Genomic DNA, 72,089 nt, shown 5'->3' with positions numbered 1-72,089 from the left:
TTAGGAACCTTTGGGGTGAGTCAAATATTAACTTTCATTTATTTTTAATATATTGGGTCGGCAGGTTTTACACGCAGTAAAAATTTAATGGAAAAAACTCATATAGGGCCTATGAAAATTAACCACAAACAAGATGGGAATGAAAACGTAGAGAACTAAATATATCTTTATTTGTACTGTAGGAACAAACGTAGACATCAAACAGCAAATAAACTTAGCCCGATAAGCACAATGTCCATCTTCGTGCAGCCTCGAAAACTGTATTAAAATTAAAATAATAATCTTCAACTCCAATGTTAATGCAGTTCTAAATTACGGATCTGAAACATTGAGGACAACAGAAACAATAACAAAATGTATCCAGGCTGTCTTCAACATATGCCCTAGAAACGTATTTAAAACAGTCGAATATGACAAAATAGAAATCACAAAACATTGGATGTATGGACAGAAAGCATGAGAAATGCACATCATAGAAAGAAAAAATAGCGATTGATTGGGCTCACGTTTAGAATAGGTACTAACGACAGAGTCGGAAAGGACTGAAAACTTCGGAGCAGTTGAGGCAGAGGATGCAACGAGAAAACATGGCTGGACGTGGTGGAAATAAAACAAGATTTTAAATGCGATGAAAGCTTTAAAAGTAATAAAGCAAGCTCGTTGCTATTAACACAAGAATTGGTCGTTAAAAATGTAAGAGAATACATAAGTGACCAATCCGGGGAACTAACAGAGTAGATTTGCCAGCCTTTAACATTGGGATTCTTTTCTACAAGGAACAATGATGAACAAGATGAAACATTTAATGATACGGATTGTTACTGGAATTATTATAACTTTTGTTTAAATAAGTTGATTTATGAATTTATATAAATGAAAACTAAATTAAAAACAATTTAAGTATGTATGCAAAATAAATTGAAGGCGATTTTAAAAAATCACTACAATTAGAAATGCAATAATATTGTTTTTTATATTAATCAAATTCGGTGCATTAGTGGCTAAATTATGGCTGAATTAAGGCGGAAAAATAAGCTACTGTTGAGCGAAAATACAAGCTACTGTTGAGTGAAAATGACTGAATCAAGCATTGTTGAGATGAATTTTATGCAAATTCATTTAGCAAAAATGTCGGAATTTGGTAAAATATGTAAGCTTTTTTTGTTTCAGTTACTTTATAAAGGGGAATCTCTTTTGCTTGGATTAATTTACAGTGCATGTTGTGCTAATATAGTTGTTTGGATAAACGAACGCGTGCTTGGTGAGTTCGTGAAATGGTGTCTGAAACAAGAAACCTATTTCCACAGGTAAAGATCTGTCAGCTGGTCCATTAGTCTCATGTTCAATTTGTCATTTGCAGTGTTTCCTTCAGACTTTTTATTCAGGGGGGGGGGGGTCACTGGTAAAAGTATTTGTTTTCTATATAAATTCTATTCCGTTCGGGAGGGGAGGTAGACGTTGTTCGGGGAGAGACAACGAAGAAATGCCTGAAAGAAACGCAGGTCATTTTTAGTTAGTCTGTTCTTTTCTTCTTCAACGTTCGTTCTTAATTGTAATGTTGGACGGTATTTTATCCAAACATTTCAATTTTAGGTGTCCACATGTTATGCCCCTTTTGGCCCATTGACTCCAATTTCAGTCTGCTTTTATTTCTGGATTTGCTTTCAAAGCCTTTGTTCATCGAGGAAAAAATGCATTACACCTTTATTTATTATACCTGTATTGTTTGATTACACCTGCGTTTTATTAACGCCTGTATTGCTTGATTACATCTATATATTTTGATTACACTTGTAATATTTGATTACATATAAATTGTTTGATTACACATGTATTTTATTACTTCAGCCTTGTTTGATTACACTTGTATTGTTCTATTACACCAGTCTTGTTTGATTACACTTGTATTGTTCTATTACACCAGTCTTGTTTGATTACACCTATCTGGTTTGAGTACACTTTTATTCAAGTTGGAGGTTCGTAGTTTGTTTCAAGCCACTAAATAGGTTTTATACGTCCAAGTTTGGCCTGTTGCTGCTGAATTGATTTATTTAATGATCCAAAAAACGTTTGAACCTCTAGAATCTTCACTAGCATGGACTGCTCGGCACACAGACAGTACACAGGTGAACGTTTGAAATGTGGAAACCCCGCAGGATGTCGTGATTATGACTTGATACTAGGCCTGGGTAAGGGCAATAGTCATTTTTTTTAAAAGATGCTTCATTTTTACAAAAATTCTGCATTGCATGTATTAAGACCTCTCCCCCACAACTACACACACCACACACATACACACATAAACACACACACAAGAACATTTGAACACACCATGCTGAGGAGCACCATTAAAAATCTACATGTCCTCTCTGTACGAACGATATTTTAAAGCAAAAAATGTATTTTTAATCGAGCAGGGTAGGGAATCGAGGCTGAATGTGTCGTTGGTAGTCTTGACAAGGCAGATATATGTTTGCATATGGCAGATATTTGATGTTTACATGTTTATATATCAGAGATACAAAAAAGTGTCGGGTTATCGAAGCCCTTCTCAGATCAATCGCAACGAATCTTGTTTAAATAATAATTGAAGAATGCTGAGTTGCAAACAAACTTGGTGCACGTACAATTAAAGTTGCATATTTCTAAGGAAATAATTCTGGAAATACTGACGTCAAAATAAATGTACTATAAATATTTTCCTTCTTAAAATAAATATATATTATTTGCATGTTACATCGACATTCGATACAATGCTGTAAAACTGACGATTTGTTGAAAAAAAATGTTTAATCCATTTACTAAACAAACAACCTTAAATTTAGCAAATATTGTGTTTAAAGCAATAAAATGTTACATAAAGTTATACCACATTGTACTTCAATTAGAACAGTATAACAAAAAGTTAACCCATCTACTGCTTCGTGTTCACAGAAAAGAAGATAAAGAATAAATCTATGGTTCAACTCGATGACGTCATTCAGCGTTACGCCTGGCAAAAACTCCTAAAGTGAGTACACTGAACTCCGACTTGACTTACTTGACATATTCCTCTGTGACCCCTGAGGAGCAAAAGGTTGCTGTCACACCTGTCCACCGTACTCGGTTTTGGGCGGCTCTCTATATCGGCCACACCTGTCCACCGTACTCGGTTTTGGGCGGCTCTCTATATCTGCTACACCTGTCTACCGTACTCGGTTTTGGGCGGCTCTCTATATCTGCCACACCTGTCCACCGTATTCGATTTTTGGCGGCTCTCTATAGCTGCGCCCACGTAAGCCTGGCATCCTTTGACTTGTCTTCGCTGTTGTTTTTCAGGACTTCATTTACCGGTCTACTTTTCTCTTTAAACACAGCCTTTCTTTCTATTGCTGAATTCTAGTAGAGTTCGGTACCTCCAAATATGTAAAGAACCACTGTGCTAGAATATGTTGAGGAACAGAAAATGTCATATCTGTATTTTGATGATCCAGTTAGTTTCAACGAAATTGGACACAAATCGGCCATGTCAGTTTTGTCCACGCTCAATTGACAAGAAAACAACCAGCGCTGATCACAACTTTGATGAACAAACCAACCAGCGCTGGTCACAACCTTAGTTAACATACCAACCAGCGCTGGTAACAACCTTGGTTAACATACCAACCAGCGGTGGTCACAACCTTAGTTCACATACCAACCAGAGCTGGTCATAACCTTAGTTAACATATCAACCTGAGCAAGTCACAACCTTAGTTAACATACCAACCAGTGCTGATCAAAACCTTAGTTAACATACCAACCAGAGTTGGTCACAACCTTAGTTAACATACCAACCAGAGCTGGTCACAACCTTAGTTAACATACCAACCAGAGCTGGTCACAACCTTAGTTAACATACCAACCATAGCTGGTCACAACCTTAGTTAACATACCAATCACAGCTGGTCACAACCTTGCTAAACATACTGCTGACTCGATTTAGTTGCTGTTGTGTGACCCAGTTTTGAACACGGCCTTAGATTTTTAAAGTAAAATTAATTTGTTACACTAAATGACCTACTAGAGAACAAAAATATTTCAAAACATCCTCATTAATTTTCTCCCAATCAGGAGGAAAAAAACAGCCCTAGACTAGTCCGTTTGTTATTTAGGTCAGGAGAGTTAGCATCGTGTCCTGTGTAGGGCGATTTCATAACAGTAGGGGTGGTCTCCTTTGTGGTGTGTAGATCAAGAGTTAGTTGGAAACTGTATAGTTTGATAGAAGATGGAGTCATTTTTGTTAAAACCTTCGGTTGAAGAAGTGGAGAAGTTAGGTCGGAAAGATTAATTGCTGTTGTGAAAGAGTTAAAGATAGAGTACTCGGTTACTCTAACTTCACGGTTATTGAACGATAGAATCATTGTTTATTTCATAAATGAAGGTGTTTTTGATGATAATCTATTATCAGATTTTCTAACTTGAGAGGAGAAGCCTGGAGATAGCGCGTTAGAAGCAGTAACGGGACACATCATTATGCATTTTCGGCCAAAAAAAACAGTTCTCGAATTATTGCCATCGTCTTCTTGACCCCTGGATGAGCAGACATCGGGTTGTCACGGGCCAATTTCAGGATTTCCTGCCGATATGGTGGAGGTACACACAGTTGGTTTTTCTCCAACCATGGTTCGGCAGGGGTGGCAGTAGATGGTCAAAAGCGACGGAAGACCAGGTCATTTGCGGTGAAATACTCGTCATCGTCGGACGAGAGAGACCACCGATTGGAGTTCTGAATCTTCTTTGTGTGCATTCACTTTGTCGTCATGTGATATTTTCAGGGGTAACTCCATGAATGGAGCTTCTGCTGGCAATGTACTAGTTCTAAACTTTTGTAAAGTTAATCAACGTAATCTGTATTTAAGTAACATTTTTTTAAATAAAAAAAACATTTTTTCCCCAAAATATTGTGTTATTAGTAAAACGACAAAACGTAAATTGTAAATATAATTACAATATGTATTGCATATGAAACACTATAGTATATATTATATATTATATTATATTATAAATGAAAAATAAGTAATAGTGAGGTAGATCATCTGGAAGACACGAGTGTAATAGTGAGGTGGATTATCTCGACGACCTAAATGTAATAGAGAGGTAAATCATTTCGACTACCAGAATGTAATAATGAGGTAGATCATCTCGATGACAACTAAGGTATGAGTTCGTCAATGGGTGCACTTTTGAGCCATCGCGTATACTGCCGCATTGGGTGCCGGCTATATCCTCTGGTTCGGATAAGTCATCACATGTAGTGTCCCGCCGTGTCCATGATGTAGTGTGCTCTTTAAAACAAATGTATAAAACTTAGTGCTCGTTAGAGAGCACGGGACGCTCCAGGTCATGTAACCATTGGGGCTACAAGTGATGCGCCTGATTCAGTTATCGAATGTAGTGTCCTACCGTGTCCCTTTATGCATGACAGTCTCTGACACGAACATAGCTACCATAGTGCCCATGTGAAATCCCGACTGAATATTTTGTTACTACTTTACATTTCAACAAAAATAGTTCACACCATTACACGCGCATTTTTTATTCTATTGCGAATGTGCTTATTCTTAACTTTAGTGAAGTTAATCCACGTAACCATCATGTAAGTAACAATGTTTAAACTTAAAAACATTTTTTCTCCCAAACTATTCTGCTATTATGAAAACAACGTACAGTAAAAATGCATTTGCTATTAATATTTATTATGTATTAAAAATAAATACATTAAATTATTATACATTTATTTGAAAACATTATTAAATTATGTTCTATTCTTGCAAACTATACATTTCTTAAAACATTTTTAACCACATATATAGAAAATTTTGATTTCAGTTTCGAATCTTCTTTCAATTATCTAGAGACTTGAAAATTAAAGTCGAAAAAGATATTTTAAAATATTAGGTAAAAAGCATACAAATACACGTTAGATTAAGTTGTAGACCTATTTACCTAGCGTGAAACATAGTGAAGAAGCACGATGTGCAGAACAAGGGCTGAAATATACGAGTTGATAAATGAAATCTCGGCAATTTTTAAAAATATGTGGATCTTTAGATACTCTATCCCTGCTTTCCTTTCACTGTGTGAGATTGTAAATAACAGAACCAAGTTGGTGTAGAACAGAGCACAATATTATAAAATATACAAATGTCACAAATATAGATGACGTACTCAACAGAGAACGACTTATTTAAAATAGAATACGTAAGTGAAATAAATATGACCAGTTTCTACTAGATCAATGGATAATACCTTAATGAAAATCCAAGCACCCTAGACACAGGATTTTACCTGTATCTCTTGGAACCAGAAGTGTCGCAGGAGCTGCCTAAAGGATTCCTGAGTTGGTAATTGTATCAGCATATCGATAAATTGGTTGCAATCTCCAGCTTACAAGCATAATCTACCCGGTGCAGGGAGGGGGGTTGTAGGTTGAATTGAGTTGTGTAAATGTCAACAAATCCAGCTCTATATGTCTTGGATTCCAGTTTTTGGTGCGATGGTTGACCATACTGCCGATTAAATATGATAGTGAGGTAGATTAAGTCGACGACGGAGTGTAGTAGTGAGGTAGATCATCCCAATGTCCCTAATGTAGTAGTGAGGTAGATCATGTCGAAGACCACCCAGCTAGCAGTGTCGTCGCAGGGGGGCAGTGGTTACACTATCGCAGAGGACAGAGTTCTTCCCCCTATTCGGTTATGTCAAGTCATCACCGTGTCAATAATATAGGGTGCTCTTTAAAACGTATGTATGCACCTTAGTGCTGATAGGGAAGCCTAGGACGCCCCATGTCATATTACGTCGGTGTACCTATGCACACCTGATTCGGTTTAGTTATAGAAGTTAGTGTCCTACCGTGTCCATACTGTATGAACATCTCCGACATAGTACTCGCGTTAAATCCCTAATGAATATTTTGTTACTACTTTACATTTCAGCAAGAAAATTTCACACCATCACAAGCACAATTGTAATGTCGTGCAAGTGGATTAGTTCTAAACTTTTGTGATGTTAATCCCAGTAATCATCATTTAAGAAACAATGTTTTAAATTTAAAACATTTTTCTCCAAAATATTGTATTATTATTAAAACAACAAACCTTAGATTGTAACGTTTAAACACATTGCAGTTCGTGTTTCTATAGTAACAAAATAACAAGCTGACAGTAATTTATATTTAGTAGTAAGATGTCTTCTGATTGTGAACTGAATGATTATGTTATTTCAATTCTCTAGATGCTTGAATTTTCAAGTCCAAAACAAATAAAATTAAAGTTATTGGTAGAGAGAAGCATTTTGATTTTTTTTTTCTCAGACAAAACATGGCAGAAAAAAGAAAACAAGGAAAATATACATTTTGAACAGTCGCAATCTCAGTGATGGAAAAAAAAATGTTTTATTTCATATACTGCTTGCTGTTAATTATTTGTTTCCGTATTTTCCATAGACTGTCAAAACAGAATTTCAATATGCTTTAAGATCAAGCATGCTGTAAGAGTGTGGTTTTATTAAAACAACATCAGAAAATACATGGTTCTCATAAATTATTTTCTAATATACACGATTGTTTTTAGTTAGCTTTTGGTTAGCGGCTGTGTACTTAGTTTTGAAAATCCGTAAGTACCACTCGAGCTTTAACACTGGGCTTATGGCTTATCAACAGTTGGCGTTAAGGAGTGAAGGTTGAGTAGTGGAGGTGAATATTGTTTGTACTTGGTACAAACTAGACTAGTGGTTTACTGAAGCTTTAGAGAGCTTTAGAAAATACATGGTCGTATTAAATTTTATCTTATTCTATTATAGCTCTGTATGTTTAAGTTAAATTAACGAATTAGTGTAAGGTTTACTTGTTGGTTAGTGGTCGTGTCTTTAATCCACATAACGATCAGAAAACTACGTTGCTATGACGGGTGAACGGGTGTTTTAACATATCGTCCATCATACACATATACCATTCATTTAGACACATGACATAATAAAAAAGTATTAAAAAAGTATACGTCCTATTACTTCTTCGGTTTCGTTTTCAAAAGTGAGTTAGTTGCAACTATATTTACGAATGTTTTGTATTATCTTATGTAGTTTGTAGAATTTATTTAATTCGAAATGACAATTTCAATTCTCACAGCACTATATATAACATATATTTCAATAAACAAAATTCAATTTTCAAATCTTACATTTTGTATCTACAAAGGTAAGAATACAACTACATCAATACTAGTATCTTACACTCACAAGTAGTGAAGTAATATTGCAACTGCTTATCCGGCATTGACACAATTTTTATTCCAGTTGCTTAACTGATCCTTAATCCTATCCTAAAAGATTATCAATCCTAATGATAACTTCAACACGAACCCAGTGCGTTATATTTAGATTTTTGCATCAGTAAAAATTTTGGGAGAAAAAAGTAATAACATCATCTTTTAATCTGAGAGTCATAAATCTAAAACATGTTTGATCAAAAAATTAAACCTATTGGCATATTATTTTCAAAAGTATAGAGAAAATATAAAATTAAGCACAACTAGTATATAATGTGGATTGTAAACTTTAAACCGCCACTAAAATCTCATTACATCCTTTTGAATACTTAATATTTGTTTTGAAAATACTGTAATTATTTTCTGAGACTACCCTAGCCCTAACCTTTAAACCTAACAACATATCTAATAAACCTAACACAACCCTAACCTTGTAAAATGATCATGTCCCGTAACCCTTACCCCTGATCCTCAACCTGTGTAAAATAGAATTTGTTTAAAAAAATATAATATGACTGCCATTTGCACTACTAGCAACTACAAAAAACTTTATTATGACAGGGTTGGAGCCAAACAACTATATTTGATAGCCGCCATAATATCGGAAGAGTGGGCGCCCAGGTCCTAGGACCTTTGACCACAGGTGCTTTGACCATAGGGGGTTTGACCATAGGGGGTTTGACCACAGCGGAGCTTTGACCATAGGGGCTTTGACCATAGGGGGTTTGACCATAGGGGGTTTGACCACAGCGGGCCTTTGACCATAGAAGTGCTTTGACCATAGGTGGTTTGATCATAGGGGGTTTGACCATAGGGGGTTTGACCACAGGTGTTTTCTCAGCAGAGGGTCTTTGATCACAGGTGGTCTATCAACTGGTGTTTGATCACAAGCGCTGTGTCCGGCTTTGATCATAAGTGTTTTGTCCACATAGGGTCTTTGATCTCAGGTGTTTTGTCCAGTGCTGTCCACATATGGTAAGGATTTATTTTAAAAGTTGCTAAATTATATTTTAAATTTCGGCATGATGTAATAATATGGTCAAACAGATGTACTGACATATTTGCGTGCTATAGCAGATCTGTCATTTAGTTAACCATTTTATTTATTACATCTTTGACTATATTGTTGGCAAGTTTTGTATCATTTTTATCCTTTATATATGATATGTATTTTCAAGTGCTTCTACATTATTTATTTGTGAAACTTGTTATATGTCGCATTATTTGTGTTTCATTTATATTTAAAATAAATCTATGAGGTCTAGCACCAGCCTTTATGTGGAGACTAAAATATAGTTCTTGGCTTTTTTAAATACATGTTAATTTCTATTAACGTACTCTCAGGAAACATGTATAAAATCGTGTTAATTGTATCACACCTGTGATCAAAGACCCTCTGCTGAGAAAACACACGTGGTCAAACCCCCTATGGTCAAACCCCCTATGATCAAACCACCTATGGTCAAAGCCCCTATGGTCAAAGGCCCGCTGTGGTCAAACCCCCTATGGTCAAACCCCCTATGGTCAAAGCACCTGTGGTCAAAGGTCCAAGACAGACCTGGAGGCGGACTCTTCTTAAAGAACTGAAGCCAATAGGTAGGTCTTGGGAGATGGCAAAATTAATAGTCGAGGCTCGGAAGAAATGGAAGGAAATGGTGGAGCAAAGAGGATTAAGTCAAGTCAAGTCTTAATATCGATTCTGTCACGATGAACTTGCAACGATTAGTAAAAAAATATCAGCATATTAAATGAAATTAAACATAAAGTAAAAAAATAAATGCTTATACCGTTCCGTTCAAAAATTCTAAAAGTATTATGACTTTATGTCTATGAATCGAAGCAAAAAAGAAGTAACAATATTTGAGAGGACATGTTGGAACTTAAATAAGAACTCCACTCTGTGTTAAACATAATTCTATATTTATTTTATTTTGACTTGAAATTCAAGTCTCTAGATAATTTAGTATTATTTCCACGTATTCTAAATAAAAGATATTTTTTATTAAGTAAATTAGAGGTAAGACGAATAGTGTGTTTTAAAGTTGAATATAACCAAATAATTAACGAATTTTAATCAGAATTTTTAGTTTTTATTTCAATTGATATATAAAAATATATAGTACAACCAATATGTAATTAATTACTGCTACTTATTTTTATTTTACAAGAATTAAATTATAAAACAAAAAGTAATTAATTCTACGATTATTACTGGGAATTTTACAAACAGTAAACCAAAGAAAACATACAATCTTGCGATAAGAAAAGATTGCGTGTGATGGCGTGAAAACTTTAAGCATAAATGTAAAGTACAAATAAAATATTCTGGTACATAGTTGTGTCTTTTGTTTTAATCAAGCGTAATTTTCATTTAATTAGTATTATCACCACATTTTGTTTCATTTAATTATTTTTGATTATCGCAAACAATAGAACTTCCTGCTCAATTGCATATCGTTTCAATGAGTTGTCTTATTTACTAATAAATAATTGTGTGCATAAAAGTAAAAAAAAATAAAAACGTATAAAACAATTAGTTGTGACAGGATATAAATAGGTGTAATAACGAGAAGTAGTTCATAAAGTTTCATACATATATTTTAACACTATATGTAGGTACAATATTTGAGCTACTTAACTTGCACTATAGACCGTTAGGTTTAAAAAAGTGAACTTTACTTATGTAGGCTATATATTACCATTTTCTCTTTTTTTTTCTCCTCAATGCGATAGAGATTAAAAACGTATTTAAATGTGATCCTCTCTGCTGTTTAATTTTTATTTATCTGGAATTAAAAATTTAAGAATCTGGATAATTGAGTCAATGTTAAACGTGTGAATTTTAGCTTCATAATAAGACAATGTGTAGTGGCCTACCGTTTCTCTTATGCATGGCCCTCTGTGACACGAACGTAGCTGCCATAGTGCTCACGTGTGAGGGTGCCATAGTGCTCACGTGTGAGGGTGCCATAGTGCTCACGTGTGAGGATGCCATAGTGCTCACGTGTGAGGGTGCCATAGTGCTCACGTGTGAGGTTGCCATAGTGCTCACGTGTGAGGTTGCCATAGTGCTCACGTGTGAGGTTGCCATAGTGCTCACGTGTGAGGGTGCCATAGTGCTCACGTGTGATGGTGCCATAGTGCTCACGTGTGAGAGAGACATAATGCTCACGTGTGAGGGTGCCATAGTGCTCACGTGTGAGGGTGCCATAGTGCTCACGTGTGAGGGTGCTCCTGGTAACCCGACCACTGTGATGACAGCGCATGCGCCTGGTACTATAAGGCCCTTGAGTCAAGTAGTGTCACTGTCCCACCGTGCAGTACGCCCAATCAACAGATCCCAAGTGCTGAGATAGCCGCTGGGTAACTCTGGCAACTACTGGGACCCTGCTACATGGGCGTGGCCATCCAAACGTTTTACTTTATTGAAGAAATCTTCACGGAGAATTATCAAAAAGTTTCATGGCGATTGGATGAAAGGTGTAATTGTGAAGAAAAAGATAAAAGATAAAAGATAATAGATAAAAGAAAAAAGATAAAAGACTGACACAAAGAAATATGTATTAACAGGCAAGCTGGTAAAAGGTTTATAACCACGTAATGGTTTCTCGCGCTATATTTCATTTTATGATTTTTTTGTGTTTATATTATTAATTTTAAAAAAAAACCATGTTCATAGATATATAGTTATTTAGTATGCCTTATTTAAATAAATTATAAAGAGAATTAGCTATTAGCTATTTTTAGCTATTAGTCACAGATATTTTAAATATTACAGAACAACAATCGTGTATACACTGATGTGTTAAAAATAGACGTATTAAGTAAACAAGTACAACCTTTCAGACGACAGTTTTACAACTAATCATGTCATAGAAAAGACCACACGGCTGACCAATCAAAACCTAAGCAGCAGCTGAAATCATTTTTAAAGTAGTATAATGTCAAAATTAACATTTTTTTAGCAGCGGTGATTATATTTATAATTCTTGAATATTCGGGTATTGGTTACATTAAAACACTCAAAGTTTTGATACAAATGTTTATTGTTTAAACGTTGATTTAATTAATAACTTTTTTTCAGAGTTTCTTTCAGGCATCTCTGTTGTCCGACACCCCCCACACCCGAAATTTCAAGTCCCCTCCCCTGGAGAAAAAAGTCTGTAAGAAACACTGCCTTTGTTGTGCTGTAAAATGTGTTTGCGTTGGTAGCAAGCGCTCTGATGGTGTTTATCTATATACTACTAACACTCAAGTTTGTTTACATGTTTGTATATTTATTTATTTTTTGTTTGGATACATTAAAGAACCTGCACTATGTGTAGAGCTATAAAATAGGTATTTAGGTAGAGAATGTTGTTTTTTTTACCAATCTGTAAAAAAGAAATTTATTTAAAGACGTTAATTAATTTAATGCTATATTCATTGGCGGAAACACCAGCGTACTTATAAAAATTCAGAACAATAATTTTAGTTTAAGTGACGTCACATGATTAAATTACTTTTTATAATAATAATTTGCGGCTTCCATGGAATGTTTATGACGATGTGTATCCCACATAAGCGGTCTACTCAGTTGCGTCTAACGACCACATGTGATATATATATATACACATAAGTCAGATTTTACTCTTGTCAACAATGTTTATTGAGTTTAATTTTGGTTTTCGCCACGACCAGGTGTCAAAAACTTTGCTGAGGATGTGCTGTTGATGGTTGGAGGCATCAAAAGTTCCAAATATCTTTTCTACGGATATTTCATCTGGAACTGGGTCTTCTTCGCACCGGTTCTGATCCTGGTAGGTCTTGTGATGTGGATGATTTACGTGATGTTTATGATGATAAAAGTTAGAATTCTGATAGCGGTGATATCGATGAGATTTATGAAGATATAAGCGACTCTTTTTACTTTCTCGTATATACGAAGTATAGAGAAAGTATTGTAATCGTGCAAAAAAAAAAATCGAGATTTTTACAGTTCTCGACGTTTTACACCTCACTGATACGGAAAAACATAATTTTGCAATCTTGTCCGTATGTCTGTGTGTGTGTGTGTCTGTGTGTGTGTCTGTGTGTCCGTGTGTAAACACGATAACTTGAGTACCGTTACAGCTAGGTTGATGAAATTTCATATATAAGTATTATATCAAAATCGTAGATCCGTATCAACTTTTGAGCGATTTCCGACAACCGGAAGTGGTACTTTTCCTACTTTGAATTTTTCAAAAGCCTATAACTTGAGTACTATTTCAGATAGATAAATGAAATTTCACATGTAAGTAAAAGATCTAATTCTCTACCTTCTGTTAAATTTTGAGTAATTTCCGTTGACTGGAAGTAGTAATTTACGCTACTTCCGATTTCTCAAAAAACTAATGTAAATTTTTAAAGTACTAATAATATTGAGCACTACTATACGCGTTTTTATTCGGCGTTCGCTTGGTGCGCAATGTTTTTTTTTATGAGATTCTATTCTATTTTTAAAAGCTTAAGTATTTAAAATGGATTAAAAATCATAACTATATCCCCAGTTACCATCCCCTGTTGTTTTATATAAGAATATTCGAGAAAGTTTAGGGGAGATCACTACCGGTTTATTATTTCGTGTAAACTAGTAAAACATAACTTTAGTCATACTAGTGAGACAATGTTGCTGATAAAAGTTTTAAAAAAGTAATTTCAAACTTAGGGTACATTGGTGCACGTGAAGAAAACATTAACTTATTTATGAGACTTCAGCATGTAAAGTATAGTGCGGTCAACACTATGTCCACCCGCACTTACTTACACTAACGTGAGTCAGATACCCATCAAAAGGTACTCACGTAAATCCAACACGATATTTTTTTGTTAGCATCTGAGAGCTTGACGTTCGATCACACCACGCCCTCTGTTATTAAAAGTGTCTTACTAGTAGGTGACTAATATTAATTGATAATTACATGTCTCACTACTATAGAACATCAACCAATGGGATTGTGTCAGTTTTTATTTTATTGTATCTTTAGTTCTTCACCATCATTGTATTATAATGTCTTATTGTATAATTTCTTAATTGGCCACCATTGTATTGTAATGTCGTATTGTATGATTTCTTAATTGGCCACCATTGTATTGTAATGTCTTATTGTATGATTTATTAATTGGCCACCATTGTATTGTATTGTCTTATTGTATGATTTATTTTTTAATTGGCCACCATTGTATTGTAATGTCTTATTGTATGATTTATTAATCGGCCATCATTGTATTGTATTGTTTTATTTATTCTAGGACATCATTGAGTTTAAATCTTCAATTTTCTATTTCTTTTCTAGGCCATCATTGTATTGTAATATGTTATTGTATCATGTGCTCTAGGCGATCATAGTGTTTGAATGATGTTGTTTTTTTTGTTCTAGGCAATCATAGTGTTTATTTGCCAGATTGTATCTTTTGTTCTAGGCCATCATAGTGTTGGAATGTGTGTATCTTTTGTTCTAGGCCATCATAATGTTTGAATGTCTGATTGTATCATTTTTCTAGGCGATTATAGTATTTGAATGTCTAAAGGTATCTTTTGTTCTAGGCCATCATAGTGTTTGAATGTCTGATTGTATCATTTGTTCTAGGCAATCATTGTATTTGAATGTGTACAATACGAACCAATCACCGACGAGCACTACCCCGACTGGGCTGAAGCCCTAGGGTGGTTGATTGTGGCTGCCATCATGGTGTGGACACCCCTGTGGTATGTGGTCAGGTTTCTGCATGAGTGGAGGAAACAGGGATTTAAACACGGAGTTAAAGTAGTTCGATTTGATAAGTGTTGGTTATGTATGATTCTATCACGGAGTTAAGGTAGTTCGATTTTATAAGTCTTGGTTATGTATGATTCTATCACGGAGTTAAGGTAGTTCTATTTAATAAGTGTTGGCTATGTATGATTCTATCACGGAGTTAAGGTAGTTCTAGTTTATAAGTGTTGGTTATGTATGATTCTATCACGGAGTTAAGGTAGTTCTATTTAATAAGTGTTGGTTATGTATGATTCTATCACGGAGTTAAGGTAGTTCGAGTTTATAAGTGTTGGTTATGTATGATTCTATCACGGAGTTAAGGTAGTTTGATTTTATAAGTGTTGGTTATGTATGATTCTATCACAGAGTTAAGGTAGTTTGATTTTATAAGTGTTGGTTATGTATGATTCTATCACGGAGTTAAGGTAGTTCGAGTTTATAAGTGTTGGTTATGTATGATTCTATCACGGAGTTAAGGTAGTTTGATTTTATAAGTGTTGGTTATGTATGATTCTATCACGGAGTTAAGGTAGTTTGATTTTATAAGTGTTGGTTATGTATGATTCTATCACGGAGTTAAGGTAGTTCTATTTAATAAGTGTTGGTTATGTATGATTCTATCACGGAGTTAAGGTAGTTCGATTTAACAAGTGTTAGTTATGTATGATTCTATCACGGAGCTAAGGTAGTTCGATTTAATAAGTGTTGGTTATGTATGATTCTATCACGGAGTTAAGGTAGTTCGAGTTTATAAGTCTTGATTATGTATGATTCTATCACGGAGTTAAGGTAGTTCGATTTAACAAGTGTTAGTTATGTATGATTCTATCACGGAGCTAAGGTAGTACAATTTTTTAAGTCTAGAAAGGTTGGATGTAAAAATGGAGTTGAGGTATTTATATTTTATAAGTGCAGAAATGTGGGTTTCAAACACGGGGTTAAGGTTTTTCTATTTTATACGTAGGGGTATCTATGATTCTCTGATTCAAAGTATTACTCTAGTATAAGCAGTAGAAGGTAGGATTATTTTACGGAGTTAATGTATTTCTTTTTGATTTATAAGTAGGCTACAGAAATGTGGAATTATATCAATGAGTTGAGATATTTCTATAGTATGTTAAGGAGGATTATATTACGAAGTTAATATATTTCTTTTCGATTGATAAGTACAGTCATAAGGAATTCTATACATGAGTTAAGGTATTTCTAATTTATAAGTGGAGGTATTTGCGATTCAGACACGGACTCAAGATATGTCTGTAGTATAACTTATACTGTATAAGCAGTAAAAGGTACAATTGCGATACTTAGGTTAATTTATCTTTTTTTATAAGTGAAGAGAGTCTGGATTCCATGGTGTAAAATACATTTTTTTAATTTAAATAAATAGTAATATAGAACAATCAAAATATCTCAACTTACAGACTTGTTGTTTATGATAAGCTAAACAAAGATCTAAGGTTGAAAGCTAAATCTTAAAATTTTCTTTGATGAAGTTTATGTAAAACGTACTTCCCATGTATTCATGGTAGCTCTTTAAAAGACTGAACCAGCCTGCGCCTAGTTGGCTGGGGTGGTCATATGGTCTGAATCAATCAATCATATTTTGATGGAAAATTTCTGAGTCTAAGACTCTCTTAGTAAGATAGCGGACAAAACCGGCCATTATACCTCAGACCATATATGGTAAGGGAACAAGTGCAAACTAAAATAAACAGACCTAAGTAGGTCACAGGGTCCCAAAGATCCCGAGAACAGAACCCTCGCCAGATACCAACAAAATTACCAGGATAAACCAAAGGGGAAAGAAGCGGACGTGCAAGAGGCTGATGTTGAGAACGGCAGCGAGGAACATAAAAATTATGGACTACAGAAGGGGCAGTTTAATGCGGGTTTTACCGTCACGTGACTAATGGTGGTCTTGTTGGTGATGAAAGTGGTAATGTTGTTATGACATCAAAGTTATAAAACTGAGTGTATGCTACTGATCAGGGTTAAGATTGAATAAAAAGGTTAGGTTTTTAATATTAACTTCAATACTGTCTTTGCAAGGTAGTACTATTTGTTTTCGATTTCGTATTAGTGTGTTATTTTTATTGCATTAGTATATCTGAACTGTTCAGTTAATAAGGAATATGATAATTCAGAATAAGAACTTTTGAACAAGAATTGTTTTTGCAATCTAATAGTCATTATAAAAATGAAATATAAACGGTAAGTATTAAACTGTATCGACTTTCTGTATATATAGATTTATTTTTAATATATAATAAATGATAAAATTAAAATTTACAATTTACGGTACGTCGTTTTAACAATAACACAATATTTAGTGGAAAAAATGTTTTTAATTTACAAAATTGTTACTTAAATGCTGATTACGTGGATTAACTTCACAAAACTTAGGAAAAAGAACATTCGCACTAAAATATAATTTTAATTGGTATTTTATTTTGCATCACAGCTGTTTAAATTTGTAGATACTATTCATTTAATAATAACTACCTGAATTAATATTAAATATAAACGTAGAGTTAAAGTTATTTGAACCTAAAAAATGAACGATGAAAAAACCTAACTTAAAAAATTCTGTGGTTATTTGACTTTAAGTATTTTCCCTCGACAATATGAAATAGGTGTATTACTAGAAATACATCCATTTAAATAAGGATAATTTTAAATGTTGCCTTTTATTATTGTATGCGACATTATTTGCAACATAAAAAGACTAAACGTTTTAATACATTGTTACTTATAAATATTATCGAAGCAATAGAAATGCATATTTGTATTTACTATTTTAAGAATGCATCCAATGTTTTAATTGTTTCAATAATATTGTATTATTAATATAAATGCATCCATGTATATAGATAGGCCTATACATTTTTATACTTTTAAGTTGAAATCAATATAGGCCTACAGATAAGCTCAAATATATTATTACTTTACTAATTTTATATGCATTAAAATACACATGTATTTTTTAAAAATACTTTTACATTTTGTTTTTTTTTTCTAGATGAGTGTTATAAATTCGTAGCAATATTAAGTTCGTTGCTAAGTATACTGTACATGTATATATTTAACTATATGATTTCATTATATCCGTCATATAGCTAGAAATCAAAATTGTAACAAGACCGGCTATTATGTCACTAAATTCTCTCAATATCTATATATATATAACTCTCTTCTGGGAGACGCTATAAAAAAAGCTGTAAGCGCGCTCCCTATCTCCCCACCCCTACATAGTCTGGTGAGCTGTGTTCACGCTAAATGTTTACATTAATCGTAGAGCTATTAGGGGCAGATAATTTTGTTTGAAACGATTTTAAACTATGGTGAGGTAACTAAGAGGAGGCTGCTTTCACGAGGGGGGGGGGTAGGGTAGGGGTTGGGAGAAAAGAGGGTGGGGGTAGTATCGTCCTTAACGACCTACTGATAGTGTTTTAAAGCAAATATTTTCAGTGGCAGCATTGATACTGTCGAATTCACAAATAATGAATTACTGAAAAGTAGAAAATAAATCAACTAAATAGCGGCGTATGATATGCCGCGGGTCGGCTCGTAGAAAACATATACGTCAAAGGCCGAAGGCTACAAATATCTATATATTTATAACAAGGACATATTTGTTGAGTGAGTTAACACAAGATTGTCAGATTGAACTTAACGAGTGTAGCTCAACATACTTCAAAGGGAGCGAACTATGTCACTCCTGTGCTATAGCATGTTTAAAGTAGTGCCCCTTTATTTTGTAAGCCGTTCACATATCTATGTAATCAAAGTTAAATTGAACACGCGTTAAATGAATAGCAACTAGAAAGCTCAAAAAATATTATTTGACTACAAAGTTGTATTTAATATTTGCGCCATTTCTATTCTAAAAAAAATTTCCCAACAACATTAATAATGGTAGGTTAAATACGGTTTAATAATTTAAAACGCTATCTATTTCAGTGTCTGAAAAAATGGATAAAAAACTCAACCGTTTATTTCGTTTCTTGCAGGAGACGGAAAAGCCGACCTCACCTAGAACCACCCCGTTTTCTAGCACGTTAACTAGCCCCCCCCCCCCCCAACACACACATACACACATACTCTGCTACGAACTTAATTTGTCTGACCTAAACTAATCCATGAACTGGTTTTAACTGAGATAATGTTTTGAATTACCATAGAGTTAAAGTATGTAAAGGGGTCGGATTTGTCGAGTCGGAAAAGCGCATGGCGGCGAAACCTATAAGTCACAAGTCCTAAACCCCCAGTTTAGATGGGGACAGCAACTCTGCTAGGAGAGACAACTCCAAATTGAAAAAAATAATCTTGACTTGTGGTTTGTTCTAGGTTGGACAAAGAAAAACAGGCTGAAATCAGAATCAATGCCCTACATTGCGCATAAAAATTTCATTGAGTTATCATCCAATGATCTAATAGAAAATAGTCATTGTTTTTACATACACCTATTCTGTTTTTAAAAAGTGCTTAATCTCGCATGAGTACCTCATCTATATTTGTGACATCTGTATATATTATAATATTGTGCCCTGTTCTACAACAACTTTTTTCTCTTATTTACAATCTCACATTGTGAGGGAAAGCAGGGATAGAGTATATAAAGATGCACATATTTTATACAATCCCCGAGATGCACGTGTCTACTCGTATAATTTAGCCCGTGTTCTGTATCTTACTTCTTCATTAGGTTTCAGGCTAGATCAGGGGTCTGCAACCTTTTGAGACGGAAGAGCCAAAAGTGACAATTTACAAAATGTTCCAGTTTTTAAAGAGCCACTAACATTTTTATTTCAATATTTGGTATTTGATTTGGATTAGATAAATAAGTTTAATTTCTTTATTTAAAATAAATAGCTCTAAATATGAAATAATATTTAATCATATAAAATGATACAGATGTTTCGCACAAAGCATATTAGGCCTGAACACGGTAAACTCCGACTAACTGGCTTGGCCGTCTGTTTGATTACCGCGTCTCGGTCTCTTCTGTCATTCGGTTCACACCAGACTTATCTTCCACCCACAGAGCCGTGGGTAAACTCGTAACCCACAGTCCAGTACCTGGCTCAACAGTAGAAGGCTAATAATTCAAACACTACGTCACTCAGGTCTAATTACTAATTACTGACAGATAGGGAAATGCATTCTTGATAAAATAACATTCTCCATTTAACTGCTGTGGGCTGGGCTTGGCGCCCAAGCGGCTGTCAGCTGTCCGAAAACTGTCTACTCCCACCTATTCTTATTGTTCGCTGATTTGTGTTTTTATTATGTTTAAAGTTGAGTTTCTTTACAGTGTAATATTTGTTATGGGTTTTGAAAATAAAATAATACAATAATTTCTAATATATATTTATATCGCATTTGTATCATGTTTACCTAATTATATTTTAAAATATTTTATTCGACTTGAATTCTCAAGTCTCTAGATAATTAGCAAAAATAGTGTAAACATCAATTACAATTTTCTATTAATGTAGTAAAAAAGTTTTAAGAATGCATAGGTTCCCACAATAGAACATATTGTAATCATGTATTCAAATAACGGTATAATAATTTAATAAATTTATTTTTAATATATAATAAATGGCAAAATTAAAATTTACAATTTACGGTTCGTCGTTTTAACAATAACACAATATTTAGTGGAAAAATGTTTTTAATTTAAAATATTGAACATTCGCACTAGAATAAAAATTTTGCTTGTAATGGTGTGAAATTCTTGCTGAATTTTAAAGTGCTAACAAAATATTCAGTCGGGATTTTACTTTTGTAGCTACGTTCGTGTCAAAGACTGTCATGCATTAGGGACACGGTGGGACACTAATTTATTCGATAACCGAATCAGTCGCGTCAATTATAACTCTAACGGTGGTATGACCTGGTGTCCGTACTCTCTTATGAGCACTAAAGCTTATACATTTGTTTTAAAGAGCACACTACATCATGGACACGGCGGGACACTACATGAGATGACTTATCCGAACCAGGGGACGGACCCGGCAACCATGCGGCTGTATAAGCGAAGGCTCATAAGTGCGCCGATTGACGAACTTATACCTTAGTTGTCGTAGAGATGACCTACCTCATTATTATATTCTGGTAGTCGAAATAATGTACCTCTCTATTTTATTTATGTCGTTGAGATGATTTAACTCACTAATACACAATGGGCGTCGAGATTATCTACCTCCTTATTACGTTCCTGTCTTAGAGATGATCTACCTCACTATTACATGTGTCTCGTAGAGATGATCGACCTCACTATTACATGTGTCTCGTTGAGATGATCTACCTCACTATTACATGTGTCTCGTTGAGATGATCTACCTCACTATTACATGTGTCTCGTAGAGATGATCGACCTCACTATTATGTGCTGACGTTAGTATGGTCAACCCCCGTCCCTAAAACTGGGATCTAAGTTATATGGCATCCCATTTGTTTACATTTACACAAATCAGTTCTTACCGCTCGGGCAGATGAAGTTTGTAATCTAGGAACTGCAACCTATCTAGGTGAGAAAGCTCAAAAACGAAACAGGGATGTAGCCTTTTAGGCGATAGGATTAACAACTTAGGTTTCCTTTTGGCTAGGTAAATACAACTTTAACTAAATAGTATTTTTATGCTGAGTACTTATTGATAGTATTCTATTTTAATCGACTTGAATTTTCAAGTCTCTAGTTATTTAAATTTAGAGAGTTTGTTTCACAAAAATTGAATATTATTTGCTGTAAATGAAGTAAAAATGTTTTAAGAAATGTATATTTTACCTTAATTTAATTTAATGTATTAAAATAATTGTAAAATAACTTAATTTTTTTATTTCTCACAAATAATAAATACCGTAATTATTTTACAATTTAAAGTATGTTTTTTTTTATAATAACACATTATATTTTGGGAAAAATATGTTTTTAATTTCAAATATTGATACTGATATGCTTATTACATGGATTAGCTCCTTACAAGTTTAGTACAAGTACATTCGCAGGACAATAAAATTGTGCGTGTGATGGTGTGAAATATTCTTGCTCAAATATAGAGTAGTAACAAAATATTCACTGGGGATTACACGTGAGTACTATGTCGGACATTGTCGTGTAGTAGGGACACGGTAGGACACTACTTTCTATAACTTAACCAAATCAGGCGGGTCAGTTGGTACCTCGACGGTTATGTGATACGGAGCGTACCGGGTTCTTGAACCCGGGTTTTCAAACTCAAGGCTTGTAAAGATTTACTACCTGACTACAACATTCCGTTAGAAGTTCAATCCGAGATGTTAGAAGCAACGTTTAACCATGAGAGAAGGGATGGTGAAAAAGAAAAACTATTATAGCAGTTCTATTAAACCGGTTTAAGGAAATGAAAAGCTTTTGAACAATTACACGTTTCCCCTCCCTGACACAACTTCTATAAAGCATGGAAAAAGTTAATTAAAGCAAGACACAAGGCCTATTAAGCATGACGCACGGCCTTTAAAGCATGACACAAGAACTATGAATCATGACACAAGGATTATGAATCATGACACAAGGACTATGAATCATGACACAAGGAATATGAATCATGACACAATGACTATAAAGCAAGACACAAGGATTATGAATCATGACACAAGGATTATGAATCATGACACAAGGACTATAAAGCAAGACACAAGGCCTATGAAGCATGGCACAAGGACTATGATTCATGACACAAGGCCTATAAAGCATGACCCAAGGCTTTTAAAGCATGACACAAGACCAGTGAAGCATACGGCAAAGCCTGTTGGGAGTCTACTATTGATGTGTCCGAACTGTTCTTTACCTTGATCATGTATAGAATACTTATCGTAAAGCTAACATTACAACTAATTATGTACGTTGATTGGATTCCAAAAGCGGTTTTAGCAGAAAATACAGAGTCATATCACTACTACTGTGTATTTCCTAAAGTTGAGCCTCTTGATATATTATTCAAAGATCTATGAACAACATTGACTTTAAAGATTATTCAAAATGTACTTTAATTAGTAAAATAAGGTCATTTTAAGAATTGAAAATCAGTTTTTTTCCTGTACTGGCATCATTTAATTCTTTCTTTCTATCTTCTTTTCTCCGTCTATTGCCAATTAAAACTATTTCTAAAATTGGCATTCCTTAATGTTTTCACATATTTCTGTATAATAATTTATTTCGAATTCAATTGGAAAGTATGTTGGTAATTCATTTTGAATACAATAGCAATATTTCACCGAAAGGCACTTTTTATTAAGGTAATTTTATGTAACAAACGGGTGGTGTTCAAAAATCGATAAATGTATCTTTTATAATAAGGGTAACATCCAACATTTATTATAAGCAGAATGAAAAGAATATTATAACATAAAATATAACATCATCGGACTATCATTTGATTTTGAACATTAAAAACAAGAATTCTTTTTAAAATAGTTTATCTTCTATTATAATTATTTTTGGGATTATACAACTCAAAATCAACGCAATAGATATATTCCTGCAACAGTAAATAATTGCGTGTGATGCCGAAATATTTTTTAGCTGAAATATAAAGAACTAATAAAATATCTGGATACATAATTGCGTTCTTACTTGATGAGATCCAACCACACCTATATCGCCACACCCTATGTGCCACAGTGTATTAATTATTAATTATTTGGTGCAGGTAAGACTGCAAGCTTACTTAAAATAATAAAACAATAAAACAGAAAATTATTCTAATTAGCGAGTTATAACATTTAATTTCAAGATTTCTTTAATCTTAACTTCGAATGATTTTAATTACTAATGTAAATGTTATTTTATTATTTTAAGTTGTCATGTATATTGTTGTTTAAAAATATGACGACCTCCCCTTAAGGCAAAGTTTGCCAATTACTAAACGAAACATTAGTCTCCACTCCATATGCAAAACATTTAGATAGTCGTAAGGTTCTAAACGAGGAATAAGCCGTGTAGATTATTTTGAGTATATTTATTTTGAGTAGTGTTTTTAAATGTGTATAAACAATCTCGACATATTTATCTCTATCAGAACGGCTTGTTTCGTGATAAAAATCCTATTAAATGTCCAATTTCGTGAAGAATAGTTTTATAACTGCAACTTTTGGATAGTCATAAACTTTGTAAACCGCCTTGCATACCCATCTGTGAGACACAGACATTTTTCTTTTGCTTGAAGTAAACAAAGCTGATATCCCTTTTGTTCGCTCGCCTTATCCTAATGCAGGTGTTAGTTTTCCATTCTCGAATGGCCCTGTTGAGTTTACTACGAGTCTGGGTACTAAACTGATGCCGAGAGATTTTGTACGGAATTCTTTTATTGGGCCAGAGCTGTACGGTGGTTTACAACCCCGGAAGCAAGATAATTGGGAACCGGGCATTTACGTTAATTTAGTTGCACTTTCAAGAACAACTCAAGAATATTGATTACATTTTACTTCAATTACATTTTTTGAACGCAAACTAGTCAAAAATCAAGTTTCCGACAATACACTTCAGAAAACAATATTATGACGTCACATTTTCTAATCTCCGACACCCCGCCCCTTCGTTACACATCGTTTCGTTAAAAATGTTCAATTGTCCGAAGCATTCCCCCCCCCCAACCCAACCCCCTTCCGTCTAGGAGTAGTGTAACGTGGTTGATGAAAAACCCTTTAGTATCTACATACAGTAAGGTCAAGGTTCATGTTGTCAGATCGTTGACTATATGTGTTGTGCTAGGGTCATGTGACCGTGTCATGTGACCGTGTCATGTGACTGTGTAATGTGACTGTGTCATGTCACTATGTCATGTGACTGTGTCATATGACTGTGTCATGTGACTGTGTCATGTCACTATGTCATGTGACTGTTATGTGTCTGTGTCTGTGTCATGTGTCAAGCGACTGTGTCATGTCACTATGTCATGTGACTGTGTCATGTGACTGTGTCATGTGACTGTGTCATGTGACTGTGTCATGTGACTGTGTCATGTGACTGTGTCATGTGACTGTGTCATGTCACTATGTCATGTGACTGTGTCATGTGACTGTGTCATGTGACTGTGTCATGTCACTATGTCATGTGACTGTTATGTGTCTGTGTCTGTGTCATGTGTCAAGTGACTGTGTCATGTCACTATGTCATGTGACTGTGTCATGTGACTGTGTCATGTGACTGTGTCATGTGACTGTGTCATGTATTATGTGACTGTGTCATGTGTCATGTGACTGTGTCATGTGACCGTGTCACGAGACTGTGTCATGTGACTGTGTCATGTGGATGTGTCCCTACCCAGGTCTCTGCACCCTACGATAAGATGATCGATAAGATGACGGGTCAAGCTATCGATGAGCTGATTGATAGATCCCATATGGACAAGAGAACGGCAGAACATAACAATTAAAACAATTCACAGTTAGAAGATCTTGACAAGAATGCTACACAAGTGAATTTTTCTGGGGTAAAAAATAAAATTTCTGTAAAAATCTCTTATATTTTTAAAATGCCAGTTTATTGAAAAGAGTTGGAAAGAAACGGAAAAAGTACAAACAGAAAGTTAAGCATGAACGAATAGTGTAAATGGCTTATACTCCATAAGGAGATTGAAAAGACGACGAAGAAACTTAAATTTGAATACTCTATAACAACATGTAAGTTATATAGCAATGCCCTTCCCAACCCACCCTTTTTGTGTGATGTGTATATTACTGTGTCCTGATGTCATGATATCGTCCTCGATAGAAAAAGAGAGTCCCAATAAAAGAAACAATTGGATTTTCATTATATATATATATAACAACAATCGTGTATAAACTGATGTGTTAAAAATAGACATTATTAAGTAAACAAGTATAACCTTTTAGATGACAGTTTTACAAAGAATCATGTCGTAGAAAAGCCCACACGGCTGACCAATCAAACCTAAACTAAGCAGCAGCTGAAATCCTTTAAAGTTTTATAATGTCAAAATTAACTTTAATTTTTTTTAGCTGCGGTGATTATATTTATAATTTTTGAATATTCGGGTATCGTTTACTTTAAAAAATTCAAAGTTTCGATACAAATGTTTAATGTTTAAACGTTGATTTTATCAATAACCCTCTTTTTCTTCCAGGCATATGACTTTTGTTCAATGTCTTATACATTTAAGTGGAACTTTATATTATTTCCTTGGTAATTCTTTATCTTGACTGCGTTTTTATTTATGTAGACGACATTTCATATTTACAATGAAGATCTTATATTTGAAATTTTACAATTTTTAAAATAATCAAATGGGGTAATTTACACAATTTAAGATTTCTAAAATATCGATAACGTAAGTACCGTTTCATTTAGGCAAACGGAATTTTACACATATGTGACACACCGCATTGATGGCCCAATCTACTGTTGGTGACACACCACAAGGGCAATGTTTGGGACACACAGTCACCAGCTAGGTAGAGGATGACACGGCTAACAGTTGAGCGCTCTATCTACTGCTGGAGATACTGACTTATGAAGCATTCTGCTGAACAGTTGATGTCAACTTGATTCTGAGTTAGACAGGCACATTTTGATACTCAAAAAACTGTTTCTTCCAAACGTTTTAATATTTGACCGTTTTGCCGCAAACGTTCAATGAAACAAATCTACAACTGTCGTTGTTGAAGAACTCTACTTTATCTGTTCCATGTACATTATACTATGTGCGGTAACAATGTGTTGTACGTATCTTGTTGTTAATTTAATTCGCTCTGCTATAAACCTTTTTTCTCCTAACAACAAAAGAACTGCTTACATTTTAGGAGCTGATGTAGGTTAAAACACAGGAAAGTGATTTTAAAGAAATGACTGCAACCAACCGATCTTGATGCAAATAAACCGGGAGTGATCTCCCCTAAACTTTCTCGAATATTCTTATTTGAAATAATAGGCGATGGCAACTCGGGATATAGGCACGACTTTTAATCCATTTTAAATACTTGACCTTTATAAATAGAATAAAATCTTGTAGAAAAAAGAATTGCACACCAAGTGAACGCCAAATATAGATGTTCATAATAGTGCGCAATATTATTAGTTCTTTATAAATTTACATGCGTTTTTTGAGAAATCGGAAATAGCGTAAATTAGTACTTCCGGTCAAAGGAAGTTACTCAAAATATGATAGAAGGTAGAAAATTATAACTTTTACTTACGTGTGAAATTTCATTTATCTATCTGAAATAGTACTCAAGTTATAGGCTTTTGAAAATTCAAAGTAGAAAAAGTGCCACTTCCGGTTATCGGAAAACGCTCTAACGTTGATACGGATCAAAGATTTTGATAAAATACTTATATAAGAAATTTCACCAACCTAGCTGTAACGGTATTCAAGTTATCATGTTTACACACAGACACACAGACATACGGACAGAATTGCAAAATCCAGTTTGTCCGACTTGATAACGCATACAACGCCAAAATGTTTATATATTTGTATTTATAATTTTTGCCTGATTAAAATAAGTCCTCTATACTCCGGATGTAATGAAGGACTGAGGTGTAAAACGGCGAAAACTGTCAAAATTGCATGCTATTTTTATGCACGATTACAAGACTTTCTCTATACTTCGTATATACGAAAAAGTAAAAATGACTTAATCTTACCCTAGAATGGGGACTATCATTCAAATATTTTAAACTTGTATTTTGCAAGCGGGCTGGGGGATAAGATATTTTTGAACTGTGTAATAAAAAATTTAAAAAATTAAATTTGATTAAACAGGGAAACAACTATGTAAATACTTGTCATTCAATCTTTATTTCATTGTTGTTTCCCTTTGACCACAAAGTAGTTTTTTCCAATTTTGAGATCGCAGTATTTATAACTTAGCTTTGTCCAAGGATGTTTATTTCATACATATTTTGTTTTATCGTTTTAATCAAATCATTTAACAGAGATTAAACTCAAGAAACCGTTATAGTCCCCAATTCATCTTCATGCTATAACTCAAAAGGTATCGATATTCGAACCTAAGTAGAATTGATGTAACAGTTATGTATAACATTGTGTAACACATTATATTTAAATTGACCAGCAACTTTAAAGTAGAGCTAACTTGCATATCATGCGGTCAATTTGGCAGAGAAAGTAGAGTTCATGTGTGTTGTTATACCCATGACTTATTACGTCATTTAGCCCACACGGAACACCCAGCAGAATTATTTTTCTCCAAACATGTCCAGGTACACATCAGATCTGTGCATCAAGAAAGGTAATCGAACATGGGAATCAAACTCGTGTCCTTGGAGACAAAATGTGCTTTCTCTTTTACTCGACCATGTCGTCCCATTTCTCCATTATTAACGCCCTGCTTTACAGTTTTCATAATTGAAAACTTTGATTCAATGTTTTAAAGTCACACTATCACTGCCATTGTTTTATAATATCACAGCCAATGATTGTTAAAGGATTTCTAGTCAATTATAATGACAACAATGTTTACACAAATGTCAGTCAATGACAGCATCAAACTATCATTTCACTTTATATTTCTATTGGGGCAGGTCTAGAAGCGGCGAAGTGTATAAATATAGTACGTGATGTGTCAAATCATTTTTTAAATTATTAGAATTCCATGTTTTTTTTTCACAACATGCGCTGTTTGACAACAACTTAAAAACATCACTAGACAACAATGATTAAAATAGCAACAGTAGAAAGATATTTTCTTTTACCATTTAATGTCGTTTAGTGAGAACATTTTGTAAACAAATGTAACCAGTATGAATTTGACATTTGGTAAGTAGGTTACATTTATACATTTAATTTACAGGTAATAGCCAGCCTATAGGTATATGACAACAATTTGCCGACAAAAACTATAAGAAAAATATTTACAACATTTGAAACAAAAAAAACTCTAAAACCCATCAATGTACATGCAAACTAATACGCTTAAACGGTTTACATTAATCAAAACATTTGTTGTAATTATTTAAATGTGATAAAATGTTGAAAAGACAGGCAGGTCTTAATACAAACAGTTTAATGACTTTTTGTTTGTTTACATTGTGTAGACAAGGGGAGAGAACTAACAGTTACATCAGTTCCAATCCTCCCCACTATAATTTCCTTCAGAGTTTGATCCACTGTGGGGTTGGGGATACGGCCACCTGTTATATCCCAGCCTGTAGACATGCGCTCCACTGGAGCCTGGACATGTGCATGTTGTGTACCAGTACCTGGTGTACTTGCTGTACCTGTAATCCCTCTCACGTTTGTGTGTCCATTGTCCTACAGAGACCTGTTTAGGACAGCCATGAGGATGTGACACTATAACGGTCAACTTGTCCACATCATCAAATCTCCAGTATTTGTCCCTTACTTCCCTACATAGATCTTCAAAGCGCCGACACATCTTGTCCAGTTCATCAATCAACTTTAAGTCACATGTCACATAACTCAACAAACACAAGTCTCTCTCAATGTCTGCCTTACGCCACATCTCCCCGCCATCAAGACTGACCACTGGACTTTTATTGTCATCAAAACCTAAAACACACCTGGTCTGTCTCGCCTCACTGTCATCAAACACCACGTGTGTTGCTGTCACCACACAAACCTTCCCCCACACTATGCTGGGTGTGGCAGAGACTTGACACTTGGCACAATGACAAGTTCTGTCATTCTCTGTGGACACAAAACACACCTTCCCCGTCCCTAACCTCATCACGTGACTTCCTCTGTCATTATAACATGGATATGGAACTTGAGTGCCTAGGTAAAACTCTGGTCTCTTTAGACTGGTGAATTTAGTCTTTACCTGGACAGTTAGAGCTGCCAATGTTTTGATTGTCTCAAACACGAGGTCGTCATGGTAACGTGAGGGGAGATACATTGTGTTGAAATCTTTAAGAGGTATAAAACCTTTGTGACCTGGATTCTTCATACAGCCAGTAACATGTTTGTGTAGATCAGCTTCTCCTCCATAGCACATCTCAGCTTCATGATTTCCTACAGGAACAAATAACAAATTATTTCTCCAGCAAATGAAATGTTAGATTTAATGCTAATATAACTTTCATGGGAATAAACTTTACTAAAGTCATCTAGATGTTATACTAGCACAAATATTTAACTGTTTACATTTTAATTGCCTTTTGCCTTAGTATATCTTACCTGGAAGGAATACACCAGATTCCTCAGTCATTATCTGCTTATTCTGAATTTCACAGCTTGCCACAACTGAAATAATGTAGACATTAAATGTCTATCTTGCAGTAACACATAATGACACAAATGCCAATTAAATAATAGAAAATCATGTACATTTTACAGAAATATTTTCACATTTTGATTTTCTACTGTCTTTAATATTTAAGAACCCATTGGTAATTGGTTAATATGTTGTTAATGTTTTTTTTTTAAATGGCCAATGTGAAAGAGGCCTACCTTATGTATTTAAATAAAGCTATGATTAATATTATTACATTTATTTTAACAGTAGACAAATGTTTTAACTGTATAGTTAGATAAGCAACAACAGATGATTTTAGGATTGTAAAATAATTTACCTGACCATTTTTAAGAGAATTTTAAGTCAACTTTTTCCTTACCTGAACTGGTGACACCTGTTTTCTTTTTGGCTTTCTGTAGGAATTGTCCCTGGCCAATGCTGTTGCAATATTAAATAAGTAACATTGTATACCAGTAATAATCTTAAAAATTATATAAATATCTTAAGATTTGAATTCTAAAAAAAAAGGAATAGAAAACAAATAATAAATGTAAGTTTCTAAATGTGTCAATACTTACAATGTGAAGACACTTAAATGATTCAGCTTGAACCTTGAATACACTACACACCTTTCTGGCCTCAAATAAATGTTGTTAGAATAAACTGAAAGCTATGAAACCTTGTAATCATGCTCTGAAAATACACCACCAAAGTTTAATATCATATTTTTATAATACTTATATATTACATAATGATAATACAATAAACTTTTTACATTATTATTAGAGTCTGGTGATTAAAAAATCACAAGAGCTGCTGATTTTTGTTATAAAATGTATATTATCAAACACGCTATGTATGCCTACTTGCGTTTGTTTAAAATTTAAAATATAACACCAAAACATAAGCTTAAATTAAAATAAATTGAATTATGTAACATTTATCAACATTTTTATCAAAATTCAAAGAATTAAATATAGCTTACAATATTTACAGTTCCTTAAATACAACCTCTTTTCTTGCTTGGAAGGTATAGCATTTGAACACACAGCAGCCTTCAAAACTTCAATACCTGAAAGCATACAATTAGGGTTAGATAAACACAGGATCTGTTTAAATTTTAAATGTATTATAAAGTAAATAAAGTTATGTAATTATCTTAAGATTGTGTTAATAAATGTAACACCCTTTACTTATGCAAGTAGTTATTCATTATTTATCAATGAATGAAACATATTTAGCCACAAACTGAGCACTAGGCTGCTAACCCAAAAGTTTTGGGTTCAAATATGTGTCGAAGTCAAAAGAAGTAAAACTAGGAATAGTCACCCTCTTATAGAAGACAGATTTTGATTAATCTAGATTAGAAATTAGATTAGTTATATTATTTAAAGTTTAGTCTTTCAATGTGTAAATTTTAGATATTAGTAAGCCTAGCTAACAAGAGTAGAGCACTATGAATAGATCTAGATCTAAATCTAGTCTATACAATTTATTAACGTAGACGTAGTTGTCTCAAATATCTAGACTCAAGAATAAACTCAAGTGTTGATTAAGTGGTAGATGTAGTATAAAAAGAAATTTTGGTAAAATCACAATATAGCGTCCTTTATTATTCTGGAATTGTACAGCAGTAAAAAACAGTTAAACCATGGCGTAGTCTGCCAAGCCGTTCCGGAAACCACCGAAAATACTGTAAACCATCATTTATTTGCCGCCATATTATTTTTTATACATAAAGTTTAAAAATGTGGATGAATTGATTTTATTTGCATTTTAAATACTGTTTTGCTAATTATTTTGTATTTCTAGTTATTTTAAGTGTATATGCTAATTTTTGCTGCTACTTAACATTGTTCTAGTTCTTCTCACTACTTTTAACTTTTGTAAATCTAATCGTCTTAATTTACTAGATCGAGTATGTTGCAAATCTTCTACAAGTTTTTTTTTTTTTTGTTTCTTAAAAAAAGCATTAATTACTACACTCAACTTTATTAATAATAAATAATATTTAGATTTACTAATTGTTACTAATTTTCTGTCAATTAAACTTAAAATTTAGTTAGGCCTAAAACATTAATTTAATGCACATGACTATCTTTATTTCAATGGTCAAATAAACTATGGTTTACGGTTACGAATGTTTACGAAACTCAACATAAATCATGGGATAATTTATGACGCTAGATCTATAATATTGTATTCTATAGAGTAGAGAGAGATAACAATAATAATAATAGCATCATTACTCTATGTCTATGAGTCTAGACTCTAGTAAAATCTAGATTGAGGATCTTTAGACTATTCTAGACGATCTCTAGACTCTAGTACTAGTACTAGATCTAAGATCTTCTAGATCTAGAAATCTAGTACTAGATCTAGATCTAGTAGTATCTACTAAATCTACTAGATCTCTAGATCTAGATCTAGTAGTAGATCTGTCTGAGTCTAGATCTAGATTTAGAGATTCCATAAGAATATCTAGACTAGATCTAGATCTTATGTCTTATAGTTAACTTATGATACTACTTTTTAGATACTCTAGATAGCAAGATTTAGATTTTAGATTACCAAGATTTTGTTAGTAAGAACTATGAACAAATTTAGATTCTAGATCTAGATCTAGATATTAATATAGAGTATACTAATTACTAATTAGTACTAATAGTATAAGTATAGATCTAGATCTAGATCTAGAATCTAAATCTAGATCTAGAGGAGAGTCAAGAATTCTAAAGATTCTAGATCTAGATCTAGAATCTAGATCTAGATTCTAGATCTAGATCTAGATGTCTAGATCTAGATTTGGCTGACCAAAAAGATCGAAATCTAGATCTAGAACTAGATCTATAACTAGAATCTAGAAATGTAGATAAAGTGTAGATTCTTAATAGTTTTAAATTTTCATCTAGATCTAGTAGATCTAAATCTTATTAATTAATTTGTTTGTGCTAAGAACTCCGAGAAGGTCTAACCGGTCTGCTAATGAAATGACGTGAAATGATCGTCTGTTGTAAAAAGTAGTTTTACTTTTGAAGTATCGATACCATAATTTAGCAGTTAACTTGCCATTTAGGCCTTAAGATACCTACACATAAGCTATTTTACGGGGATTTTTTTAAAAAAAAAAAAGCTAAACAAGCTGCATATTTAAAAACAGCATCTTTCTTTAAATTTCAACATTTTGTAGAGCTATAATGAGTATCTCGGTATCAGTAGAACGTTTAATTATTTTGAATATGCCTGGATATGGACAGTGGCGGAACTAGAAAAAAAGGGCCACCCCGCAAAAAAATTTTTAGGCCCCCCCCCATATATATATATATATCTAATATATAAAGCTCAGTTCTGTATGTAATGCATTTGTATGTCGTTGGAATTGTACGAATTTAAGTGTTAGAAAATTATCGTGCGCATTTGTCTAAATTTATAAGCTAAAACATTACTATTAAAAGTGTTGGGAAATAATTTTCATTTTTCAAATTATAGTAATAATTGTCGGCATGTTCATTAAACACAAGTTTTAAAAAAAGTATCATCTTTTACAAAAATTCTAATTATGTCTTTATTTAGTCCTATAGCACTTACTTCCCTTTGATAAATTAGGAAAAACACAATTACTTCCCTTTATAAAACCATTGCATTCCGTGAAAATAATTTACTTTTTAATTACTTTGTTTTGGTGTTGGGAAAAAAAATAATTACATAATTAGCGGGGATTGATCAAGTGCAAATGTTGTAGGTATTTTACGGATAAGCTTGGAGTATTAAAATTGTTTGTTAAATTGAAACAGGCGCGTTCGTTTAAGTGAGTGCAAAAGACTGTGAATAAGTTGGGGTACTATAGTCGTTCATTAAGCTAAAACAGGTGATTCCGCCCCGGGCGTTTATGTTCGCGTTAGTGTTTTCTTTGTGTTTAGGTGGGTTTGCGTTAGTGGTTGCGTTTTAATTTGGTTCGTTTTTGTTCTTTCTTTTTTCGTTTTTGTTTGTGTTTTTTTTTGTTTGGGTTTGTATTTGTGTTTTTGGTTGGTTTTGCGTTTGGATTTGGTTTCTTTTCGTTTGCTTTTTTCGTTGATTTTTTTTTTGTTGGTATTGGTGTTTGTGGTTGGGTTTGTTGTTAGGTTTTTGTTTTCGTTTGCTTTTTTGTTTGTTTTTTCTTTGTGTTTGTATTGGTGTTTGTGGGTGTGGTTGTGTTTGTTGTTAAGTTTTTGTTTTCGTTTGTATTTGTAATTGTGTTAGCGTTATGTTTGCGTTTTGTTGTTTTGGTTTTGGTTGGTTGTGGTTTGGGTGGGCAATGCCGGGTTTATGATGATTACTAAACACACAGGTAATGGTCTTTAACAGAAAGGTTTTTCACAGAAGCCAGAGCAGGGCCTGGCCGGGACGGCTAGTATATATATATATATATATATATATATATATATATATATATATATATATATATATATATATATATATATATATATATATATATATACAAACATATACAAACACAAAATACGAACATAGGATACTCATTGCTGGCCTGTTCAAGTTTTTAAAAAAATGGGTTTTTTTTTCATTTAAAACAAATTACTATATCATGTCTTGTGTGTAAGTGCATTAATGTGTTTTTTATGAAAATCAGTTATATTTTTATTTCTACTATAAGCCCTCTTAATCTCTAGTCGAAAGAATATAAAACATGAAAGCTTTGTATAAGTAATGGTGTCTCGTATTATGTTTATTCTTATGTTCTTTTGTATTTATATTATTAATTTTAAATATATTTCCTTTTTGTACAATGTCATTCTTTAGTAAGTACGTTACAAAAAAATATTTAAGAGAAGTAATTGCTTTTTAATTTGTTTAGTACAAAATCTAATAAAAGGAGCTTAGGAGCACCCCTATTTGACTATTTAAAAAGGGGAAATAAGTCATGTTAGTGGTTTGAACGTTTGCTTATTTTTGATAAGTTTTATTGTAGGAGGACTCCGCTTTCAGAGTGGTTTAAAAACAAAGGGTAAAAGAATTTACAAGAGCGTGAGGTGGTCTATAGAAAAAAGATAATCCAACCGCAGCTACGGTAATCTTTTACAAAACAACCATCAAGTCAAAAATGCAAGAACATTATTTTTTTTAAGTAAAAAAATTATTTTGGTCGACTCTGGGCCCCTAAATGGCGTGGGCTCCCCCGCATTGCGGGGTCTGGCGGCACTGTAGTTCCGCCCCTGGATATGGATCTTATTGACATACATAAATACTAGATCTAAATAATCCCATTTTCTGCGACTTTCAACCAAATTATATTTTACATACTGCAGCAAAACTGATCAATAGAATCAATGAGTTTATGTAGGGCTCACTCGTTGCAAATGTTATTTTAACATTTTGGTTGGACTTTGTATTTCGTGAAACTGGAGTCGTATTAAAAATCAGTCTATATGCTACTTCCCTTTCTTTTGGTGTAATGCGTTTATTATGCAGGTTTCTAAATGTATCTTTAATGTCTATTATATTGTGTTCCCTGGCCCAACTAATTCTCGTGTATAAGGGTGTCGCTTGTGTTTGATTAGGATGTCGTATATTTTTTTCGTGTCTTCCTCAATAATGCTTTTGTTTCTTTGCTAGCGTTTCTTTATAAAAGCTGCCTATGTCATTTCCCCCATAGTGTGGTGATGTTTATTTTTAAAATGCTCTTTATGTTTAACCCAATGTAGTATTGTGCTAATGGACGATAATGTGGTTCTATCCTTATTCTATCCAGGTGTTTTAATCGGAAGGTGTTTATTTTAGTTTGAATGTCGTACAGCCCTACTCCTACATTTAATTTATTTTGTATTAATGTTTTGTGGCTAATGTTTCTAATCGTGTTTTTGAAAATGAACTCTCTAATGTGCTTGTTTGTTTTTTTAATAAATGAGTTGGGTATTGTAGAGTTCGTCGCTACGAAAATTATTTTTGGAATGATATATCTGTTTACTAATGCAGCTCTGGCAAAAATGGTTGTATTGCAGTATTGGTATTTTTCTAGATTGTGATTTATTTTATTTTTCAGTGTGGTCCAAGTTTCTTGGTCGTTTATTGTGGGATCGCTGGTATAGGTTATTCCATAAATTCTGAATTTGTCAGTTATTGTTATGTCTATGTGATAATTATCTTTACCTTTCCATTTACCTATACCCATTACTTTTGATTTTTCTGCGTTTATTTTTCCACCGCTTCCTTTCCCAAAGTTGTTGAATTTTTCTATTACAGTCTGTATTGCTTTTTCTGTTTGTACTAAGAAAGTAGTGTCGTCTGTGTATGCAAGTATTTTCTTGCCTACCGTGTTTGGAATGTACAGTCCTTTAATCAAGTTGTCCTGTCTAATGTTTTCTAGTAGGGGTTCTAAGCTTTCACTCGTTGCAGATCAGTTGGCAACATAACGTCATAATTAATAAGTGATTGTATTTTAATGCGTTCGAAAACATTTCATATGTAGACCTTATTCATTTTTTTCTAGGTAAATTCAATTTGATTATTTCCGTTAGTTTTAAAACATTTTATGTCTATGGAGAAACAAAAACCAAAGTGTGTATTTTAACCAATGTTAGAATTATTTAACAATAACTTCATATCGACTTAACTATGATTTACTACTTGTATATACATACATATATATATATATATATATATATATATATATATATATATATATATATATATATATATATATATATATATATATACATATATATATATTATTTCAATTTATCAAATTGAATATGACCTATTTATTTTGAAATTAAGGGGTAGGCCCTACTTTTTTAATCGAATCAATTAAATTAATAAATCTAGATAGAGATATAAAAATTACATACATTCAGCATCAGTTCGTGTGGGTATATATTGATATAAAATGGCGATCCGTCACACAATGCTATTATTAGTACCACGTAAGTTCGGTAGTCTGCGGTTTTCCCGAACTTACATATTAAGTCTAAATTCCAAATCGTTTGATTAATAACTTCTCATATTGACTGTGCCCGAATACGTCACATATGTATTTATTTTTTCTTTGCATATTCAAAATTTAATTTATTTTCGTCAATTTTAAAATGTGAGTGTCTAGGGAACAACATAAACACAAGTGGTATTTTTAGAACAAGAAAAGTCCCGTAATGTGACGTTTTCCCGAGTGACCAGCCTATGCCGTTTTCTTCTAACGAGGCGCGTGGGGATGGGGTGGGACGAGAGAGGGGAGGGAAGACACATAAAGAAAACTTAATTTTGATATAGATTAATTTTAAGAAACATTTTTGGCCACGTATTTTGACCCATTTTTAGGAAGCGAAATATAAAAACTTTTTTTTTTTTTTTTTTTTTTTTTTTTTTTTTTTTTTTTTTACAGAGATTAAAAAAAAAACTATAAAAAAATAAAATTATCAATGTTAAAATTATCAATGTATGTTTTCAGATAGGTTGAAGCTTAATGATATGAATATGAGTTTAACTTTCTTTTTCTTAGTCAATTTGAAGTGTGTAAGTTTGACTCATTATTTCTATTGAAATAAACCGGGAGTGATCTCCCCTAAACTTTCTCGAATATTCTTATATAAAATAACAGGGGATGGGAACTCGGGCTATATACATGATTTTTAATCCATTTTAAATACTTAAAGTTTTAAAAATAGAATAAAATCTCGTAGACAGATTAATTGCACACCACGTGAACGCCAAATAAAAAAGCGTATAATAGTGCGCAATATTATAAGTACTTTAAGAATTTACATTAGTTTTTTGAGAAATCGGAAGTAGCGTAAATTACTACTTCCAGTCAACGGAAATTACTCAAAATTTAACAGAAGGTAGAGAATTAGATCTTTTACTAACATGTGAAATTTCATTTATCTATCTGAAATAGTACTCAAGTTATAGGCTTTTGAAAAATTCAAAGTAGGAAAAGTACCACTTCCGGTTATCGGAAATCGCTCAAAAGTTGATACGGATCTACGATTTTGATAAAATACTTATATATGAAATTTCATCAACCTAGCTGTAACGGTACTCAAGTTATCGCGTTTACACACGGACAGACAGACAGACACACAGACACACAGACATACGGACAAGATTGCAAAATTATGTTTTTCCGTATCAGTGAGGTGTAAAACGTCGAGATTTGTAAAAATCTCGATTTTTTTTTGCACGATTACAAGACTTTCTCTATACTTCGTATATACAAGAAAGTAAAAATTATACCTCTTTTTATTTTTTATATCTGTTACATTTTTTAAATATTTTACATAACACATAAAAAACCATATTATGATATAATGTATCTTGATGCTATTGTTTCCAATAGATAAAAATCCGTTCTTAAAAAAATTAAGTTAGAACTTTCTTCTTCCCTGCAATAACTACACGAACTTTTAATCCTCCCCATATGATGTACGTTACATTTATTTCCTAGAAAAATTCACAAACGAGTTACATTTTTCCAGAGCAGAAAAAAAAACAGTAAAAATAACTACCCACTCCCCACCAATGTTTTTTCCAGACTTTTTTTTTCCGGGGGTGCACTTGATATTTTCGGGGGCGGTCCACATTTTCCGGGGGGGGGGGGGGGGCGAGCACTGGTAAAAGTATATGTTTTCTATAATTATAAATTCCATTTCTTTTTTTGGGGGGGGGGGGGGGGCGGTAGACTTTTTTCGGCCCCCCTCGAAGAGATGCCCGGAAGAAACTCTGCTCCCCACCCACCACTTTAACACAGCATTTGAGTTTACTATGGGCAAACGCTTCGCTAATAAATCCAAATGCTATTTACAACATATTTATTGATGGACGAGTTATGTAGGATTTAAATAATTAAAAACAAATTAAACTTCAGTGTATTTAATTGAATAGGACCTATTTATTTTAAAGCCAGCAATAATTAACAATCAAATCCGCTAAATTATTTTAAACTAGGTAGATAAATAATAAGTACAAACCTTCAGCAACAGTTCGTTTAGGGCTGTGTTGAACGAGAATGGCGATTCCTCATACAGAGTTATTTTTAGTACCATGTATAGTCCTGGTTTATGAGGTTTTCCCGATCTTATTTAATGTGTCTTGGACATTACCGTTTAGCTAGTACCTGATTACAATTCATAAAAGGTGCTGAAACAGTAAACATTATAACTAAAATAAGTTATTAAAATAGATAAACAGTTTTAAAATATATTTTTTAATATTATATTTACGTTTTAGTTTAAATCTCTATCCTAATTTTTAAAAATATTATATTTATGTTTTAGTTTAAAGCTCCATTCTTATTTTTTTTTAAAAATAGAACATATAACATTCCTTGGATTGAAAACAAAATTGAGTTTTCTTTACAACGCAACTCTTTTATATGATGTATTATCAATATGCTCGTTATCAATATAACTCGTTAAATTAGCCTTTACTGCAATTAACATTGACATTATGTTGTTATTTTATGTTATTGTACACATGTATTTATTGATTATAAATATCCAACTATACATCTCTCTTTAGCTCTCTCTCTCTCACTCACTCAAATTGTTTAACGGTGTGTTTGTATGTCTTATATGCATTACTTAGTTTATTGCGGGAGCGGGTATATTTATCATGGGGGTTGCTGAATGAGGTTAATTACTGAGATGGACTCTCTGAGAGCCATATTAGATTGAGCGATATTACAATTCATAAAATCTATCAATCGTTTATCAACTTCAATAATAGAGCGAGAGATTCGTGGGTGGGGGGGGGGGGGGGGGGGGGCTTAAGTTTAAGAAAAGGGGAGAGAGGCGGAGACTATGAATTAGACATGTTTCATACTTTATGTGAGGAGAGGGTGGTAGACTTGCTTAGTGTAGATGTCGAATAGATGTCTGATTGATAGACTTGCTTAGTGTAGATGTCCGAATAGATGCCTGATTAATAGACTTGCTTAGTGTAGATGTCCGAATAGATGCCTGATTGCAACTCAGAATAACGCTGATCGATTGCTGAATTCATAGTACAGAACCAGGGATAAAACAGAGGCGTAGCGACCTCTCCCGGCAATAGGGGACAAACTCACAATTAGCCCCCCCCCCCCCCCATATATTTTTTTGTTTATAATTCAAAACTGCAGTTAAAATGAGCGTTTACTTTTTTTCAATACTATTTTGGCGCCCCTGGGGTCGGCGCCCGGGGACAGATATACCCACCCACCCCTTTCGATAAGCCTCTGCTACACACGTCTACCAACCATCAAACTGACAGTCTGGGAGTGTTCAAATTCAGCTACGGATGTCCCAGCCCTGACGTATTTAAGAAAAAAGACACTTGTTTTTTTCTACGTTAAATTCTCCCTCCCCTTTACGTTTAAACCAGCTGTGATATGTGTCGCTTGTATCTCACTATCTCACATACGATTGACGACGTATGCTATTCTAACTTAGCCTAGTCCGCTTTTAGACAGATTTATTTCATCCCTATACATGAGACTAGGAGTAGATTTCACGTGGTTTTCTTGATTGTAGATAAAATCATTAACCTTAAGGTAACTGAGAGTATTATTCCTCAATTAGATTTACACAGCTATGTTTGAAGAATATACGGCTAAATACGACCATGTATTTTCTGAAAGAGTTATTAGAGAAACAAAAATCTACAGAATGTTTGACCTTTTAGCTTATTAAAATTTAGTATTGACAGCCCATCACACATAGACCTAATTAGTTAAGTATAATAAAAGAACTAATTCTAAAATATAACATTTTCGCCTTTCCACTTCTGTGATACAAATATTCAGCTATTATATTTTTATGCTTTGTATTGTTTGTCTATGTTTTTCTCTTGTAGAGAGTTGCAAAATTCTCAACTAATTACACATTATTCAATCTATTTATTTGTTTGGACTTGAAATTTCAAGTCTCTAGATAATTTCATCAGAGCAGCAATTACATCATCTTGATCGAAGAAATGCTTTATGTGCTAAATTGAATGTCACAAGTTTTTTAGAATAAAATAATTTATTTTTAAAACATTTATTTTTTGTACTTTTAGACAATAAAATTTACAGCACACACAACTTAAAAAACGTATCATTCTGTCAAATTGATTTAGTTTATAAGTTTCTTCTGTGGTCAATATTATCTAGTATTGAAAAACTTTACCGCCGAAGATAACTATCGGGAATTTAACAAAATCAAAGTAAAAAATAAACAAACGCGACTCTAAAATGTTGCGTATTATTGTTAAACTTAATGGCTGAAATTTAAAGTTTTATTTTGTGCTTTGTCTAAATAAAGTTAGTGTTAATTATATGGATCAGCACCTACATTACCATGTACTATCGTGTCTTATATTCAGTTGAACTTATGTAACACGTTGCTTTTAAAGCTCCGGTTGGTAAAACTCACCATTGACGAAACCAAAAAAGACACGAGTTTTAATTAATCTCGCTACAAGAAACAGAACACAAAGGAATATAGTAGTCAGGTCATTTGGTGAAATGAACAAGCGAAAATTGGAATGTCTAATTTACTAACTTTTTCCTTTCAATAAAGAATACTCATTTTATAAAATATTCATCGTAATTAAAGGGCTAACGCTTACTGATAAGTCCAAGCCAATGATAAAAGGATTTAATTGGAAGGTTTAAAATACATCCTAAGAGTAATGTCTCATGTCATTTCATTCCAAGGCTAGAATTTATGCACTACTAACGCCGAAATAAAGGGCAATGAAGTTGGAAATATTTGTTTAAAAAGCCCAATGCTTGTAGAATAAGTAGATCTGACGTTGTCTTCGTGGTTATGGCTTTCATACTCAATGTTAATTACGTTTTCGATTGAATAATTTTGACCACAAAAAGTGCTCTTAAGTTTAGGTTAGTGTTACAGAAATAAATGTTTTTAGTAATGGTAAATCTGATATCAAGATACACATTTCAGAAAAGCTGATATTTTAATGAATAAAATATATAGTCGATATAACAGTAGGCTGCTCAAATATTGATACACAGGATTTAGCATAATGTAATAGATTATGTTTCGTCTTAAAAGTGCGTAAAATTATATATATATATAAAACAAAGATCCAATTTGTTGACTGTTCCAATAAAGACTCCAATGACCCATACAGTGATGCGTCACCCGTATTAAAAGGCCAGTGATGACCATTCTGTCGACTGTTCTAGCCACGTCCACTAATCTTTTCCTGCTGCTCCTCACGATGGACAGGCCACGGGTCAACGGGTACAGCCACAGTGATGTTGAGTCGGTCAAGAACATCGTCAGGGACTGAACGCTTGCCAACAAACCCGCTGGAAGTGATCACAAAAAGTTTAAGGTGATGATTTATCAGTAACAAATTCACTGCTTTGTCTGACTAAGTACGGGTTATAAAAGCTACGATAAAGCTATACTGTACATCAGGGGTCTCCAAACTTTTCAGTCCGAGGGCCGCATTAACTATCAAATTTCAGTTCGGGGGCCAGTTTCTTCCAGGCATGTCTTTGATGTTTCTGGGCAAAGTTCCTCAGCCATCACCAACAAACGTTTTTTCCGAGGACAAAACGATCGCCGCGGGCCGGATGAGAGGACCTCGCGGGCCGCATCCGGCCCGCGGGCCGTAGTTTGGAGACCCCTGCTGTACATTAAATGATGCGTACATGCAGCTTTATATACATCCACTGTGCAGAAAACATATTTTTCTCTGAGGGGCAAACTATCTCAGTATAAGCTACTATCTCTGTATACTATAAGGTTTATAGCCTCCCATCTTCGTATATGTTACTAACTATCTCACTATAGGCTACTCTCTCTCTCTCTATATATATATAGGTTATTATCACTGTATAGGCTACTATCTCTGAATAGGCTACTAACTATCTTTGCATAGGCTACTTTCTCTGTATAGGCTACTATCTCTTTATAAGCTACTAACTGTCTCTGTATAGACTACAATCTCTGTATAGGCTACTACCTATCTCTGTATATCTCTTTATAGGCTACTATCTCTTAATTGGCTACTAACTTTCTCTGTTTAGGCTACTATCTCTGAATAGACTACTAGCTAAAAATATTCCAATTTGAAATAGAAAAGAGAAATATAACTAATATGGATTTATTTATATGACCTTAACTTTGATTTATTTAAAATTAAATTACCAATATATCGATATTCAACTGTAAATTCTATGTTTACAAGTACAAAATGCTATAACTTTACATACACAAAATGTTATACCTTTACATTCACAATATGTTATAACTTTACATGCACAGAAATGGCTATCCATTACAAGCAGTGAAAACCAAATGTCCGGTATTCAATTGTAAATTCTATATTTACATGCACAAAGTGGTATAACGTTACACGCACAAAATGTTATAACTTTACATGCACACAGTGGTATAACGTTACATGCACACAATTTTATAACTTTACATGCACAAAATGTTCTAACTTTACATGCACAAAATGTTCTAACTTTACATGCACAAAATGTTCTAACTTTACATGCACAAAATGTTCTAACTTTACATGCACACAATGTTCTAACTTTACATGCACAAAAATATCTATCCATTAGAAGCAGTGAAATCCAATTGTCGGAAATGAAAATTTCTCATCTGTCTATCAGCTGACAATGTACGCTACACAGGAATCTAAGACAAAGCTCACACAAAGATGCTGAGTCAGCACAAAATTCACACACGGATGCTGATTCAGCACAAAATTCACAAAAAACTTACCTGCAGTAGTGGCAGCAGAGTGTGTCTTTGTAGGTAGGGCATACCGCTGCCGGGGGGTGTTTCACGCAGTCCAGGGATCTGTCGCCGTACTCACAGCCTGCAGGGGAGGGTGTGGGGTGGGGGAAGCATGTTTATTAAACCGGTACCTCAGTCTGATATATAAGGCATTCTAATTCATCGCTTATGTTCCGCTGTATATACACTAGAGTTTACTGTCACGCTCAACAAAAAAAAAACATTATATATATATATATATATATATATATATATATATATATATATATATATATATATATATATATATATATATATATATATGTATATATATATATATATATATATATAAAGTTATTGACTTTTTGTGTTGGATAATCTGTTGTAATATCAAAAGCCATTTAGCACCTGATTTAGAACTTATCTCTGGCATCTTGAAATGGTCGAACAGTGACCAACGCCTCATGAGTCTTCTGCATGTCGTAACTCACGCCTCAGTTGAACCCTTTATTACACAGTCACAGTGACTCACCCACGCTGCCAGTGTAGTATTGCTTGCACGTGCCGCAGCACTGCTGTTGGATTAAAGTGACGTAACAGTTGACGTGATTGGCCTGGGTCAGGAACCCTGGGCAGCTTCCAATGTAGGGGACGGACGCTAGTTCCAGAGTTCTCTGGTCATTCCAGACACAGTTGGCTGTTCATGTGCATTGAATTAGGTTTTTTAGTTTTAGTAAACAGAAACATCAAGGTGTTACAATAAACTGTCGGGCGATAGCGGTAGAGAGCTACACTGCTAACCAGAAAGTCTCGAGATCGATTTCTTGTTCAAGTCAGTAAAAAACAAAACCTTTAGCCAACCCAACTCTGATGCGTACCTAACTCAGGTTAGAGAAAGTAAAGGCAGCTTTGCATAGTGCTGACCATATTCACCATTCATATTCCGAGATCAAGAAACATATGAACTCTACTTCATCTGCTCAACGGGTCGTAAAAAGGAATGTGTACTTTTACTTTACAATAAAACTATGTATATTTTATCATATCAACTAGTATTTTAACGACACACGTTCAAAGACTTATGTATTTTTAAGTTCTTCAACTTACATTCCAAGTTTTGTGTAGCTGGAGTAGAGTCCGGCTCGCATTTCCCTGAGTTGCATCTCTGTAAAAATACAATACATAATCCAATGTATTATGTTTGTGTTTAACCTAATAAGAATACCATTACTAATACATGGACATGCAGTCAGTTCTCGTCTTAGTATATTTGCTATTTTGATTGCACAGTTTATAATTATGATATGGTCTGCACGCTAATTCAATATTCGACTGAAATTACTTTATATAATTCATTATTGAAACAACTGTCTGTCCCTTTTGATATATATAGCGTTAACGCTCTCCAAGTTGATAGGTAAACATATGTATTCCTTATTTTTTTTACTTCTCAATTAATTAGTTTTTTTTATTGTAGTCTATTGCTTATGTCCAGTTGTCAATTATCTTTAGTTTTTAACATTTGCAGTGTTTCAGTATAATTATATTGCACTGTTGTGTTTGTTTGTGTTGATTAATTATTTTCTAGCGTTTAGCTACTAACTGTATTCTGTTTATTCTACAAACGCTTCGCCGTGACGAATATTTCTAAGTCGTTTATAGACTTTCAATAACTGTTTTAAAGGTGGTTTGTAGTGGAGTAGGCTTTATATAACTGTTGTATAGGTGGTTGTTACCTTTTGTTTGTCGCATGGCATTCCGTCAGACGGGTAGACGCCATCGCAGGTCATGGTACCAGGTACACGGCAGTAGATCTCTGAGCAGACGGCGTCACCATTCAGTGGGCTCAGGGTCTGTGGACGTAACAAATAATTTGCTGTTTTAAAATTGACCACGTACGCTTTGTGAAAAACAAACACATTCACAATAATATCTAATATCATAAAATTAAAAAACATTCATGTTCGTGGTAAATACGTATTAATATAATACATATGATTATAGTTATTTAAAAACAAAATGTAATATGAAGACAATGTTTAGTGTAGTTTTAAAGGCCCTGATTACCCGGCAGAATGACGTCTGAGTGGTGCCCAGTGCCCTCTGGCAGACAATGTCAGGGATAAGCTCATCACCTGTGTAGGTACCGTAGGAGACGTTCAGTCTGGTGGACTGGCTGTCGGTGGTTAGCAGGCAGTTGGGGCTGTGGACGGGAGGAATCAAAGTTAGTGCTGTGTAACTATGGTAGAGGGTTGGTGGTTACTGTTGTGGTACTATCAGAGTTTCTTCCAGGCATCTCTTCGGGGGCCTCCTCCCCCCCCACCCCCGAAGAAAGTCCTCCACCCCCCTAAAAATGGAATTTATATAGAAAATATATACTTTTAACAGTGTCCGCCCCTCCCCCTACCAGAAAATGTGCCTCCCCCCTCCACGGAGAATAAAGTCTGGAAGAAACACTGGGTACTATGGTAGAGGGTTGGCTGTTAGTTCTGTATATATGAGTGTTTTATTACATGGAGGTTATTTGATATAATATACAAACAACTTCCACCTGAAGCAGACGATGACATTAGTACTGAGAATTACCTGAGCTGATTAATGAACAGGATGATGTAGGCAGCGGTAGTGCTGGAGTAGCTCCAACGGTTGGTCAGTGAGGGGTAGCTGTAGGGCGACATGATGTAGGTGGAGTTGGCGTCGTCGTTACTGGCGCCTAGTCTGTGGAAGTACACTTAGTTTAAGTGTATCAATACGACGAGTACAATCTTAGCAACGGCGGGTATTAGCTGCTAAAGGCGATTAGTTAAAATCAGCCACGTGTTAAAGAAACTTGAACGTGCTAAGTGTCATAGATATACACTCGCAAGTCTAAGGGCGGCGATGGAAATGTGTGCTCATGTGAGTTGACCAAACTGTTATAAGTTACTTACGCAAACCCAAGAGCGTGCGCCAGAGACGTGACGTCACGGTAAGTTCCCTGGAACTCTGCGATGGTCAAGGCGGTCAGACTGTCACAGATAGAGCCAAAGTTGGTGAAACCTAATAGAAATACGGAGTCATTAGTTAGCGACGTCCATGATTTATTTTAAAAATTTACCACCCATATATATATATATATATAATATATATATTTTTTTTTTTTAATTTACCACCCATATATATATATATATATATATATATATATATATATATATATATATATATATTTTTTTTTTTTTTTTTTTTAAATTTACCACCCATATATATATATATATATATATATATATATATATATATATATATATATATATATATATATATATATATATATATATATATATATATATATATATATATATATATATATATATAACGTCAGGGGTTGACTTGGGTGTCGGTCTACCGTGGGAAAATTCCGATGGGCTTCCAGTAAAAAAAATCTAGCTGTAATAGTTTTTGTGTGGGTTTTTTTTTTAATTTTTAAAACTAATATTTCGATATTTCTACCAAGGCGTAAAATTCAGGCATTGATGAAATAAATACGCAATGGGTATTTCAATCATAGATAGGAGCCTCATTTAAAATTTCTCAGTCCAATTGGACAGCGTAAATCCACCATTGTGAATGGGCTTGTATAGAAACGAGAATTTCTATGTAAGTCATTACAATAGCGTGTACTTGCTTCCTTATGCGACATCTTTCTGGTTTTTGGCTTGTTTCGAAAATATGGATCATTGCCTTAAAAATTAAAAACAAATTACATTACTTACTGATTTCGTTAACACCACTATCTCCATATACATTGGATCTAAAAAAATAAAGTTTGAACAACTATAATTGAATTGTTACCTATTAGTTTTTAGAACTGTGATGCTGCTTGTTAAATTATTGTGATTTAAAAAATGAGGTTACTCCCCCTTCTTATACCGTGGTCAGCTTTCAGACAAGAAACCAGCCATCCGTGACAAACTGCTCACCGTGGTAGGATAATACCTGATAGTGTTATTCTTTAATTATTATTTATTCATGTATTAATGAGATTTTTTTATTGTTAATGAGTAATTACGTATTTATTTATTATCGAAAATATTATGTTATTGCATTGTCGTCACAACTGAGTTATTAGATTTACATTAAACCCAAAAGTAGAGGCGGCTGGGTATAATACTGAAAACACAAATTCTTCTTAAAATGTTGTTGTTAAGAAAATAAAGTTTAAAGTCGAACGTTTATGTCTAAAATAAAGTTTAATTTTAATATGTAACAAAGTAAAGTTAAAGCTCGAACGTTCATAGTTGGGATTTTGTTTATTTGTCTGTGTCTCGTGGAGACAAGTTGTTAAATGTAGTGATTATAAAATCCAATGTTCAATTTACTACATTACATGTAAGTGTCCCATAAGAACCCCCTCACAGAAATTAATTCAGCAAGAATTAAAATTTGTAAAAAAAGAAGCTTTTAATAGAGCCTATTAAGCATGGTATGAAATGCAACATTCACTAAACAATTGAGTAGGTTTAATTATTAAAAGTATTACAAAATATATAATTATAAAATTACATGTCGATAAAAGAAAAAAAAACAACAACCTTAAACTATCTCAAGAGGTTTTTTTTATGTTGAAATGATAAAAAATGGCTTTCTCATTTCATTGTTGTTAAATTCAGAATAAGTCACATACATACATTAAATGTAATAATACTCTATTTATACATCTAAGTATTGTGATTAATTTTAATTCAGAAAAAAGAAGCTATTTTAAAAAGCACATTTTATTTCAATACTTTTCATTAAAAAAAGCTACACTATGCGATCTTTACTATACTACAACACTACATACTGAGGTTAAAAGAGAGATACATTTTGTATTTAGCCACGAATGGACAGATAATTCATTTCCACTAATGACCATTTTTAATTAGGTCCACTAACGACCATCTAATGAGGTCCACTGATCCTGTCCTTATGCTCTTGTCCTATGACTCCCCGTGGGTTGACCGGTGGGGTGATGGTGATGTTTACTCGTGGCTGACCGATACCGTCAAGGATAGAACGCTTGCCCATATAGCCACTGGTAGAGTAAATACAAGTTGATAGGATCATTTACAATCATCGGGTTATATATTATATATATATATATATATATATATATATATATATATATATATATATATATATATATATATATATATATATATATACATGTATATATATAGGCTACATATATAATATATACATGTATCATATATATATATATATATATATATATATATATATATATATATATATATATATATATATATATCACTGCAAATGAACTAAATATATTGCACGATTTGTTGACTACATGAATGTAGAAGAGCAAACTGAGCAGGATAAACACTGTTTCAGCTACGATCTAACCCATTACACTAGACTTCAATATCTAGTTTCAAAGACAAGCCTCACTTAACCGACATAAAAGCTGGATAACAAGTTCACAATACACACATAAGTACAGACATACACGAAACATGTTTACAGACAAGGGAATGAATCAGTAGACTTACTAGCAGTAGCCACAGCAGAGAGTGTTCCCGTAATAAGGGCAGACTGAAGCTTTGGTGTATTTCGTGCAGTCCAGGGACTTGTCGCCGTACTCACATCCTGGATGGGGAAGTCGAGTTATTAGACACGGTGGACATTATAATCGTGATGTTTTATATTAGCATGTGCTTTATATTAGTAAAAATAAAAATTCTCATCGCAGCATTAACACTTGTGATATTTTATATTATCATGTCATATATATATATATATAGATGTATATATATATATATATATATATATATATATATATATATATATATATATATATATATATATATATATATATATATACGTATATATATATATATATATATATATATATATATATATATATATATATATATATATATATATATATATATATATATATATATATATATATATATATATATATAGAGAGAGAGAGAGAGAGAGAGAGAGAGAGAGAGAGAGAGATGTATATATATATATATATATATATATATATATATAAACCTTTGAGATTAACACATAAGTATGATATGATTAAAACCTAACCTAAACCCATCAAACAACGACTCACCAACACGTCCAGTGTAGTATAAAACCCATCAAACAACGACTCACCAACACGTCCAGTGTAGTATAAAACCCATCAAACAACGACTCACCAACACGTCCAGTGTAGTATTGCTTACACGTGCCGCAGCACTGCTGTTGTAGTGATGTGACGTAACAGTTGATGGGTTTGTAGAGGGCAACGAACCCTGGGCAGCTTCCAATATAGGGGACGGACGGTAGTTCCAGAGTGGTCTGATCACCCCACACACAGTTGGCTGTACAGGTAGAAAGATACAGGTGTTAAATAGTCATTTTAAACAGTAAATAGAATCTGCAGATAGAGGCCGAATAACTAGCTACACAATATACTACATTTTTTTCAAGCTTCGCTGTCCAAGTTTTCAGATTACGTGACAATTTTCTTTACTTACGGTCAAGGTTTTGTGTAGCTGCAGTAGAGTCGGGCTGGCATGTGCCCGAGTTACATCTCTGTAATAAAAGAGCATTAAAGTTTATTATAAAGTGACGAATTGCTTTGTAATAATTTGCCTTAGTTAGACAAATGAGTAAACTAACCCAAATATCATTAATCATTAATAGTTAGCAGCCTCAAATAACACATGTTTAAAAACACACCTGTTAGTTTCAATGAGAATGTTTGGCAAGTAAAATTTTAAAAATATAATTAATGAAAATAATATATCAAGTGTCAAAGGTAGAATATTAAAATGAAGTTTTTTTTTTTTAAATATCAGAGTTTATGAAATTTGGTTATGTGTACTATCGCTGGGTTTCTGTAGTTGAAGTTTTAAACAAAACGCTTTAAAAACTGTTTGTGATTATTCAAAACCGTTCAACTAAATTTAACTTTTTGTTTAAAGAGCCCAAGGTTTGAGAAAAACTGTAAAAATGGACAGGTCAGCTAATGAGTTATAATAGGTTCCAATATTTCCACAAGTAGAATTCTCTATTTTTTTTTAAGTAGGGGGTTGGGGTGGAGGTTGAATACTAGTTTATAAATAGATACAAATAGCCTTACCGTGAAGTTAATACTAATCTCTGACTTTAGCACTAAACATGTGATGACAATGAGACTAACAACCAAACACACCTATTCTATGAAGTCTTGTGTTGGACTACAGTAAAACCACTACTCCACTTACGCTGATGTTGTTACATGAAGACAAACGTAAAGGTGAAAATTACCTTTTGTCTGTTACACGGGGTGCCATCAGAGGGAAAGATGGCGGTGCAGGTCAGGGTACCAGGTACGCGGCAGTAGATCTGAGAGCAGACGGCGTCACCGTTCAGTGGGCTCAGGGTCTGTGGGGGTAATGAAAGGTCAGAGTTCATTGAGGGTCTGTGGAGGTAATGAAAGGTCAGAGTTCATAGAGGATCTGTGGGGGTAATACAAGGTCAGAGTTCATAGAGGGTCTGTGGGGGTAATGAAAGGTCAGAGTTCATTGAGGATCTGTGGACTAATGAAAGGTCAGAGTTCATAGAGGGTCTGTGGAGGTAATGAAAGGTCAGAGTTCATAGAGGGTCTGTGGGGGTAATGAAAGGTCAGAGTTCATAGAGGGTCTGTGGGGGTAATGAAAGGTCAGAGTTCATAGAGGGTCTGTGGAGGTAATGAAAGGTCAGAGTTCATAGAGGGTCTGTGGAGGTAATGAAAGGTCAGAGTTCATAGAGGGTCTGTGGGGGTAATGAAAGGTCAGAGTTCATAGAGGGTCTGTGGAGGTAATGAAAGGTTATAGTTCATAGAGGGTCTGTGGAGGTAATGAAAGGTCAGAGTTCATAGAGGGTCTGTGGAGGTAATGAAAGGTCATAGTTCATAGAGGGTCTGTGGGGGTAATACAAGGTCAGAGTTCATAGAGGGTCTGTGGAGGTAATGAAAGGTCAGAGTTCATAGAGGGTCTGTGGAGGTAATGAAAGGTCAGAGTTCATAGAGGGTCTGTGGAGTAATGAAAGGTCAGAGTTCATAGAGGGTCTGTGGAGGTAATACAAGGTCAGAGTTCATAGAGGGTCTGTGGAGGTAATGAAAGGTCAGAGTTCATAGAGGGTCTGTGGAGGTAATGAAAGGTCAGAGTTCATAGAGGGTCTGTGGAGTAATGAAAGGTCAGAGTTCATAGAGGGTCTGTGGGGGTAATGAAAGGTCAGAGTTCGCTGATTGACTGCAGAGGTCAAAATTTATTTAGAATATGTAGAGGTGGTAAAAGGTCAAAGTTCATTGAGGATCTGTAAAGGTAGTAAATTGTCAACGCATATTGAGGATCTGTAGAGGTAGTAAAACGTCAACATTCACTGAAGGTGTGTGGTGGCAATGAAATACTGAAAAATCACTCATTGTGTGCGGTCTAAAAGCATTGTCAGCGATCAACAAAATGTAATTTGCCCGATTGTTTAATTAAGAAAAGCTATAGTAGTCTCGTTGTTGCCACCTATGGTGAAAACTAATAACAGTTTCAAATGTGATGTATTTATTTCACGTGCATGTATAATCATTATGAAGAGTTTAGAACATGATACGTAGTAAAAAAAAAAGAAGTAACAGTGTATTCACCCGGCAGAAGGACGTCTGTTTAGTCCCCAGAGCCCTCTGGCAGACGATGTCAGGGTTGAGCTCATCACCTGTGTAGGTACCGTAGGAGACGGTCAGTCTGGTGGACTGGCTGTTGGTGGTTAGCAGGCAGTTGGGGCTGTGGAGGGAAGGGTGGCGGTTAGTTCTGTGTAACTATGGTGATGGGTGGGGGGGGGGAGGGGGATTAAGTGTAGCTGAATGGGTTCTAGTGTTGTCATATTATGATGTCTAGAAGTGACTGTGGGGTTTTATGATGCGGTATTAAGATGGTTGGTGGTATTTATGATCAGAGTTTCTTCCAGGCATCTCTTCGGGGGAGGGGGGGGCTAAGCCCCCCCGAAAAAAAATTTTTTACCGCCCCCTCGAACGAAATGAAATTTATATAATTTATATAGAAAATATATACTTTTAACAGTGCCCGCCCCCCCCCCCCCCCGAAGAAAGTCTACCGCCCCACCCCCCCCCCCGAAAATTTCAAGTGCCCCCCTGAGAAAAAAGTCTGGAAGAAACACTGTTTATGATATGGTACTATGGTGGCTGGGTGGCAGTGAAGTTGGTGGCTGACCAAAGAAGAACTTCATGTAAGCTGCTGAGAATCTATGTTGGAGGGTTTATTGATGTAATTCTATAGTGAAGGGTTGGAGTTTAAAGCTGTGAATCTATTATGGAGGTTTGTGTTTAGTGATGTTATTCAATGATGGTGAGTTGGGGTTTATTGCTGTGAATCTATTATGGAGGTTTGAAGTTGAGTGATTTGATTCTACAGTGGAGGGTTTGTATTTAGTGATTTTATTCAATGATGGAGAGTTGGGGTTTTAGAGCTGTGATAATATAGTGAAGGTTGGTGTTTATTAATACTATTTTAGAGGGTTGGGTTTAGCCACCGTGAAGCGTTAAAATCCCGCCACTTACGAGAGCTGGCTAAAGAACAGCTTCATGTAGGCTGCTGTGATGCCTGAATAGCTCCAACGTTTTGGCTGTGTTGCGTAGTTGTAGGGCGACATGATGTAGGTAGATGTGGCGTCGTCGTTGTTGGCACCCAACCTATTAAATATACATATTTATTTACGTACAAATGGTATAAAAATTACTTAAGAATATGCACCTTATATATTATTTGTAACATTGGCGTACGTACATGAAGCCAATAGCGTGGGCAAGAGAAACAACGTCACGGTATGTTCCCTGGAACTCTGCTATAGACACACCGGACACTCCGTTACACACGGAGCCAATGTTGGTGTTACCTGGGGTGTAAAATTAAAACTGAACATTACAACGATATTTACATTCATGAATGTTCATTGAGTGCGTGTAGATTGGTATTCGCGGGTTGGCAGTGTTAGCGTCTTTGTATGCGTGTAAGTATAAAGATGTGTTTGAATGAGTATGTGTCTATATTTGTGAATTTTTATTCTTAATGCGAAGACAGTTTTAAAATACACTCAAAAATAATGGAGATGTGTGTTTAACATAAGGAAACACGACTTACTAGACTCAGTAGAACCACCAGTGCCATAAAGGTCCGCTCTAAAAGAATAGTTAATTTATGACGTTTCATTCATTAATTTTATTTTGATTAGTGATATTTTATTTTAGTAAAAAAAGATAACATACAAAAATGTCTAAATGTCTACCTTACATTTAGATATACATGGATCATGATGCAAATTGCTTTTTAGTGATTATATTTCAATGCAAGTTCTTAAGGACCATTCATTTATGATATCACCAGTTTTTGGTCAATAAGTTCTCCGTCTTTCACATTATCATCTGTTATTACAAAATCTTATGCCCCCCCCCACCCCCTCTGCTTAAAGTGATTTGTCAACCCAATCCACCCTCTACCTTCGCAAGTGAAATTTTATTTTTAAAATTATTTTTGGGTAGTCGAAGACTATGGAAGCACATTCAGAAAAAAAAGTGCATACAGCATAACAAATTGACATGTTATACTTTATTATGTTGAAGAAAATACCCTCTAATATTACAATTCAGAATGCAGGTACTTAACTATGCTAAAAAATACCCTCACCAATTACAATTAATAACAAAGAATTTAAAAAAATGCAACTAAAAATTGTGACGTCATAATTTTTGTTCCCTCCCACTTAGTCACATATTTTTACAAATATCCGTAGCCCACTCCTTTCAGTATGTGAGACGTCACTTCAGAACGCCATCACAACCAAAACAGAAGATCTTAATTTGCGCACCAATACACGCACTAACGTAGTGTACTTACCCAGTAAGCAGCAGAGCGAAATCGTAGCTGTAGGTGGTAAAGGCGGAAGTCTGGAGAAGCCAGTTCTGGAAGGTGATTTTACCAGAGGCGCTGTTGACGGTGTTGGTGGTGCCAGCCATGTAGGTGGTGAGTACGTTAGTCGTCTGTCGAATTATAGAAACATATTTAGACTGAAAACTTAGAACCAGTAAAGTAGTGCCCAATACTAATATAAGACATAAGTAAAATTGAACATTTTTACGCATTAGTTCTGTACAATAAAATGATTTCATAAATTGATTTAAGAAAGTAAATGATGAAACAGTAGAGCATTGCATGAATGTTGAGGTACGATAAGTAAAAAGCATCAAGGGACATTACCAGAAAGTCAAGTTTACGTAAACGTAGGTCAACGTTTACTCCATAGAGACTCAAGGTAGACAACAACTTGTTCACCTTAAATTAAAAAAAATAAATAAAATAAATAAATAAATAAATATATTTATATATATATATATATATATATATATATATATATATATATATATATATAATGGTGTATGTGTGTGTGTGTGTGTAAGTATGTTTTAAATACTATATTACAACGCTTAGCCATACCTCAGCCAAGGCATATTGCACATCTTTGCTAATGTTGTCTTGAGCCAATTGTCTTTTGTTTCCAGTATATGTCGTCGGCACGTAGTTCATGTAGCTGATCAATATAAGATTAAACAAAAAATGGTAGATGTAAGAAAACTTTGCACCAACAATTGTATTTGTGTAAGACTCCTAACAAGTTCGGTTTATTAAGATCTTCGTAGGCACTCGGTACTTTCCGCGTTCCTAGGCATTGATCCGTACTACAGGTCATGTAAATGTAAATCAGGCGGACAATTTTTAATTAAGTCAAAAAGTGTTTTTTTTTCTTTTTTATTTTTCTTTTTCACTCATTCGTTTTCTGATTTTTGTAGGCCCTAAAGTTCGTATGCTCTAGTCATAAAGTATATTACGCCTAACAATTAAGACGGTCTGGATCTTGGGTTAATGAGTACGAGTCTTTGTTACATGAAACATACACTTTAAATGTAAAGGGCAAACAACTTTGTGGGCTATTCATGCAAGCGGAAAAGAGATTGAGACAAAAGACCGACATAGACAAAAAGCCGACATGAACAAAAGACAGACAGAATCTAAATCCTATATGGATATCAGACCGAAATATGTAAGTCTGACATAAAGCCTGCAGATGTAATTAAACAACGAACTTAACAATTGTATACCTTAAAGAAGGTTAATTTTAATCTAAAATTATATTTTCTTCCATTATGGTGAAGATAAGGCCGGTATACACGACGATGATAGTCCGCAATGTAAAGAATGGATTCTTACTAACATATTTAGAAAATAGTCGTGTACGACAAGGTTGCATCTGAAGACGATTGTTATAAAATTGGGGTATAATTTGCAATGTGTAAATTTTATTTTAAGAAAATAATTGTGCTTACGTTGTTGTTATTTTGTTTTCAACCGCCACATACACCTCCACAACATAGGACTGAGCTGAAATTGTATACATCATTTAAATTACATCAAATTATACGCAGGTGAACAGTGTCTAAAATATGATATAAAATTAAATAATTTTAGTGCTCTTTTTTAAAATTACACAAATAACTTTATAGATAGTGCAAACTCTATTAAATATTTTAGAAAATACAATTATAAATATAATATTTTCAAAGGGAACACAACAATTTACTACAGTTTCACTTAATTAGATAATAATCAAATGCATGACTATCAAAGGCACTTGCCATTTGTACTGTGAAGTACAACACACAAAACAGCAGCCAGTGATACAACAATGCGCATCATTCTCGTTTGGAAGTTGGATACTGAAATTAAAAAATATAATAAATTATAGACTACTATTTAAATAACTATAAAGAAAAGCGTGGGTTACTTTAGTATCTATTGGATACCTTTACTAATGTTAAGGAAGACACCCACGCTTTTCTTTATAGTTATTTAAATAGTAGTCTATAATTTATTTTCTACTTTTTAGTGCATCATTACATAAAAGCTTGTTATTAAAACGTTTTTTATGATTTTTTTTTCAGTACTTTACATGTTTTATTTACAATAGAGTTACATGACTAAAAACCATTGCGCGCCTACTGAACATCACGTTCAGTAGGCGCGCAATGGTTTTTGAACGCAGCCATTACGTGGTCGTGATGGCGCAGCTATTGATGACGCGTGTGGTGTGGTTGGCTAGACATGCCTACTAATTCGGTCCAAATTTTAATTAATTCATAAAAAATCAATTAGGCATCCAATTAAGTCAAATTTAGTTTCAGATTGCATTGTCTTCATGTCTTGACCCACGTGCCAACTGTGAATCGTGTCGGTCAAGTAGAACTGTCCGAATTTTCACTCCTGCGTTTCCGTCTAGACTGACGACTGACGACTTACGACAGACAGAGGAAGTGAGTTAAATAAAAGCTTGTAAAAATATATAGAATTTTGATTGCATTTCAAGATACCATTTAGCACATTAAAATACATTCTAGACAAAACTAGGTGATGCAAAAATACGTTGACGTTAAATATTTCTCTATTTATATAAGCATACAAATACAGTTAGTTGATCCTGAAATAAATTCATTAACACCAATACAAAAATTTAAACGTTAGGATTCAAAGAATTAAAAACTGTTGATGCAAAAAACGCACAGTAAACAACATAAATAATAATAAAATTGAATGTTATATATGATACACTTATATATATATATATATATATATATATATATATATATATATATATATATATATATATATATAATTATGGTATGTTACCAATAAGATTGCAAGCAAATGTGTTGAACAGCTCTGCTGCACCGGGTACCTGACACTGAATACTGGCCAACTTATATACAGAGTATTGAGGAAGTTACCCCTCGTGGGAAACTACGTAATATTTTTTTTGTTGTAATTAATCTTTTTGATTTGCGAATTTAAGATTTGATTGGTCCTACGTTCGACCAATCATATAGGGTTTATCATGGACTTGAAGAATGTCTGTGAAAATGCCCATTTATGGAGCTACATTTTTTAATATAAATAACGCCATCCATGCAAGGTAGCTTAGGTCTTTTAGATCACAGGACACTGGGGAATTTCCCAATTAGGTGGGTAGGTTGGGGGGTTCAGATTTAGCCCAGCATTTTGTGAAGGGCAAATGAAAAAGTTAAAGTTTAACTGAACATATTATGGGACAATGTGGTCAGTTTTACGGCTAGCTTTATTTTCATTTATCTAACGTGAGTCAGGTACCCATTAATTACGTGGACACAGCCAGTGGCGTTGGCAAGGGAGAGAGGGGTTGGGAAGGTTATAACCCCTCCCATGGACCCCTACCCCTATATATGACTACCGGTATAAAGGATTATATACGTATGGAAACATTTTTGAACCCCTTCCATGACCAATTCCTGGCTACGCCACTGGACACAGCAATGTCATACAAACTTCAGTCTGGCATCTCAGCAAAAAAATTTAGTAGTAATATACATACACTCTAATTTTTAATTAAAAGTAATACATTTAATTAAGATTAAAATAAATAAAAGACGAGATGTATAACTACATATAAAGTGAATGAAATTTTTTTCACTGTATATACATAATTATAAAAATACATGGACCTTTGACCACAGGTGCTTTGACCATAGGGGGTTTGACCATAGGGGGTTTTACCACAGCGGGGCTTTGATTATAGCGGTGCTTTGACCATAGGGGGTTTGATCATAAGGGGTTTGACCACAGGTGTTTTCTCAGCAGAGGGTCATTGATCACAGGTGGTCTATCAACTGGTGTTTGATCACAAGCGCTGCGTCCGGCTTTGATCATAGGTGTTTTGTCCACATCGGGTCTTTGATCTCAGGTGTTTTTGTCCACATAGGGTCTTTGATCATAAGTGTTTTGTCCACATAGGGTCTTTGATCTCAGGTGTTTTGTCCAATGCTGTCCATAAATGGTAAGGATTTATTTTAAAAGTTGCTAAATTATATTTTAAATTTCGACATGATGTAATAATATGTTAAATCATCATGTTAATGTTAAGCCATTATGTTAAATCATCAGCTGAGAAGCGATACAAGATGCTGCACGAAAAAGTACAACGTGCTGTCCAGACATATGGTCAAACAGATGTACTGACATATTTGCGTGCTATAGCACATCTGTCATTTAGTTAACCATTTTATGTATTACATCTTTGACTATATTGTTGGCAAGTTTTGTATCATTTTTTATCCTTTATATATGCTATGTATTTTCAAGTACATCTACATTATTTATTTGTTATATGTCGCATTATTTGTGTTTCATTTATATTTAAAATAAATCTATGAGGCCTAGCACCAGCCTTTATGTGGAGACTAAAATATAATTCTTGGCTTTTTTTAAATACATGTTAATTTCTATTAACGTACTCTCAGGAAACATGTATAAAATCGTGTTAATTGTATCACACCTATGATCAAAGCCGGACACAGCGCTTGTGATCAAACACCAGTTGGTAGACCACCTGTGATCAAAGACCCTCTGCTGAGAAAACACATGTGGTCAAACCCCCTATGGTCAAACACCCTATGATCAAACCCCCTATGGTCAAAGCACCGCTATGGTCAAAGGCCCGCTGTGGTCAAACCCCCTATGGTCAAACCCCCTATGGTCAAACCCCCTATGGTCAAAGCACCTGTGGTCAAAGGTCCGCGCACCAAGCATGCATCTGAATAACATACTTTAGTATAAACAATAATTAAAAATATATATTAATATGTAGTTATTTATTGAATGTATAATGATATTAACTAAACATATTTTCAACACAGCTGGTTTTGTTGTCTTTGTTTTGTATTTTCAAACTGTTTCATTACAAAACCTGTCTTATATTTAGGTATAGTTCGCGAAATACAAATAGTTTGATTGTTAAAATACACGATAATGTATTTAAATCGCTAGATTAACTTATTTTAATTTATTTTATTAAAACATATTAGGGCCCCTATATAAACGTTCATTTTTTACTTACTAGCCAATTTAAGTGAGTTTGATATATTTGTCTGCAACTATTAATAACTTTATGTTTCAAACGATGAGTGTACCCACTGGTGGTTATAATGCTTGTTTAGTTTATAAAAATGTTTCTACGAATGAAACTTGTAGAAAACATAAATGCGAAAAAGGAATACGCGTTGAATGAGGTAGTTATCAATTACATACATACAAGAGAAACATTGTAGACGCAGTGTAAGAATTGTTTCAAGATTATTACGTTAGTATTTGTTTCAAAAAAATTGTTTTCCGACTTGAATTTCTTTCGTCGTATGTATTAAACGCCGTGGATGGAAACTGTCTCGTCGTCATTTGACCCAAATGAAGGCCACCTGATCACGTGACTACAAGTAATCCAAGCCAAGGTTGAACTTGATATGTAAAGAAAAAAAAAATAATGGCGCCGGATTATTCAACTCCAACCAGTTTGTCCTGAGCCAGGTATTTGTCGTTGCGTCTTTGACAGCAGACCGTGACGCCAGCTGTACTTCGTCAGCAACATCCGTCTGCTAACCGGTTTAGTTGCTGATTCATGCTTGAATAAAAACCTGGAAGGTTTTTTTTTGTTTAATCCCGCCAATGCGCACAAATACTGTAGTTTGATTTTTTGCTTTTAAACGCTTGAATCAGGAAGTCTATAAATGTATAATCACAAAAGCAAAGTTTGAATAATTATGTCATACATTTTTAATGACCATTTCATTGGTCGCCGATCGTCCAATGAGAGACGACGATGTAACTATATATTCTCTACCTAAAAAAATCCTAAACTGATTTTGTATACAGACTAGAGAAATGACATTGAACGTTAAAAAAAAATTTGCAGCAAGTCACATTGACATTACCAGTCCAGTAAACAATCACAATGAATCTTTGGCAGAGTTTCTTCCAGGCATCTCTCCCCGAAAAAAATTCTACGCCCCCCCCCCCCCACGAACGAAATGAAATGTATATAATTTATGTAGAAAATATATACTTTAAACAGTGTCCGCCCCCCCCCCCCCCTTCCCGAAGAAAGTTCACCGCCCCCCCCCCCCCCCCCGAAAATTTCAAGTGCCCCCCGGAGAAAAAAGTCTGGAAGAAACACTGATCTTTGGTGAAGTAACGTCTCCACAACAGGATTGGGGAATTACATTCGCACTGACTGGCGAGGTTTAAACCCAAGCCAAAATATTCATGGTCGATAAAGTTCGAAAGAATAGGGCTTATAAGTATAGGGTTTATAAAAGTAGAGTTTATAAGATTAGGGTTTATAAGAATAGGGCTGATAAGGATAAGGGTTATAAGGATAGGGGTTATAAGGATAGGGGTTATAAGGATAGGGGTTATAAGAATAGGGTTTATAAGAATAGTGTTTATAAGAAAAGGGGTTATAAGAATAGGGGTTATAAGAATAGGGGTTATAAGCATAGGGGTTATATACGGGGTAACATTTTACTTAACATAATTGTTTTGCAAAAACGTAAGAAAAGCAATGCAGAATGCCTTATTTGTTAATAGTCTATCTCAATGTGTATCTAAAAACGTTTAAACTAAAACCATTGCAAATTATCCTGATTTATGTTAATTACTAGCCATACTGCCTATCTTTGCTTAGGTTTTAAAATAAAGGCATTGAGAATGATTAATTTATTGGTTATTAACTGTTATGTCGTTATGTGGAATGCTTTTTTTTTTCTCGTTTCTCTCTCTCTCTCTTTTTTTCGCCTCAGACATGTAATTTACAGCGTCGGATAGCCTTGCATGTTCGCTTTAGTATTACAGTTTTCATCTTCGGCTTGTGAGGACTGATACAGATTTACAAAATAATAGTAATATTTCTTTCTTACTTGTAGCCTACTTTCATTCATTTAAGATGGTTTACTTATACATAGATATAATAAAAAACGTCAAAATATTTTTTTTAAATCCCTGAAAATGCAAATGTGTAATTAAATGATGATTCAAGAGCATTTTTTCCATCGGCGTGGTGGGCTGAGGGGGGGGGGGGGGGGGAATTTAGGTTTTTAAGCAGCGCTGAAATAAGTTTGGGATTACAGAGAATTAAAATGATGCAAATTTTAAGCAACCGGAAAAGATTTGTTATTACATTGAGGCACATCAAATCAAACATTCTTCCCTTTCAAACATCTATATCTATACAGTCCTCAAACAGTTTTTTTTAATTTTATTTTTATTATTTCATTTGTTTTAAACATTTAAATCAGTAATAATAATTTATTTGATGGTTTTACACAGCATTAAAGAAAATTAATACTTTATTTATTGTTTTCCTTTACATTTTTTCCAGTTAAGTGAGAGTTCCCAGTGTATGTCTTAGCTTTGCTTGAAATATTTCTTTTAACTCGATGTCAGTGTATTTTATGAAAAAAAACTGAATTTATTCCTTATTTCCCATAAAGTCGATCTATAAATAGACGTTGCTACTAGTCTGTTTTCGTCTTCTGTTCTTTGTCTAGTCGTGTTAATAAAAGTAAGTGTGGTTGCTTTATTTGTTGTGGCTGTTTGATTGGTGGTTTTTAATATTTTCGCAAGTGTTTGCTTTGCTTTCTGTACTAATATTCAATCTTAATACATGTGTTTCTCAGTTTCTTGTATATTTTGTTTACACGTCTGACACGTTATTTTAAAATTTTTATTTGACTTTGTATTTCGTGAAACTGGAGTTGTATTAAAAATCAGTCTGTATGATTCGTCCCTTTCTTTTGGTGTAATGCGTTTATTATGGAAGTTTCTAAATGTATCTTTAATGTCTTTTATATTGTGTTCCCTGGCCCAACTAATTCTCGTGTATAAGGGTCTTGCTTGTTGTTTGATTAGGATGTCGTATATTTTGTGTGTGTCTTCCCCAATAATGCTTTTGTTTCCTTTGAATGTTGCTAGCGTTTCTTTATAAAAGCTGCCTATGCCATTTCCCGCATAGTGTGGTGTTATGATGTTTATTTTTAAAATGCTCTTTATCTTTAAGGGGATATGCGAGTTTTTTTCCTATTTTTTACAATTTAATATCTAAAGCCTTTTGAATACTTTTATCACGTTTGGCATATGAAAGTAAGTATTAAACAGTAAAAAATGGGTTGAAAACAATTTTGGTTGTCATGGAAACCCAAAAAAGCCTCCGCCATTTAAATTTTTTTGGTACTTTTAAAAATGCTATGGCTTTTTTTATTTATGCACCAATAGCAATCAAATTCAAACTGCTTATATTTCAGTATATATTAAAACTTTTGTCACGACTACTTTTTGAAATAACTACTAGTAAGAATTTTACAAAGTCTAAAATATCGGACCATTTTTTGTGTTCAAAAGTTTCAAAATTTGCATATTAATTACCAAATACTTTTTTCTATGAAAGCCATCACAATTCCCTCGTGACAAAAGTTGTATTTTTGCATGAAGAACAAGTACTGAAAATATGGTGGCTATTGTTAAATAAAAATAAGTTGTATGCTTTATAGTGTTAAAAACCTTCGAACTGTGAAAAACCGCCAAAAGTAACGAAAAGTAGGTCACGAAAATACCATATCTGTGTAAACTGCAAAGCCGATTGTAAGCTTTGGGTGTTTCCGAGATGATGGAAATTAAGATTATCAAATAAAGGAGAAATCCAGCTTTCCAATGATGCCAAATACAATATGATGACGGATATAAAACTTTTCATAGAGAGCGTGTAAGATTGGGAAAAATTGATTTTTTTTAATTAATAGGGTCATAAAAATGGTAATTTCAACACCTACAAATTTTTTTTCTCTCTAAAGTTTTCATTTTCTTAATACCAAAATTGACAAAGTATCCAAAAGTGCAAGAAACCCATCATGACGAAAAATAAGAAATTTTGTGATTTTTTGACGCGCATTTCCTCTTAATTAACCCTTTGTAGTATTGTGATAATAGGTGATAGTGTGGTTCTATCCTTGTTCTAACCAGATGCTTTAATCGGAAGGTGTTTATTTTAGTATGAATGTCGTGTAGCCCTAGACCTCCATTTAATTTATTTTGTATTAAGGTTTTGTGGCTAATGTTTCTAATCGTGCTTTTGAAAATAAACTCTCGAATGTGCTTGTTTGTTTTTGTAATAAATGAGTTGTGTATTGTAGAGTTCGTCGCTACGAAAATTATTTTGGAATGATTTATCAGTTTAGTAATTCAGCTTTGGCAAAAATGGTTGTATTGCAGTATTGGTATTTTTCCAGCGGCCCAAGTTTCTTTGTCGTCTTTTGTGAGATCGCTGGTATAGGTTATTCTGAGTTTTTCTGTTATTAGGGTCTAAGTTTAAACAGTCTAATTTCGTCATGCAAACATAGGTGGAGTATTCGAAAACCTATTACTCGCAAGGTTATTGGAACTACAAAGTCTAACTGAAAAGTAAAAATAAAATATATTAAATTAACTTTTACAATTTAATTATACTATTTCATTACAATACATAACTTAATTTATAACGATAAATTTATTTATTGTAATTTTTGTTTCTTCCATAAAAAATATATACATTATTTTAAAATTATTACTTTAAAAAGTTACCTCCCTTGTAAATAGACCAAATGTTTACCTTTTTTTACCAACAATTGTTTATATAAGAAAATACAGCAATAGGACAAAGCTAATAAAACAAAAGGGTTTCTTTCGACTGGAATGTTGTTTTTACTACCCTCGAGGGTCGGTGTACGACCTCACAAAAGATTAGGGGAAACGTTCGTCAATTCATTTATTTATATCTCATATAAGATGAATTTCACTCGCGGTCATTTTTTAAACCTCATCGAGGGCTTTGAGTATGACCAACAGTTTTTCCGTATGGCCTAGTCATCTATAGAGGAGCATGCAAAAAATTAGACAGATATACAGAGGTTAAGTAACCTAAAAATTGTGTTGAAATTACCCTGTTTTTCACATAAAATACACAGATTATATAGGGAAATAGGACTGGTCATTTCTAGATTTCTAGACTCATTTCTAGATTCTCCCAGATATGCCGAGTTTTTTCTGACACCCGTAGGCGTTCTTCTACCACCTCACAAAATATCAAGGGGGGGGGGGGGGTCGTTCGGCAAAAGTTTTTTTTACATAGTATAGCTCATATAAGGCGCCGGTCAGCCGAGGTCAGTTTTGACCCTCTATTCGTGAATGTTGCGGCCAACTGGCACCTGCCATCGTGTTCTATTGCCCCAAGGCAGGATCCTGCCATATTTGAAGCTCCTGCGGCGCCGTTAAGTGCCCTATCGGGCACCCGAGCACTTTGTTTTATATATATATATAGATACTGAAACTAAATGTATCCAAAAGTTTCTCATTAAACCAGCCATATACAAAATGTTATCTTCAACTAAACATCCTAATTTATATTTATTATATCCAAAACTAACCTTATCCAAAATGTTCGCATTAAACCAACCATGTCCAAAATATTCGCATTAAACCACTCATGGTCTTAGGTGCTTTTACCATAAGGTGTTTGACCATAGGGGGTTAGACCATAGGGGATTTTGACCACAGCGGAGCTTTGACCATAGGGGGTTAGACAATAGGGGTTTTGACCATAGGGGGTTAGACCATAGTGGGTTTGACCACAGCGGGGCTTTGACCACTGAGGGGGTTAACCATAATATGTAGATTTTAAAATAGAAATTATAACTTGTTACTTGATTTAAATTTGTGGTACAATTATACGATTTTATACATGTTTCCTGGGAGTCCATTAATAGAATTTAACGTACTAAAAAAGTCAAGAACGATATTTTAGTCTTTACATAAAGGCTGGTGTTACGCTTATAGAATTTATTTTAAATATAAATGGAACACAAATAATGCGACATATAACAAGTTTCACAAATTAATAATGTAGATGTACTTGAAAATACACATATATATATAAAGGATAATAAACCGGGAGTGATCTCCCCTAAACTTTCTCGAATATTCTAATATAAAATTACGAGGGATGGCAACTCAGGACATAGACAATATTTGTTATCCATTTTTAATTACTTAAACTTTTTATAATAGAATAGAATCTCGTAAAAAAAAGAATTGCACACCAAGTGAAAAGTTTCCCTTTCTAACCTGACTTGAACTCGGATTCAATTTAAAATATAATTACACAACTTTTATAATTAATCCTTACCATGTACGGACGAAGTGCTTGTTATCAAACGCCAGCATTGGACCTGTGTTCAAAGACCCTACATAATTAAACCACCTGTGGTCAAAGCCCCTCTGCTGAGAAAACACCTGTGGTCAAACCATCTAATGTCAAGGCTCCTATGGCCAAAGCCCCGTTATAGTCAAAGCCCCTCTGTGGTCAAACCACCTATGGTCAAAGCACATGTGGTCAAAGGTCCGCGCACCACCAGCCATATTCAAAATATTCTCTTCAAAACTATTCATATATAAGGTATTCCCATGTAGGCTAATAACATTCAAACTTTTAATATGCAAACTACTCACATACAAACTAACCCACTATAAATAACTCTGTACATTTTATTTCTGGGAAAATATTGCTAATAATAATGATTGTTTTTAAAAAAAAAATCAAGTTTTTTTTTTCGAAATAGAGCTTAAACTACAAGGTTAGTGCATTCAGCACTAACCATTTATTATTTAAAAACAATTCAATCTGAAATTATTTGTTTTCAAAATTATCTAAAAATAAATAAATCTGGATGAACTCAGTGCATTCACCACAATTAACGCTGATTCTAACTGCGTTTAGTTTTGTGTTAACAATGTTAATAAGCTGGTGTGTAGTATCCTTTATTTCTTTGAAGTCATGTGGATAGGAAACCGATAGGCTGCTAATATGTCAGGAATTTAGTCGTCGACAAAACCAGTGGAAACTTCCGGCTTGCATGGGGAATGTGGTAAAGGTATAATAAACCAGGATGTTAAGTTAACTGAAGTCAACTACGTTGTGGAATACGGGTGGATGGTGGGGGATGGGGGGTGGGGAGAGAGAGAGGGGGACACCCGTATGGAATGAGGGAAAGAAAAAAATTAAAGTGAACTAACTATACTATTAAAAAGTGATACTACTTTTGGGACATTTTGCATATACACACATTCATATACACAAAACAACATACACACACTCAAAGTCTCATACACTTGAATGATTATATATACATATTATATATATATATTATATATATATATATTACATATATATATTACATATATTATATATATATATATATATATATATATATATATATATATATATATATATATATATATATATATATATATATATATATATCCAGTCAAGCGTCCGAATAAATCGAGCTTAAGCATGTAAGCCTAACGTAATCTGGAGTCTTTTCAATTAAAATAAAGATCGAGTCAACTTTAATGAAGACTTATTCGATCTTTCAAACCTTGGCAAGCATAAAAACAAGGATGTTAAGTGCTGATATCTGATTACTTGACACTTGGCCATTTGTTCCTATCAGGAAGGCTATTATGAATTGTTTATTAGGGGAAGGGTGTCTGAGAGGTATGTTTGGCGGGGGGTAGGGTATCCGGAGTTAGGGCACTAGGATTTTCATTGAAAAGCGATATTTATCCAGAAAATTATTTTAACGGATTCAAAAATTGTATTGCATAGATACGGAAAGTAAGGCTGAAACGGAAATTTAACAGGATACGAAGTTTTATTGAAAACTGAAATATATCCGGAATCGGCGCTTTTACCGAATCCTTAAATTTTACCGGATACAAAAATTTAGATCCTTAACAGGTACGAAATTTTAACCAAAATGGAACTTTCGTCGGAACCGGCATTTTAACTTAATCCGGACATTTAACCGTAAATGAAAATTTAACTACCCACACACCCTTATCCAATCCAAATTAACTACCCACACACACTTATCCAATCCAAATTAAGTAACAACACACCCTTATCCAATCCAAATTAACCACCCGCACACCATTATCCAATCCAAATTAACTACCCAAACACCCTTATCCAATCTAAATTAACCACCCACACACCCTTATCCAATCCAAATTAACTACCACATACCCTTGTCCAATCCAAATTAACCACCCACACACCCTTATCCAATCTAAATTAACTACCCACACACCCTTATCCAATCCAAATCAACTACCCACACACCCTTATTCAATCCATATTAACTACCACATACCCTTATCCAGTCCAAATTAACTACCCACACACCCTTATCCAATCCAAATTAACCACCCACATACCCTTATCCAATCTTAATTAACCACCCACACACCCTTATCCAATCTAAATTAACCACCCACACACCCTTATCCAATCCAAATTAACCACCCACACACCCTTATCCAGTCCAAATTAACTACCCACACACCCTTATCCAATCCAAATTAACCACCCACACACCCTTATCCAATCTTAATTAACCACCCACACACCCTTATCCAATCTAAATTAACCACCCACACACCCTTATCCAATCCAAATTAACTACCCACACACCCTTATCCAATCCATATTAACTACCCACACACCCTTATCCAATCCATATTAACTACCCACACACCCTTATCCAATCCAAATTAACTACTCACACACGCTTATCCAATCCAAATTAGCTACCCAAACACCCTTATCCAATCCAAATTAACTACTCACACACCCTTATCCAATCCAAATTAACCACCCACACACCCTTATCCAGTCCAAATTAACTACCCACACACCCTTATCCAATCCAAATTAACTACCCACACACCCTTATCCAATCCAAATTAACCACCCACATACCCTTATCCAATCTTAATTAACCACCCACACACCCTTATCCAATCTAAATTAACCACCCACACACCCTTATCCAATCCAAATTAACCACCCACACACCCTTATCCAATCTTAATTAACCACCCACACACCCTTATCCAATCTAAATTAACCACCCACACACCCTTATCCAATCCAAATTAACTACCCACACACCCTTATCCAATCCATATTAACTACCCACACACCCTTATCCAATCCATATTAACTACCCACACACCCTTATCCAATCCATATTAACTACCCACACACCCTTATCCAATCCAAATTAACTACTCACACACGCTTATCCAATCCAAATTAGCTACCCAAACACCCTTATCCAATCCAAATTAACTACTCACACACCCTTATCCAATCCAAATTAACCACCCACACACCCTTATCCAGTCCAAATTAACTACCCACACACCCTTATCCAATACAAATTAACTACCCACACACCCTTATCCAATCCAAATTAACCACCCACACACCCTTATCCAATCTTAATTAACCACCCACACACCCTTATCCAATCCAAATTAACCACCCACACACCCTTATCCAGTCCAAATTAACTACCCACACACCCTTATCCAATCCAAATTAACCACCCACACACCCTTATCCAATCTAAATTAACCATCCACACACCCTTATCCAATCCAAATTAACCACCCACACACCCTTATCCAATCCAAATTAACCACCCACACACCCTTATCCAATCCAAATTAACCACCCACACACCCTTATCCAATCCAAATTAACCACCCACACACCCTTATCCAATCAAATTAACTACCCACACACCCTTTTCCAATCCATATTAACTACCCACACACCCTTATCCAATCCATATTAACTACCCACACACCCTTATCCAATCCAAATTAACTACTCACACACGCTTATCCAATCCAAATTAGCTACCCACACACCCTTATCCAATCCAAATTAACTACTCACACACCCTTATCCAATCCAAATTAACTACCCACACACCCTTATCCAATCCAAATTAACTAATTACACGCCCTTATCCAATCCAAATTAACTACCCACACACCCTTATCCAATCCAAATTAACCACCCACACACCCTTATCCAATCTAAATTAACTACCCACACACCCTTATCCAATCCAAATCAACTACCCACACACCCTTATTCAATCCATATTAACTACCACATACCCTTATCCAGTCCAAATTAACTACCCACACACCCTTATCCAATCCAAATTAACCACCCACACACCCTTATCCAATTTTAATTAACCACCCACACACCCTTATCCAATCTAAATTTACCACCCACACACCCTTATCCAATCCAAATTAACCACCCACACACCCTTATCCAGTCCAAATTAACTACCCACACACCCTTATCCAATCCAAATTAACCACCCACACACCCTTATCCAATTTTAATTAACCACCCACACACCCTTATCCAATCTAAATTTACCACCCACACACCCTTATCCAATCCAAATTAACCACCTACACACCCTTATCCAATCCAAATTAACCACCCACACACCCTTATCCAATCCAAATTAACCACCCACACACCCTTATCCAATCCAAATTAACCACCCACACACCCTTATCCAATCCAAATTAACCACCCACACACCCTTATCCAATCCAAATTAACTACCCACACACCCTTATCCAATCCATATTAACTACCCACACACCCTTATCCAATCCATATTAACTACCCACACACCCTTATCCAATCCAAATTAACTACTCACACACGCTTATCCAATCCAAATTAGCTACCCAAACACCCTTATCCAATCCAAATTAACTACTCACACACCCTTATCCAATCCAAATTAACCACCCACACACCCTTATCCAGTCCAAATTAACTACCCACACACCCTTATCCAATCCAAATTAACCACCCACACACCCTTATCCAATCTTAATTAACCACCCACACACCCTTATCCAATCCAAATTAACCACCCACACACCCTTATCCAGTCCAAATTAACTACCCACACACCCTTATCCAATCCAAATTAACCACCCACACACCCTTATCCAATCTAAATTAACCACCCACACACCCTTATCCAATCCAAATTAACCACCCACACACCCTTATCCAATCCAAATTAACCACCCACACACCCTTATCCAATCCAAATTAACCACCCACACACCCTTATCCAATCCAAATTAACCACCCACACACCCTTATCCAATCAAATTAACTACCCACACACCCTTATCCAATCCATATTAACTACCCACACACCCTTATCCAATCCATATTAACTACCCACACACCCTTATCCAATCCAAATTAACTACTCACACACGCTTATCCAATCCAAATTAGCTACCCACACACCCTTATCCAATCCAAATTAACTACTCACACACCCTTATCCAATCCAAATTAACTACCCACACACCCTTATCCAATCCAAATTAACTAATTACACGCCCTTATCCAATCCAAATTAACTACCCACACACCCTTATCCAATCCAAATTAACCACCCATACACCCTTATCCAATCCAAATTAACCACCCACACACCCTTATCCAATCCATATTAACTATCAACACAACCTTATCTAATCCAAATTAACTACCAAACACATCGCCACATAAATGTGGAGGATGTAAAGTCCAGGTGGGAAGAAACTGCCTTAGACTGCCTGAAAGTATGGACATTACATGATTCCTATTATCTGCGTCTGTCTGGTTAGTTTATTAATGGCATTGCACTAACCGGCTATGTCATGTCAGAGAGAGAGTAAATTATGCCATGGTCATCATCGTCTCCATACATTAACCCTTATTTGGGCTCGTTGAGGCACCACCGTTAACCTTATGACTCCGCCATCCATCTCGGTCCTCTGCCTCTTTAGCGACGGGTAGCCTTGATGTCCTCCATCCAGTGACGCCTTTGCCTTCCCCTTCTTTTCCCTCGTGGCACACTGTCTTGGAATATTGTTTTGAATAGTAGTAGACAGTTTAATCTTATGCCCATATGTATACCCAATTTTCTTTTTTTTTAAATATGTGTATAATTTATACTTATACTTTTACCAGTGCCCGACTCCCCCTCCCCATGTCCGTAGGAAAATTTAGTCCCCCCCTCCCCCCCCCCCCCCCGATAGTTTCAAATGTACGCCCTTCCCCAGGAGAGACAAGTTCGACAACAGCACTGAACAGGATGTAGTTTTACATTCATAATGGGTCCAGAGTTTCTTCGGAAAAAAGTCTGAAAAGTTGACCGTGCTAAAGAA

General features: G+C 34.4%; 4 protein-coding genes and 1 long non-coding RNA gene across 8 annotated transcripts in view; 1 reads left to right on the top strand and 4 right to left on the bottom strand.

The window, feature by feature from the left end:
- The window catches only part of LOC131943568 (uncharacterized), a 7,455-nt gene extending 2,582 nt beyond the window's left edge, over positions 1 to 4,873 (top strand). The window contains exons 2-6 of the mRNA XM_059303775.1: positions 1 to 15; positions 1,171 to 1,307; positions 2,083 to 2,189; positions 2,935 to 3,010; positions 4,430 to 4,873. The exon at positions 1 to 15 is cut by the window's left edge and continues 176 nt beyond it. Coding sequence (XP_059159758.1) covers positions 1 to 15; positions 1,171 to 1,307; positions 2,083 to 2,189; positions 2,935 to 3,010; positions 4,430 to 4,463 — 369 coding nt within the window. The 3' untranslated portion in view covers positions 4,464 to 4,873. The remainder of the gene's footprint in view (positions 16 to 1,170; positions 1,308 to 2,082; positions 2,190 to 2,934; positions 3,011 to 4,429) is intronic.
- Positions 4,874 to 28,795: 23,922 nt separating this feature from the next.
- On the bottom strand, positions 28,796 to 39,298 carry LOC131943566 (uncharacterized). 4 transcript variants are annotated; one of them, XM_059303769.1, is made up of 6 exons: positions 39,253 to 39,298; positions 31,281 to 31,367; positions 30,874 to 30,988; positions 30,675 to 30,733; positions 30,238 to 30,303; positions 28,796 to 30,072 (listed from the first exon to the last, which is right to left on the bottom strand). In XM_059303769.1, exons 5-6 carry the CDS (start codon positions 30,266 to 30,268, stop codon positions 29,162 to 29,164), a joined length of 942 nt encoding a protein of 313 aa, XP_059159752.1. In that variant the 5' UTR covers positions 30,269 to 30,303; positions 30,675 to 30,733; positions 30,874 to 30,988; positions 31,281 to 31,367; positions 39,253 to 39,298; the 3' UTR covers positions 28,796 to 29,161. The 4 variants fall into 4 exon arrangements, with proteins under 4 accessions (XP_059159752.1, XP_059159751.1, XP_059159755.1 ...); XM_059303768.1 differs by lacking the exon at positions 39,253 to 39,298 and adding an exon at positions 37,138 to 37,192; XM_059303772.1 differs by lacking the exon at positions 39,253 to 39,298 and having other exon boundaries at positions 30,874 to 30,928; positions 31,281 to 31,358.
- A 3,181-nt stretch (positions 39,299 to 42,479) lies between these two features.
- On the bottom strand, positions 42,480 to 44,657 carry LOC131943571 (uncharacterized). The gene is made up of 3 exons (XR_009386907.1): positions 44,543 to 44,657; positions 44,017 to 44,113; positions 42,480 to 42,581 (listed from the first exon to the last, which is right to left on the bottom strand). It is a non-coding gene; the product is annotated as an uncharacterized LOC131943571 (long non-coding RNA).
- Positions 44,658 to 45,931: 1,274 nt separating this feature from the next.
- Positions 45,932 to 47,948, bottom strand: LOC131943556 (uncharacterized). Its single transcript, XM_059303737.1, has 6 exons — positions 47,935 to 47,948; positions 47,760 to 47,797; positions 46,941 to 47,049; positions 46,597 to 46,728; positions 46,078 to 46,213; positions 45,932 to 45,943 (listed from the first exon to the last, which is right to left on the bottom strand). Exons 1-6 carry the CDS (start codon positions 47,946 to 47,948, stop codon positions 45,932 to 45,934), a joined length of 441 nt encoding a protein of 146 aa, XP_059159720.1.
- A 690-nt stretch (positions 47,949 to 48,638) lies between these two features.
- LOC131943587 (uncharacterized) lies at positions 48,639 to 56,497 on the bottom strand. Its single transcript, XM_059303797.1, has 13 exons — positions 56,405 to 56,497; positions 55,518 to 55,611; positions 55,281 to 55,355; positions 54,921 to 55,063; positions 54,168 to 54,205; positions 53,814 to 53,922; positions 53,588 to 53,719; positions 52,658 to 52,793; positions 51,304 to 51,420; positions 50,529 to 50,586; positions 50,208 to 50,372; positions 49,539 to 49,635; positions 48,639 to 49,060 (listed from the first exon to the last, which is right to left on the bottom strand). Exons 1-13 carry the CDS (start codon positions 56,476 to 56,478, stop codon positions 48,928 to 48,930), a joined length of 1,371 nt encoding a protein of 456 aa, XP_059159780.1. The 5' UTR covers positions 56,479 to 56,497; the 3' UTR covers positions 48,639 to 48,927.
- Between the last annotated feature and the right edge of the window lie 15,592 nt (positions 56,498 to 72,089).

Source organism: Physella acuta, unplaced genomic scaffold (genome assembly GCF_028476545.2).
Source record: "Physella acuta isolate Inbredline_101_S28 unplaced genomic scaffold, ASM2847654v3 ptg000462l, whole genome shotgun sequence".
In the NCBI taxonomy this organism is placed as follows: Eukaryota; Metazoa; Mollusca; class Gastropoda; family Physidae; genus Physella; species Physella acuta.
Note: the sequence above shows the minus strand (reverse complement) of the source record. Positions and strands in the feature narration are given on the sequence as shown.

What these genes read in the sequence shown, in the direction of transcription:
- LOC131943566 (XM_059303769.1), bottom strand. Translation starts at nt 30,268, where the DNA reads ATGACTGAGGAATCTGGTGTATTCCTTCCAG. An exon ending in ATCTGGTGTATTCCTTCCAG is followed by an intron (nt 30,073 to 30,237) that starts GTAAGATATACT and finishes TTGTTCCTGTAG; the next exon opens with GAAATCATGAAGCTGAGATG.
- LOC131943556 (XM_059303737.1), bottom strand. An exon ending in TAGTGGTGTTAACGAAATCA is followed by an intron (nt 47,050 to 47,759) that starts GTAAGTAATGTA and finishes TATTTCTATTAG; the next exon opens with GTTTCACCAACTTTGGCTCT. An exon ending in GCGCACGCTCTTGGGTTTGC is followed by an intron (nt 46,729 to 46,940) that starts GTAAGTAACTTA and finishes GTACTTCCACAG; the next exon opens with ACTAGGCGCCAGTAACGACG.
- LOC131943587 (XM_059303797.1), bottom strand. Translation starts at nt 56,478, where the DNA reads ATGATGTATACAATTTCAGCTCAGTCCTATGTTGTGGAGGTGTATGTG. An exon ending in CTGTTCTTTAGCCAGCTCTC is followed by an intron (nt 52,794 to 53,587) that starts GTAAGTGGCGGG and finishes TTCCCTCCACAG; the next exon opens with CCCCAACTGCCTGCTAACCA. An exon ending in AGCTACACAAAACCTTGACC is followed by an intron (nt 50,373 to 50,528) that starts GTAAGTAAAGAA and finishes CTACCTGTACAG; the next exon opens with CCAACTGTGTGTGGGGTGAT.